At 43.9% G+C, this 71,295-nt stretch overlaps 2 protein-coding genes and 1 pseudogene across 6 annotated transcripts; 2 read left to right on the top strand and 1 right to left on the bottom strand.

The window, feature by feature from the left end:
- The first annotated feature begins 26,637 nt into the window (after positions 1–26,637).
- PMP22 (peripheral myelin protein 22) lies at positions 26,638–62,311 on the top strand. 3 transcript variants are annotated; one of them, XM_055255868.2, is made up of 5 exons: positions 26,638–26,810; positions 31,209–31,320; positions 32,758–32,857; positions 52,457–52,597; positions 61,012–62,311. In XM_055255868.2, exons 2-5 carry the CDS (start codon positions 31,243–31,245, stop codon positions 61,173–61,175), a joined length of 483 nt encoding a protein of 160 aa, XP_055111843.1. In that variant the 5' UTR covers positions 26,638–26,810; positions 31,209–31,242; the 3' UTR covers positions 61,176–62,311. The 3 variants fall into 3 exon arrangements, with proteins under 3 accessions (XP_055111843.1, XP_055111841.1, XP_055111842.1); XM_055255866.2 differs by lacking the exon at positions 26,638–26,810 and adding an exon at positions 29,395–29,542; XM_055255867.2 differs by lacking the exon at positions 26,638–26,810 and adding an exon at positions 30,599–30,734.
- On the bottom strand, positions 52,591–68,465 carry LOC134735252 (protein salvador homolog 1-like). Of its 3 annotated transcripts, none has more exons than XR_010118240.1 (2): positions 67,570–68,465; positions 52,591–53,766 (listed from the first exon to the last, which is right to left on the bottom strand). XR_010118240.1 is itself a non-coding variant. In XM_063629422.1 (2 exons), the coding sequence occupies exons 1-2, from the start codon at positions 68,105–68,107 to the stop codon at positions 63,786–63,788; spliced, it is 546 nt and encodes a 181-aa protein (XP_063485492.1). In that variant the 5' UTR covers positions 68,108–68,465; the 3' UTR covers positions 62,231–63,785. The 3 variants fall into 3 exon arrangements, 2 of the variants coding, with proteins under 2 accessions (XP_063485492.1, XP_063485491.1); XM_063629422.1 differs by lacking the exon at positions 52,591–53,766 and adding an exon at positions 62,231–63,793; XM_063629421.1 differs by lacking the exon at positions 52,591–53,766 and adding an exon at positions 63,864–64,756.
- LOC129470866 (uncharacterized) lies at positions 54,165–54,261 on the top strand (annotated as a pseudogene).
- Positions 68,466–71,295: the final 2,830 nt, after the last annotated feature.

The following is a 71,295-nucleotide window of genomic DNA, read 5'->3' as shown; positions in this document are numbered from 1 at the left end:
AGGTAAGATTTCTCTCATTATCTTTAAAAAAACTTTTCATCCATTTTCACTTGATTATTATTCCAGAAGCAGTATTTTTAAACTACAGTAATTATGACTGGGATAGACAGACAGATCAATGAAATAGAAAGTCCAAAAATAGGCCCACGTGTGTGTGTGGATCCAATAAAATCCATGGTTCATAACAATGAGGAAAAGGATGGATGACCTAATAACTGGCTTTTTGGAAAAAAAAAATTAGAGTGTAATTTCATTTGATATGCTAATATAAATTTCAGATGATCACGGACTTTAAAAAGTCATGAAAGTACTAAAAAGTAAATTTAATATTAATCTAAACACATCAAAAACATAGAATCCTAGCTCACAATTATAGGCCATTCAGACTGAAGGAAATTTTAGGTGGCTCTTTCAGAAACCACTTGACGAAGAACTAAATAGATTATGGTGAGAAACTGTTCTGTACTCCCCGCATCCATTTGAACATTTAGAAGTGCAGTAAGAGTGTATTAAGCTCAAAAGCTGGAAGGTAGCAGTGAATGGTTCCTAACACACTTTTTGTTTGAATTGGGCTTTGGAATTTTTCAAATTCCATGGCATCCTTCAGTTACAGCTTTGAAGTATTGTGTACCCAACAGCATGCCACTACTCTCTTCCTCTAGTAACTGAAGAAAATCATCAAATATCTGAAAGGAGTCAAATTCTTAGCAATTAAGTCATTTGCATCCAGCGTCCATCTGTAACAATCCTCATGAATTGCCAAATATATTGCTAAGATATTCCACATGCCACATGGACAAATCACTTGATATTATTTGAAGGGCCTTAACTGATATTATCAGTGCCATGTAGTAATAATGCCTTAAAAAAAACACATGCACACACTCATAGCTGGCCGTGGCAGCTCATGCGGGTAATATCAGCACTTTGGGAGGCCGAGGTGAGTGGATCATTTGGGCCCAGGAGCTCGAGACCAGCCTGGGCAACAAAGTGAGATCCCCATCTCTATAGTAAATAAATAAACAAACAACAACAACAAAAACCTCACAACCACTCATTCCTAATTTGAAATCCTGGGTACCCCTTGTCTTAACAGTCTGTGTGGAAAACAAATTTTATATTCTGCCAGTACCTTCACGCTATGCACTCAGAAGGTATATATACACCAAATAGGCGTTGCTTCATTTTAATTTCCAATCTGAATGTACTTCCTTCATTATTGCATCACAATTAATATGTACAATGTTGAATTCCAAGTAGTGAGAAGACTGACATTGAAAAACAACTTTTTTTTTTTTTTTTGAGATGGAGTCTCGCTCTGTCACTAGGCTGGAGTGCAGTGGCGTGATCTCGGCTCACTGCAACCTTCACCTCCTGGGTTCAAGTGATTCTCCTGCCTCAGCCTCCCAAGTAACTGGGATTACAGGTACGTGCCACCACGCCAGGCTAATTGTTTGTATTTTTAGTAGAGACAGGGTTTCAGCGTGTTAGCCAGGATGGTCTCGATCTCCTGACCTCGTGATATGCCAGCCTTGACCTCCCAAAGTGCTGGGATTACAGGCGTGAGCCACCACGCCTGGCCAAGAAGCAACTTCTTTTATTGTCACAGCATCTCCTTTCCTCAATGCCTACATAGCTAGTTTCCATGTATCCTGATTTCAGCACACATTTTCCAGTCCTTACCATGACTCACACCATAATTGTTAACTAAAACAAACACCTCTTCTTTTGTAACGTAAGTTTCCAACAGGAAAACATCACCAGCCATTTTTTTCCTTGAATATATATCACTCTTAATCCATCAGTGAGTTCAAAATTTGCTATATCAGTGGTTTAATCCAACCATAAACCAAAAGCAAACAAAAGCATGTGACAATACTCATTGTATGCTGTGCATACGCACTTTATATGCTATTAATACTCTGCCTCATCCAACTTATGTGTAATGGTTAAAGAGTTCTGTCAGTCACTACGTATCACTCAGAGTGGACTAACTTATGCTGTAGTAACAAATGACCTCCAAATCTTACTCAGACAAGTTCATACCTAGCACAGGTCACCTGAAGGCTCTGCTGCATGCCTTCCACACTCTGGGACCCAGGCTGGCTGAGCCGCCATTACTGGAATGGTGCCAAGTTGTCATGGCGGCAAGGGGAGAGACAGCATGGTACATGGCATACCAACTCTTCAAGCTGTGTTTCCACTCTCATTTCCTGAAGCCAGTTATAGGGTCATGTCTCACTTTATGGGCAGCAGAGAGATGCAGTCTCTTGATGAGCTAGAGAAACGTAGTGTACAAATGATTTCCACAAGCGTATGCTGTTTCCTTTCTGAGCAGAAACGTTCAAAAACTAATGAAACTGGTTTTACAAACTTTGGGGGATTATTTTGACCTAAATCTGTGTGTGCTTTGGAGAAGGCTTTGAGTGTTGGCTGTGTGATTCTTTAGATAGAAATATTCAGTTTAAAACTGGAAAAGCAATATTTTGTGTTTGTTTTAGGATTTTAAAAACATCAGCGGGCATATTAAAAATGGCCACTGTTGAAAAATGATGCAAAATCTTCACATCTCTGTTCAACAATGTTTCTAAACAGATAAATCATTGCAGAGTAGAAGCAGATTCCTTAGTCCAGGGAAATCCAATTTAAAAATTTAACTCTGCAGTTGAGGTTATTGGTAGGAAATATATTTGCCTGTCCTTGTTCTAGAATATGCAGATTTATAGTCTATATTTGAACTAGACTGGAGTCATCTCTCTTATTTATATTTATGATGTTATTTTGAGCAGCAATATTTATATTACTATTTTCATTACAGTTTTATTCTTTAACAGACCAGTTTTGAATCAGTGATTCTTTTTTGTAAACTGAGAATTTAACCCAACAGAATAGGGACAACAAAATAAAGAAACTTTTTTTAAAAAAGAAATTATTTGCAAAGAAAATAAAACTGTGCTAAATGAATTAAGGTAGACTTCATTGTAGAGAATGCATATATTTGACAAAAGTTGATTTTAAAATACATCAATTTTTTTCTACCATGTTCAACAGAAAATGTTTTCCCACTGGGCAAGTGGGTCAGGAAGGCATATACCAGGAAATTAAATTTAGAATATCTCTGAGTAAAGTATTTAGAGGGGAAGTAGATTATGTGTCCCAGAGATCTTGTATTGTGAAAAAATATAAGCAAAACTCCACATCCCTAGAGATAGATCATGCATAGTACCTTACCTTTTTGATTCTGAAAAAATGAGGTATAATCTGAAAAGGTGAAAACTTGGAATCTCCAGAGAACCAGATTTTTTTCTCTGTGCAATCAGACAATGTCCCTCTCAATACCCCTGACTACATTTTCCCACTTTATGCAAGAGCTACCTCAATCATTTAATTGACCTTCCTTCCCTTTTAACTTTCTACCTATTTCCATGGCACCAATAGAGGTTTGGAAGCCATTCTCTCTTTCTGCTGCTGGAATATATACAAAACTCTCATTAAGCAACAGAGAAGCACTTTCACTTTATCACTCAGGATTGCGATAACTGGCCTGCTTCAGGAAGCCACTGTAAACACCAGTAAACGTGGGTGGCACATGAGCACTGGCTCTGACTCCATGGCCCTGTTTGCCTGTAGAGCCAATGAATGTCAAGTTTTGATGAGTCGCACGGTCCCTTCTCCTGCCCTAGGAAGGACCCTGGAGGAAGAAAGAGAGGGAAAGGCTGCATACGTTCTCTTCACCGTTCCTCTGGATGGGAGAGAGAGCAAAATCTACTCTTCTATGGGCCAAAATGTGAAAAGATAGAGAAAAATATTTCTTCTAGTAGACACTAGTGTTAGTGACTCAGAAGACAGTGGCAGCAGTGAACAGCTTGGATGTGGTGCTGGGCTTGCATCTAAGGGGCAGCAACTCCACAGTTAACAAAAACTGGATAAGTTGGATGACATGGAAATTAGCAATTCTTGTTCATTAAGGGGCATGACAGACTGAAAAGCAACCCATGGAGTGGGAGAAAATATCTACAAGTCGTATCTCTGATCAGAGGTTAATATCAAGAATCTATAGAGAACTCCTACAACTCAACAATGACAAAAAAACAGAAACAACCCAATTAAAAAAGATCCAAGAAAGTTGTGGAGGACATGGCTGGGAAGGAATACTGGGGCATATGGTGGAGTAATTCAAACTTCAATGACCAGTCCATGAGAGGGCATTAAAGGATGGAGCTGTGCTTTGGGAAGACACTTTGAGCTGTTCTGTGTGGGGTCTATGGAAAAAGGGAGGGCTCAGGGCGGCGGGAGAGTTAGGTATGGGTGGGATATGGTTTGGCTGAAATTGAGTTTGACTAAGAGACAGACTGCAGAGAAATAGAATTCTTATGAATAAAGGGGAAACCAGAAACTCCAAGCTGCCCTGGAAGGATGATCTATTTTTGGGGAAGGGAAGCCAGACTTTCTTTGAAATTTTCCTTCCTTTGGAGATCCTCTATTAATTGCTAAGGTCCCACCACACTTTCTGTGTAGCGGAGTGTTGAGTTGAATTGTGTCCCACAAAATTCATATGTTGAAGTCCTAACCCTCAGTACCTTGGAATGTGACTGTATATTTGGAGATAGGACTTTTAAAGAGGAAATTAAGGGAAAATGAGGTCATATGCGTGGGACCTAATCCAGTACGATGATTGTCCTTATAAGACCAGGAGCTAGGACAGACACATGCAGCAGGAAGGCCATGTGAAGACACAGGGAAGAGACGACCATCTGCAGGCCAGGGAGAGAGGCCCAGTGGAAACCAGCCCTGCTGACACCTTGATCTTGAACTCTAGCCTCCGGAATTGTGAGAAAACAAATTTCTGTTGTTTGTGCCACCGAATTTGTGGCACTTCGTTATGTCAGCCCTAGCAAACTCATACAGAGTGTATAAAAAATGACCCTTCTTTTGATGTCTTATAGCATGGTTGTGGGAAGACATTTAAAATAGGCTTTTGGGTCAGGTACAGTGGCTCATGCCTATTATCTCAGCACTTCGGGAGGCCAAGGTGGCTTGAGCCTAGGAGTTTGAGACCAGCTTGGGAAACACAGCGAGATTCTGTCTCTACCAAAAATTTAAAAATTAGCCTGAAGTGTTGGTACGCCCCTGTAGTCCCGGCTATTTGGGAGGCTGAGGCAGGAGGATCATTTGAGCCCAAGAGTTTGAGGCTGCAGTGAGCTATGATCACACCACTGCACTTCAGCCTGGGTGACAGAGTGAGACCCTGTCTCTAAAAAATAAAATAAAATAAAATAAATGAAAATAAAAATAAAATAAAATAGGCTTTTGTAAAAGTTGAGAGACAGCAACAGGGAACCAAACTCACAAACTAAGATAAAACTAACAACCCATCTCAGACATAAAGGGTCTGTCCAGGGATGGAAGCCTTTGGGTCCTCCTACTCCTCTATGCCTACAAGGGGGAAGCCCTACAATATGGCCATGGGTATTTTGCCATGGAATCTTATGCTCACATGTGCTGAGACCAGAGCTGGCATGCACAACCACAAGTGGCCTGTGCCTGGAATTTGTGACCGAGAAAGGAGCCATAGAACCCAGCTGTCACAGCCACAGAATTCTCCAGAAACCGGTCTGGACATCCAGGGACTTCAAATGGCCATAGTTTCCCCATATGCATGCTGGGAGGGCTGCGCTGTGCAGAAGTGTCTGTAAACATTTGGATGAGAACTGTGTGTTTTGATGTCCCTGTGCTCCGGTCCCTGCGTGCAGCCAAACAGGCAGGTGCCATCTCATCATCTGCATGTAGAGAGTAGCGATGGTGAGAAAGATTATAGGAATGCTCTCTGGCAAAGACTAATCCTCCCAGATGCTCCAGGAAAATAGTTTTGGACGCAGGAATTGCCAGGTCTGGATAAACATTGTTCAGTCCCTTAGATGTTTTGAACATGACTAAATGTTCGGCTGCACGGCCCTTCATCCGAGGCCTTCAAATAGTTCACGTTAAATCCTGATCCTGTCCCAGACAGTGGCCAGTGAAGAGTTATCAGATCCACTGCTCTAGTAACCAAACACCTTGGAGGGTTTATCGTTCAGAGATAAAAGTGAACCAGTGAGAAAGTTAAAGTTTCACACTGAGCTGCTGGAACCACACTGTGCTTACACAGGAGGGTCCAATTCCAGTCTTCTTTGCTAATAAAGCTTCTTTATACTGCGATCCTCATTTTCCTGATGTTTAAAACAGAAAAAAGGTCATGCCTTAGTATCTGCAGGGATTGATTCTAGGACCCCCTGTGTATACCAAAATCCGAAGACGCTCAAGTACCTTATATAAAAGGGTATAGTATTCACACACAATCTATACACATCCTCCAGTACACTTTAAATCACCTTTAGATGACTTGTAATACCCAGTGAAATGTAAATGCTATGTATATAGTTGTTATCCTGTATTTTTATTTGTATTACTTATTGTTGTGTTGGTTTATTTTATTTTATTTTTTCCTGAACATTTGAATCTCTAGTTGGTTGAATCTGTGGATGTGGAACCCATTGATATGGTGGAGGGCCAAGTGTGATAATAGAAATGTGCCTTGGTATGCATGGCCTCTAAGTATTTTATCAGTTTGAAAAGCAAAAAGGGATTGACTTTGCCACAGTAACGCTCTGGAAGTCACTGCACATAATAAGCATTCAGGAAGCCTCAGGGGTGATGGTGGTAAAATGATAATGTCCTGATAGCTCTTCTAAGAGGCGTTTATCCCTGCACTAGGGATTCTTGAGACATTCTATGATACTACCGTGCTGCACTCTTTCTTGTTTTCTAGTATTGAAGTCTAAGTGGCAGAATGACACTAGGTGAGCCATTAGGTTAGAAATTTAAAACGTTTGAAACAACATAAACAAGTGAGTTGTCAAACAGCCAAAAGTGATGTTTTAACAGCCAAAATGTGACAAATATAAACACAGGGTCATCAAAGTGCAGGCATTCTAGTAATACATAGAGGTTTGGAGATTTGTACGTTTTTCTTCTTATGCTTTCATTCATTCATTCAGCAAATACCTATTTTATGCCAGAGACTGTAATTAGGCAGAGGAATAAAAAATTGTAAGACAAGTCCCAGCCTTCGATGGGCTCCATATATATAGCCTAGAAGGAGTCTAGTAAAGAAATAAACGAAGAAATAAATTCAATAAAGCATAATTAGATCCATAACAACTCGATTTGGTATTCATGATGTCAGCAGTCCGTGAGCAGTCATGCAGGTCTGTGACATGCAGTAATTTTAATTCTGCTGAGGCACTGAATGAACTGATGGGCTGAGAATAATAAGCAGAAACAAGGCACCAAACAAAAACAGACCAGCTGACTTCTCGTTGCCTGTGTCTCAGAGATGCATGGTTCTCCATGGTAGCCACCAGCACAGCTGCCTTCTTGTGATAAAATACTTTCTCAGTATTGTCTGGGAGAAACAATCTTGATACACAAGCCAGATCCTATTGATGACGGAAATGAGGAAAAATTAAATTCTTCTAAGGAAGCAATTGCTCTTATCCAGAAAACAGAAGCATTTTGAGAGGAAGAATAATGCTGTATTGGACACCACCATGGAAAATCATGAAGTGCTCAGAGCGTAGCCCTCATGAATAGGATAAGCTTTATTCCATGTGCCTTGTGCAATGGTAGGTGAAAGCTGTCAGGAGAAGATTCATAAAGGAGGTGGTCTTGGATCAGATTCTTGGAAGATAAGTCACGTGATAACCCTCTGACTAAGGTCAAGTGTTAATAAAGTGCCTGACCTGTTTGGAAAATACAGGTTGAAAAACCAAAGGGACTTGTGTTTCTGGCCAAGATGGAGTGATAAGGACTGGACTGACTCTCTGGCCAGAACCAACAACAAAAAAACAAACAAACAAACAAACAAACAAACATCAGACAAAATGTACAGAACAACGGTTTTCAAGACACTGGACATTGGACAACAAAGAACAGTGATCTCTGAGAGACAAGAAATGAATGAGATGAATCCTATAATAGCCTCAGCTCACACCACTGAGTTTCCAGTTCATGACTCAAGGAGGAGAAATCCAGGAAGAACTCAGTGAACTCCCTGAGTTGAGGAGAAAGAGCTGAGTTTGGGCAGTCTAAGGATGCTAGGGGTCATAGGACGAAAGTACCAAAGAGAAGAGAGAGAGAGTGAGAGAGAGAGAGCCCTTGAAAACTCAGTAGAGTACTGATTAGTCCACTTGTGTAAGAACAAAAACAACGTGAGACCCAGGGAAAGGACCAGTCAAAAGAATTTGAGGGAACAATACTTTGTGCTCACACAAGGGTGGAAGTAATACCTGTTTCCACCATCCAAACTGGAAAAACTCATAATTAAGTAGGCTAGTCAGAAAGGCCTTGATTCAGTAGTGGGCAATAATTAGCCCTAGACCTGCCTAACGAATCTCAAACGCAAAATCAGAAAGGATCAAACTGTTTCCAAGTAATTTAACTGTACTGTAAAACAAAGTTCAAAAATATTTGTAGGAAGACAAAAATATCCAGCACCCAACGAGGTGAAATTCACAGTGTCTAGCATCTGATCAATATAACCAGGCGTGCAAAGAAATAGGAAAAATGACCCACAATGAGAAGAAAATCAATCAAGTGAAACAAACCCAGAGCTTACGCAGATGTCAGAATTAGCAGACAAGCAAATTAAAGTGGTTATTATAACTGAATTCAAGTTGAGAAAGTTAGGTAGAGACGTGGAATGTATGTTACCAGAAATTAAACCTATAGAAATAAAAATGACAACATCTGAGATGAAAAATACATGAGATGAGATTAATGACAGATTAGACCTTGCAGAAGAAAAGATTAGTGAACTAGAAGACATAGCAATGAAAACTATCCCAAGTGAAACATACAGAAAATAAAATAATTTTTTAAAAATGAGACCAGGTGCCATGGCTGCCAGCATTTTGGGAGGCCGAGGCGGGGGGATTACCCTAGGACAGGAGTTTGAGACCAGCCTGGTCAACATGGTGAAACCCCATCTCCACTAAAAATACAAAAATTAGGAGGGTGTGGTGGTGCACACCTGTTATCCCAGCTACTTGGGAGGTTGAGGAGGGGGCATTGGTTGAGCCTGGGAGGCAGAGGTTACAGTGAGCTGAAATGGTGCCACTGCACTCCAGCCTGGATGACAGAGTGAGGGTCCATCTCAAAAAAAAAAAAAAAAAAAAGCATCATTGCCCCGTGGAACAACCTGAAGTTGATTGTGTGTGTGTGTGTGTGTGTGTGTATGTATGTAGGCAGCACTTAAAGGAGGAGAGAAAAGAAAAGAGTTGACAGAAGAAAACATTTGAAGAACGAATGCAATGTTTTTCATATTTGATGACAATGAGCCATAGGTCCAAGAAACTCAATGAAACGGATGTACAAGAAATAGGAAAAAAATGACATCAGTACACATCCTACTCAAATTGCTCAAAGTGACTAATGAAGAGAAAGTCTTATAAACAGATTTTAAAACCAAGTTCTTTAGAGGTAGAAAGAGATGAAACTGGCAGGACCAGCTTCCTGTGCACACAACCTGTGCAGTTGCACAAGGTACACTTTGAACGGTCTCAATGCTTGGTTTAATGCCCTGCTGTTGCCATCTTGAAATTTTTAATAATTTTTGTACAAGGGGTCTACATATTCACTTTACACTGGGCCTCACAAATAATATAGCTGGTCTCAGAATAACACATGTTTGATCAGAAACAATGCAAGCAGGAAGACAGTGAAGCAACATTTTTAAAAGCCGGAGAGAAAAATATATCTGTCAACCCATAATTCTATACAGAGGAAGAAATATTTTCAAAAACAAAGGCAAAATAAGGACTTATCAAATTGTGTTCTTTATATTTGTGTGTTTTACTCCATGCTAATTACACTTCAATAAAATTGTTTTGCAAAAAGGAAAAACAGACAAACAAAACCCATTTTGGTAATGGTTGATGCTCTGCCCCTCAGCCTTCCTCTGCATTTACCTGTCAGCTCAGGGGAGGGTTCCTATACCTGCTGACAGCTCTCCCACCTCAAGCACATGCATCTCTGCTTTGGTGCGGGGGGGTTGGGGGGCTGGGTTTCGAAGGAACCATGGGAGTTTTCTCAGCCTGTATGCAAGGATGCAAGTGACAGGATTTAATGCTCCCAGGAACAACTGTCAACCAATGACAGATGGGAATCAGTGGATAATACCCAAAATGAAGCAAATGAGGCTCAGAGAGTATAAAGGATCTTCCCTATGCCCATTAACGAGAAGACTGAAATTAGGTCCTCCTGCATTAAGACAATGCTATTCTTCTGGATCTGCCCAACAAATGTTAAAAGCAAATCCAGAAAGAATCAAACTGTTTCCAAGTAATGTAACTGTACCATAAAACTAAGATGAAGAATACTTATAGGAAGACAGAAATATTCAGCACCCAGTAAGGTGAAATTCACATTGTCTGGCATCCCATCAATATGATCAGAGAGACACTGGGAGGTGTGTTCTACCTGAGTCTTTAAAAACTTCCCAGCAATAGTAACCCTCTCATCAAAGAATCCCATGTTGGCTTCCCCCAACTCCTTGGCCATCTTATCTTACTTTTCTCATTCCCTACTTTTGATTGCTGGAATCATCTCTCAGATAGAAAGCCTGCACCAAGCCCTTGCCTCCAGGTGAGTTTTTGGAGGAATCCAAAACCAAGACACTTCCCTTCTTGACCAACTTCTCCCACAGTCTTGCACTCAGAATTCCTATTCTCTCCTAATTTAGCAATTCCTTGGTTGCTAAGCTTTACAGAAGATGCCTGTCTTTAATAAATCCTATTGAATTATATCTTTCTTTGGATTCTTGATTCCTCTTTAATAGTTAAGCAATTTATATTGTAGCTTAACTCCTCTAATTTGACATCTAGATCTGCAATGACCACTACATTGCCATCAGTCACAAAGGGTTATGGTGCTTTTGAAATGTGGCTAGACCAAATTGAGATATGCTACAGTATAAAAAATGTATATTGGATTTTGAAGACAGTACAAAAAAGAACGAAACATTTCAATATTTTAATATTAACTATTTGTTGAAAGTACTTTGGACATATTGGGTCAAATAAAATTTATTGTTTAAACTAATGTTTCTTGTCTTATTTTACTTTATACAATGTGACTTCTAGAAGTTTTTAAATTTACATACATAGTTCACATTATAGTTCTATTAGGCAGAGCATTTTTGCAATTGTCCAAGACTGTGAAGGACTCTCTCAGCTTTTGATTGATATTAATTGGTTACTGTAGGTGTCTTCTATCCTGAGGGTAAAAGGAATTTGAAATCTAATTTTAATACAAGAAGCAGGGGAAAAAATTGACCTTTAATGAGTCACTTTCAGATAGTTCATTACAAGTAATTTCTAGTTTACAAAGCACTAATTGTAAGAACAGTTCATAAGTCAGTTATTTGCCCTTGAAATATCATTTCCCATAGAATTGGTTTTAAGTGATAGTTTCATGCCTAGCTAGCCACATAGGGAATTCAGCCACGTGGGGAATTTCAACCACATTCTTTGTTCAGTTGATTTTGTGGCCTGGTTTGAAGACTCAGTCAACATTTTAGACATGGTTTTTTGGAGAAGATGTTGGGTGACAAGCAGAGAGAAAACATCACATTTATTCAAAAGGTTCTTTTTTCTCAGCTGCCAGTGTCTGTTGAGACAGAAATAGGTGCCGGTGATAGGTTTGGCCTCCGGAAAAAACTGGATGTCACCTCTGTCTAGGCAAAGGGCATCTTTTAGTTATTGGATGAAGGGCTTGTTTAAGACCTTGGAGGGCTTCTTCCTCCCTAGAGAGGCCTGTCTAAAGCTCCTGGCTACTTCAGATCATGTCAGTTCTGAGGAGGAAGGTGAGGTATTCTCAGGATTCCAGACATTCTCCAATTTCATACAGGTTCTTTTAACCTAGAGTAATGTAATGAATGAAGAGGATTGTGTAAAATGATAAATGGAAAATAAATGCCAGTTTCAGGGAGGCAGTAGGGTCTGTGGAGAGTTGGTAAAATAGAACACATATCTCGCTATGGTAGAGACAATGCTCACCAGATTCTGTGTGCTCTCCCATATTTCCCTGTCTCCTTTGCAGTTGGCTTGGGTCCACTGGATTAATTCTGGTCAACAGGCTCTGAAGAAAAATGACATTTCAGGGAATTAAGAGCATGTGTTCCTCCCTCTACCTTCTCTTTCTTCCCCCAGTGACCTTGGAGGCTACTTGTTGATAAGGTGAGCCACAAGAAGGAGGAATCCTGGATCCCTGAGTCACTGTTTGGATTATAGTGCTTACCAACCCTCACTGGACTTTGAGTGACTAAGAAATCATCTTTCCTTGGATTAAATCACTAAGATTTGGATTTTATTTGCTATTTCAGCAGAGTCTATTCTATCTTGACTAATATACTACCTAATTGTGAGCTATTACTCAGCTCCAAATGACTCCTGCCATACAGTCATGTACACATGGCATTGCCAAATAGCCCAGCTTTTCAAAAGAAGCCAGAAGCAGGGATTTTCATGTGACTCTAGGTTTAAAATGCTGAAAATTAATTCCGTTTTAAAACTCTGTGACCCAATACTGTGTAGACCAAACATATCAGTGAGCTGATTTCAGCCCATCAGCTGCCAGTTTCCAATCTGAGTTCCCTCTAGCCTACTCAAGTATTTTGCAAACTGTAGATGTTATAGTCTGTTTGTAATTTTGGACATAGAAGCACCAATTATGTGAAACAGTGGTGTGGAAAGAAATGTCTCAGAAACTTCAGTTTAATGTGTTATGAGGCCATGACTGACAAAGGACAGTCCATAATCCAAAGTAAAACCATTTTTTCATCTTTTCTGTCTTCTTTCCCTGCTCTCCTGTTTGTTTCTTTCCTTTTCCACCACCGTTAAGAAAATATGTGAGGTGGTGCCTTAGGTCAGGTTTCCCAGAAGCAGACACCGCAACAAGGATTCACAAGCAAGTGACTTATTATGCGAGGGCTCCCAGGGCAGACTGGTGAAGGGGGAGGGGAAACAGGGCAGGCAAGGAGAAGAAGCCGTGCAAGGGTATGATCTCAGGCAAAATCCACAGAGGGTAGCTTCAGCCTGATCCCAGGAGGAACATTGGAAGGTAGGTTCCAGCCCATAATTATCCCATCCCAAAGCTAGCAACCTGAGTTCATTTTCCTCAATCTGACAGTCTGGTTAATGGCCAAGGTGGGGTGGGGGGCAGGCAGAGGGGCTCCCCTGCATTCCCAGCTCTCTCTGCCCGCAGGTTAAGTGGCTTGGAAGCCCAAGCAGGCTACGGAGAAGAGCTGCAGGACTGGCTGTTGGAAGCCGAGTGATGGGGGCAGCCCAGGGAGCAGATACATGGAAAAGATCAAATGGGATTTGACAGAATTTGGGTAGAACTTCAACACTGTCACTTTAGGTATAAAAAAAATTAAGGCAAAGGGAAAAGATAAGCTCTGAAAAAAATTTCTCTGAAATTGCATCATTAGTGAGTATAGTTCTTTATATACACATGGTAACTGTGTGATTTGGGACATCTCATTGAATTTCTCTGAGCCTAAGATAATTTGAGATTACAGTGATCCTTCAATATCCACAGGGGATTGGTTCCAGGAGCCCCTGAGGATACCAAAACCTGAGGATGCTCAAGTCCCTGATATAAAAAAGTGTAGTATTTGCATATATCCTGTGCACATCCTTGTGTGTACTTTAAATCATCTCTAGATTACTTGTGATTGCCTAATGCGATGTAAGTGTTATGTAAATAGTTGTCACACTGCATTTTAAACATTTGCCTTTTTAATTTTGTTGCACTGTTAATTTTTATTTATTTGTTTTAAAATATTTTCAATTTGTAGTTGGTTGAATCTGAAGAGCCCTTGGATATATGGAGGGCTGACTGTATATGGCTACTCTGAAGAATGTAAGAAACAGTGTGTGATATGCTTAGGGCTTGGCACATTTTGGTACTCACTAAATTTTCTCAACATCTTCCTTCTACATGCTCCTGGTACCCCTTATCCAAGCACCAGCTGCCTTCTGCTCTCCCCAGCCTGCTAGAACACACCTGGGTAGGAACCCGCACTGTCCCTAAGCAATGCCTCCTTCCAGCCTTCTCCCTCCACATCTCATCTTTACCCCAAAACTTTGGATAAACTGAATCATGCCCATTTTAGTATTCTTAACCTAAAAATGACTCTCCAGCAATGACATTGAGAAGTGTTAAAAATCTAGGTATGTCAGGGCTGGGCGCAGTGGCTCAGGCCGGTGATTCCAGCACTTTGGGAGGTGCAGGCGGGTGGATCACCTGAGGTCAGGAGATCAAGACCAGCCTGACCAACATGGCGAAACCCCATCTCTACTAAAAATACAAAAATTAGCGGGGCGTGGTGGCACATGCCTGTAATCCCAGCTACTTGGGAGGCTGGGGCAGGAGAATTGCTTGAACCCGGAAGGCGGAGGTTGCAGTGAGCCGAGATCGCGCCACTGAACTCCAGCCTGGGCAACAGAGTGAGACTCGGTCTAAAACAACAACAACAGTAACAAAAACAAACAAAAAACCTTTGAACTTGAACTGGAATTATAAAATTGACCTAGCAGCCTGAGGCTGTCTCCATCTCACTCACTTCCAGTCCTCTAGGTCCAGCTATGACTGAGGTCAGCAGTCAGCCTGGGGTCCCCCACCCCATCTCAGTCGAAGGCTCCCTCTGGGTGAAGAACAGCTTGGCACAGGCTCCCAGGCACACAATCTCTTTCATGTCAGGTGACAGGATTGTGATGTTTGCAGTTTTGTGGGATGAAAACACACGCAACAAAACTTTGGCCAAGGGTTTATTTCTGTGACATGCTGAGCCACTTACCTTCTGCCCAGAACTATAAGGTAAAAATTTACTTTTATGATTTTGCAGCCATCTATGGAGCATGTGGTATGAGTCAGAATTGGTGTTTTTGCCCAATTTAGAGACTAGTGCAGAAGACAGACAAAGAAAAAGACAACTCAGGTCTAATCCATTGTGCTTTTTGTGGGGAAGCGTGGCATGCTGTAGGAATACAAGAGACAGATTAGCAACCAATCCTCTCAGGGAGTTTAAGAACTTTCCAAAAAATAACAACCTGAGACCTGGAGGACAAATGAGAGTCAGGGAGGTAAAGAGCAGATGCAGGTCACAAGAGAATTTCCAGGGTTAGAACACCAGTGCCAGGGTCTGAAGGTAGAGAAACCGTGAGTAGTAACCTACCCATCACCTAGAAGGGAAAATGTACTGGGACATAGTTCAAAGCATCATCATTCTACCTTTTGGGTTACAGGAAAAAAGGATCTTAACTGGCTAAGAAACAGGTCATAAACAGGTTTTTATTTTGTTCTACTTTGTTGTTTTTATTGCACAACTTCTTAGACCCTTTAGAGTCCTTTTATATGTTTATCAACAAATCCTGCAATGGGCCTTTTTCCTCCCTGACAAGTACTTAGTGTGGCCTATGGAGCCCAGAGAGGGTACAGCCATATTGGTGAAAGGGCTCAGCTGGAGTACAGAGAACAAAGTGGATGAGAACTCCAGCCAGCACTGGGGGGTCGTTCCTGTGGCTCCTTGAGCAGCCCTTGCCAGCACTCCTTTTACCAGCTTTCAGGGACAAACTGGCACTTGATCAACTTGCCATCAAGACTGTGGCTCCTATTCACAATAGCAAAGACTTGGAACCAACCCAAATGTCCATCAATGATAGACTGGATTAAGAAAATGTGGCACATATACACCATGGAATACTATGCAGCCATAAAAAAGGACGAGTTCACGTCCTTTGTAGGGACATGGATGAAGCTGGAGACCATCATTCTGAGCAAACTATCGCAAGGACAGGAAACCAAACACCACATGTTCTCACTCATAGGTGGGAATTGAACAATGAGAACACTTGGACACAGGGTGGGGAACATCACACACCGGGGCTTGTCGTGGGATAGGGGGAGGGGGGAGGGATAGCATTAGGAGATATACCTAATGTAAATGACAAGTTAATGGGTGCAGCACACCAACATGGCACATGTATACATATGTAACAAACCGGCATGTTGTGCACATGTACCCTAGAACTTAAAGTGTCCTAATAATAATTATAAAAGGAAACCTGAACTAGATGTACACGTAGCAGCATGGTTAGATTTCAGAAGCAGTGCTGAATAAAAATGAAAAACGGCCAGGCGCGGTGGCTCACGCTTGTAATCCCAGCACTTTGGGAGGCCGAGGCGGGCGGATCACGAGGTCAGGAGATCGAGACCACGGTGAAACCCCGTCTCTACTAAAAAAGACAAAAAATTAGCCGGGCGTGGTGGCGGGCGCCTGTAGTCCCAGCTACTCGGAGAGGCTGAGGCAGGAGAATGGCGTGAACCCGGGAGGCGGAGCTTGCAGTGAGCCGAGATTGCGCCACTGCACTCCAGCCTGGGCGACAGAGCGAGACTCCGTCTCAAAAAAAAAAAAAATGAAAAACGATGAGGTCTTAGAGCACAATATCATTTGTATGGATTACAAATATATCCACACTCAAAAGAATAGTATATATTAAAAATATTATTAAAAAAAAGACTGTGGCTCATGGATGGCTATGGAATAATGCTTCCTACCCCAACTACTTTTTCTAGCCAATGAGGTGCTAAATGATAAGAGTTATTATTATTACTCAGTGCCCTTCTGAAGTAAATGTTCTGTTCTTTATAAATGTTTCCCTGTTGATATGGTTTGGTTCTGTGTCCCCACCCAAATCTCATTTTGTAGCTCCCATAATTCCCACGTGTTATGGAAGGGACCCAGTGGGAGATGACTGAATCATGGGGGTGGGTCTTTCCCATGCTGTTCTCATGAGAGCGAATGGATCCTCACGAGATCTGATGGTTTTAAAGACGGGGGTTTCCCTGCACAAGCCCTCTCTCTTTGCCTGCTGCCATCCATGAAAGATGTGACTTGCTCCTCCTTGCCTTCTGCCATGATTGTGAGGCCTCCCCAGACATGTGGAACTGTAAGTCCAATAAACTTCTCATTTTTGTAAATTTTCCAGTCTCAGTATGTCTTTAACAGCAGCATGAAAACAGACAAATACACCTGTTATCTGATTTTCCATAGGTCTTGCATTGGGCACTGAAGAAATGGCATATTGGTTCAGTGTTCAAAGAAAAATGTTAACAGTCAAACTCATTTCACTTTTGGGAGTTTGTGGTTCTAGGCCCAGGGCTGTATACTTAGAGGGCCCACCTCAACTCTTTCTACAGAAAATCTACTCAAAGTGTTGTCCCCGCATGGGACCAGTGCCAATTCACAAACTTTTAAAGGGTTGTGGTGAAGTGAGTACAGACAGTGAGAATAAAACTTTAGAACATTTGATAGAAATTTGATGTTGTCGTGGCATCCAAGTGCATGATAGTGGGCACGTTCCATCTCCCATGGCCCACCTGTATGTCATGTCACTGACTGTGATGAATTAGAAATAAAGAACAAACAAACATGGTGCTTCACCCCAGTTGGTTTGAGAAGTCCTCCTTGACACTATACCTCAGAGCACTCCACAAATCCATGGGACTCTCTACAGATCCATAGCATTCTCCAGAGAACCACAAGACTCTCAGAAAATGCCTGCGAGTCTCTATAGAGTCAAGCAACTCCCAAAGAATTCCAGGAATCTTCTCAATCTCTCTGGCCTTAACCACTCTCCTCCTTTAGAGATGAAACTGAACCAACTATTACAATCCATTTTCAGGTCCCAGACAACCAGTGGAACAAGTGGAAGTCAATTTGCTACTGCCAGGGATAATCACCTCTGCCCCTGCTGGCATAGAGACCTATTTGTAAATCTAATGCATTTGGTGTCTAATTCCAAGTCCAGGATTGTTAACGTATCAGTTAGTGTTTGCCGTGTAACAAACCACCCCAAAACTTAGTATGTCTTAACACAACAAATTACTCCTTTTCACAATATTGAGGGGTAGCTGGGCTTTATTTGGCATCCATTCTCATCTAGGTCAGGCACAGCTATTCTCTGCTGTGATGGCTCATGTGTCTAGGACCTTAGCTGGGATGGCACAGGCAGTTCAGATCTCTCTCAGTGCTGCCTCTCAATACCCAGTGGCTTGTCCAGGCTTGCTCAGATGATGGTGGAAGGGTCCCCAGCAGCAACAGAGCAAATCCCAGTGAGAATGCTCTTTTAAAGCCTCTGCTTGTGTCACACTGTTAATGTCCCATTTGCTAAAGGAGGTCACATGGCCAGGTCCAAGCTCAAAGAGTGGAGGAATCAGACCTCACCTCTTGATGAGGGAAGCAGAAATGCCACATTGCAAGGGGGCATGCACACAGGGATGGGGAGCATTTGGGGCTACTTTTGCATGCTAATGAAGACTGAAGAGGCTGTGTGATGTTTGCTTTCAGCCTGTAGCTGTTGTTCAGTAAATATCTATTGAATGAATATTATTTTAAGAGGACTTCAGCTTTCCTTTCTTTCACATAGTTGAGGTCACGATGTCCAAAATACACTTCTCCCAGACTCTGGTTCTGGCTGTGGGTGACTTTGGATGTCAAAAACACTTAGTCATCTTCTGTTTACTCTCTCATCATGGAAGAAGCTGCAAAGGTCAGTGACCTTAGTAAAAGGAATTATATGACTTTTGTTTCCTTTATACAAGAAACCACTGGCGTAGATGATGAACAGACATTTCAATGTGCAATTGTTAAGAAGAGACCTGCCAGATTGGGTTCTATTGAGGTATTTGCACATAACATTGTGTGGAAAAGGTAAGGATTGATAATCAGATGCTGAAATTGTTGGGTGAAAATGGGTCTCTCAGTCCCCTGAGTGGGAGCATATCACGTGGACTGCCACTGCGCTTATGCACGGGCTGAGGCACCAGGTTATTTGATATAGCTCCAAGGCTGAGCAGTCCATGCATTCAGCCTCCTAACATGTCTTCGTTCTCAGCTTGCTGGGGTGAAGGTTTTTTCACAAGGCCTTCCAGTTGGGGGTGTATCCCTGGCAATCCACATGAACCACTTTCCCCTGGGTTCTTTGGAAGATACTCTTCCCTGGGTGATGTGAAGAAGCTGGGAAGGCCTGTGTAATGAGGCCACCAGGATGCTTCCATTTCTCTGGAGGATTTCCTGCCCCTCCCTCATGCACAGATCCTAGCGGCATTGCTGGGCTTCTGTGCCAGGTTCCTCTGCATCCCACCCTTCCTGGTCCATACGTGGGGGTTTGTTCCAGGAAGGGGTCTGATCAGAAAAAAAGACAACAAGAGGCAATAAATTACAACAAACTTTATTGGTGGGCCTTGGACAGGGTTTCAGGATGGGAAAAATCCTTCACAGCTGGGGATCTTCCAGGGACCACTATACAGAAAGCTAAAGAGAAAAGGGAACTCCTGGGGCAGGGGGATGTGGAGACAGGGCTTATTAGTCTAGGTGATACCAACATCACTCAGCAGTGTGGTGAGGAGTCTCCAGGGCAGAGAGCTCTGAAGGGCCATAGCAGCTCGGGGTCTTAGAGCCACAAGGCTCTATGGTATCCATAGCAGCTGATGGGAGTGAGGTTTCATGGGGCATGCAAAGCAGGCAGGTTCCAAGTGTCTACAAAGGCTGCTTGTTTGAGCTACTTTAAGAATAACTGGATGTGTAAAAATTTGAATTTGAGGCCAGTGGGCTTTTGAGCTGATGGTTCCCAGCCTGCTGTGAAGAAATAAACCACCTAGGGGTCAATACCCAGAGGCCATCGTGGGCTCATTTATAGAATGCCTTACCTGGGTTCTGGGCAGTTCTTCCAAAGACTGTGACAAGGTCACTCCCTGAATTGAATCACTGTGTTCTTCCCCAAATGGGAAATAAACATATGACGAGGGCGAGCCTGAGCCCCACTGGGAACGATGTCTCTCCTGTGGAGAACCGCATGACCTCAGACCACATCCACCCAGTTCCTTACTCGGAATCACAGCAACACATTTCTTTGGCATTTCTCTTCAATGTTGGCTTCTATGGATGTTTTCTGTTCCCTCTTCGCTGGCCTGGAGTCCTTAAGCCTCTACCTCCTGCCTTCAAATCTGCCTTCTCATTTCCTGAAGCGACTGTCGTCAGCTCGCCTCCATGGTTAGAGACGAGAATCGTGGAGCCCAATGTTTCCAACAGTGAGGTCCGTGGAATCTAAGTCTTGGAGGTAACCTGGGAATAAAAATTCCATGGTCCCATACATTTAGAAAATGCTTTGTAATCGAGTTCCCTCCTAGAGATTCCCGAGACACAGTTGCAGGTTAAATGATCCAAGATTAGACAGGAGTGAAGTAGGAGAGCATGGGGACTGTCCCCTGGGGAGGATGGGTAGAAACACTTTGCTGGGACAAGGAATTCGAAAACAACCTGGGGTCTCCCAGTAATCAAGGAGCTCACAAAATCATAGAATTCAGATAGTCAAGTGATTGCGGTTTCATTACGGTTTCACATTGTGAGGCTGGAACATGAGAGAGAGAGAGAGAGAAAGAGAGAGGGAAAAAAAATGGAAGGGGATAGAGAGAGGTAAAGGGAGGGAGGGTAGGGAAAGCAAGAGGGAGAGGGATTCTGAGAAAGAAGGCAATGCGGTAGGTGATAGGCCATTGGCAACCACGAGAGTTTTCTCCCTCGGTCAAATTGACCATAAATATCAGTGCAGTTTTACTCATCCGAACCACATGTCTGACCACGCTCTTGCTGTGGGTTGGAGGGATTCTCATATTTAAAGTCACATACCTAAACCAATGAACTGTTGGCTCATTCAGGCTTCCTCCATATCAAGAAACTTCAAAACCACTTCTCTTTTTTCCTTTTATTTTTCTTAATCTCCCAATGTATTTAAATAAGTACAAGGTTCAGTTATTAAACTCATGGTCTATATAAATGCCTACATTTTACCATCAACATTGTAAGATGCACAGCTCATTCCAATACTGCCATACCACCTCTGTGCTTGGAGTGACTCCACTTGGGGTCAGTGCAAAAGATGAAGCAAGACCTGGCTCGTGGCCCCCCCAGTGCCTCCCTGGGGTTGACGCAGTGTGCATTTCCTACACTGAAGTTACAGAGTCACAGACTCCTTATGATGGAGGCATGAGGCTGAGATGTGCGATCGCTCGTCACAATGAATCCTGTTATGTGTTCAGCTCCATGCAGTTATTTCTCCCATGTAATGTTAGAACTTGGAAACACAATGTTGAACAAATTCTGTCGTATTGCATTCTTCAGTCTTTGCATTCTTTCAGTTTTACTTTCATTTTTGTCACAGTGGTACTCAAAGATTGTACATTTGGTGGAATTTAGTGGTCAAGAACCTGGGGTCTTGGCTTCAAGTGGTCAAAGTTTATATATTGGCTCCACCATTTTCTCACTGTGTGGGTGTCTTGGGGGTCATGGCAGTTCTCCCCTCATGGGATTGTTGGAGGTATTTAATGAGAGGGTTAGCACAGTGCCTGGCACACAGCCAGTGCTCAACAAATTATAGGTGTGTTATTTTGTATCCATCGCGAATGGCTCTTCATTTCATTCAACATTCTTCTTGGACATTATTTTTAATACTTACATAATATTTCATCTTATGACTGTACCAAAAGTTACTCAATCATTCCTCTAGTCTTTGAGATTTAGGATGTTCACACTTTTCTTTGTTATAAAACGTGTCACCTTTATTTGGCTATAAATACCATTATAGCCAAATTTTTGCATATCCATGACTTTCTAAAGATACATTTCTAGAATTTTAATTTCTGAGCCCAAAATTTAAAGTAAAACAATTACATGAGGCCCAGGCTTACCACCGAAATCCTCTAGATTAGATATTTCCTAGTCTAACAATGAAGAGTAAACATTCTTGAAGTTTTGCCCAGCTTTCCCTTGAACGTCTCGAAAGGATTTGACCTTTGTCTATGAACTTCCCTGGTTTAGCGGAGGTTTCACACTTGATAAGTGGTTCAGGAACTTGGAGATGAAGAAAACATCTGGCCTCCAGTTCATTTTAAGTACAACTGGTGCTCCCTCGGCTCAGAAATGCACACAGAATGATGCATTGTGGGGACTATGATGCATCATGCCGCTTGTCCTCCCAGGGTCCCATCCAGGACCGTTCGCGTTCACCTTGTCCTTGCTGGAGATTAATGCCCCATTTCTTGGTGCGGCTTCGACTGCCTGTAGCAAGCATTTCCTTGGGTTACATGGGCCTTCCTGTGCACCTCTCTCAATAAGGACAATCTCTCACATCAAGCCAAGGCTGCTTTTCTCGACATTGCTATGCCTGGTCTGCAGTGGCCTAGAAAATCCCTGCATTCCTCCCCATTCCGTCCATTCCCATGTGGCAAGACTGCTCTGCTTCCCCATTTTATTTGAACCTATGCCCTACTGGAGCAGAAGCATTTTCACTTAGGAGTAAACAGTCTTAGAAAAGTTTTAGAGTTTGCAATCCCAAGTACACATCCCTTTCTGACTCTTGCTTAAATTGCTCCCGAATCCTCTAGCTGCTAGCTCATGAGATGTCAGAGAAAAGACTGCTTTCCCCCCTCCACTTGCCTCTGTGGAATCTGGCTTTCCTAAGCAACAATGCATTTGTGAACAGAGAATCCTTTGTACTTGGTCTGGTCCCACTGCCACAACATAATTCTGTGATTTCTCTCTCCCACAGGTGAAGGAGTTAAAGATACAATTTACTCCAAGATACCTTTCTGTATTTTAAAGATGTCATTTAGGGAACAGTCCTGTGCCAATGTGAGTTTTTTTATGTGTCTTTATGTTGTTTTCTGACTGCGTCTGTGTTGTTCATAAAGAATATCTTCTAGGGATTGGGACCTGACATAGTTTCAAACTTGCTTATTTGTGGAAGATTCTGTCACAGAAGTCAAACTGGCTCCTTCTGTTCCTTTTACTCTCCCTTCTCCTTCTCTTCCCTCCCCTCTTCCTATCTATATCTCCCTCCCTCCCTCTCTCCTTCCTTCTTTCCTTCCTTCCTTTCTTTCTTCCTCCCTCCCTCCCTCCTTCCTCCCTTCTTTCCTTCCTTCCTTCTTTCTTTCCTTCCTTCCTTCCCCTCTGCCTTCTTTGTCTGCCTTGCTTGTTCTTTCAACAAGCTGCTCTCACTCAACATCAAAACAGTCTAGCTGAGTTTAGATGAGGCAGGACTGACTTTTGAGGACCCTTCCAGGCCAGCTGTGTCCAGGGCTGGCCAAGAACTCCCACACAGGCTGCTGGCTATGAGGACACAGGAAAGACTTCATTCTTAGTGTAAACACTTTTCAGATATTGACTGAGCACCTGGTGGGATAGATGCTCCAACAACAACTTCATCACTTGGACAAACACCAAATTCAGACTTGCCTCTGGTTTTCTCTCTGGGGAGCCTGCGTAGTGAAAAAATTACAGGTTTGGGAGTCAGAGGAACTGACTTTTTTAAGCCCCAGCCCTGGCATTCACTAGCTAGTCCCTGGAGGAAACACTGTAAATTCTCCAAGCGTCAGTTTCTTCACATAGAAAATGATTATAATGATTCCCCTTAAATAAGATACTGCTATATGTTAACAGCATTTTATTAGCTATAAAGTGCAGAAGGGCTTCCTCCCTCTTCAAGAGTCTGCTGGGATTCCACTGTCATGGACAACATTTCATTCTTATGAAATTAAATTGTCACCTACAGGCAGGATTCTGCCAGTGCTGGTGCTATACAGACATATGGAATGCAAAAGTCCCCGGAGGAGCACAAAGCCTTGTTGGCAGGATGAGACAGGATTCTTGAAAGCTGTACTAATGTGACTGGTGCTGAAAACAAATGATTTCTTAGGATATGTTCTTACTTTCTGGTGGAAAAAGAAACATGAATGCATAACTATGTACAATGTGAGAACATCTTTCATACGAATAGGACATTAAATGACAGTGTCTATGGAAGCGTGATGAGAAGATATGCTGGGAACGTGCTGGGCACAATTAGGGGCGCGGCAGAATGTGAGATATCCCAGGCTGTGAGTACGGGATCTGTAGCCAGAATGCCTGGTTGGAATCCGCCTCTGTCATTTCTTTGCAGTGTGTCTTGAGAAAGTGACTGAACATCTCGCTGTGCCTCAGTTTCTCCCTCTTCTAAAAGAGGATGATGGGGTGCCTATTTCATATGGTTGTGAGGATTAAGTGATTTGACGCATATAAAATGTTCAAGATGGTGCCTGGCATACGCTAAACACGAAGTAAATACAACCTATTATCATCATTATCAAGGACTTGCGGATAATGGATGCTACTGAGCCGATGGGGCGTGGTGGAGCAGAACAGCTCAGGTGCTGGAAATAGCCAGTCTCATTGACTCAACTGTGTTTCCTCAGAGAATCCTGATTCTCATTTTTCCTATCCATAAATGGAAGGGAGGATAGCAAGTAATAATCAATGTTATTTGGTGACTATTCTATGTGTTTATTTTGCAAGAGGCTCAGTGGGATATTGCCTACAGCTTTGCAGAGACATTGCTCAACACAGATGCATGGGATAGGGGTCCCTTTTGGCTGAGAACAGGGTGATTGGAAATGGGAGACAGGGGCCCAGGAAGGAGTTTTCCTCACCTGACTCTGGGAAGGAAAGAGAGTCTGGCCCAGATGAGTAAAGACAAGTGTGTTTGTATCTGGTAGACAGGGCCAGTGACACACAACAGTGACCAGCTCTGGTGCTGACAGCCAACAGGGACTTCAGGGTTTGGCTGCTGGAGATGGAGGACCTGGGCAAAAGAGACGTGAGGCCAAGAGAGCAGGTCTCAGAATGTGGAGCTCATGGAAGGAGAGAGGGAGGGCTCATCAGACTGGTCCTATCTGGCCGGAAGCCATACCCCACACTCACCAGGCCCTACCCCTTTTCCTCTGAATCTTCAGCTCTTAGATCAGAAATAATCTTAGATGTCTTCAGGCTTGATCCTGGCCTGAGGGACAGCAGCCTCTGTCATGTAGCCTTTGGAGCTGATCATGGCAGTTCCCAGGAAAAGGCTGTCTGGAGAGGCTGCAAAACCCATGCTCCCTGTTCCCAGTCCCCGTACAGACCATGTCAGAGGAGGATTGAGGGAGGCTCCTCTCTCTCTCTCTCTCTCTCTCTCTCTTTTTCTCTCTGTCATGCACACACACAAATGTACACACGCATTCACACAGATACACACACACACACACACACACACACCCCGTTTTGCCTGGCAGAACAGACCTATAACTTGCATAATACTGCAGCAGCCCACACTGCACCTCATCTCCATTTGGGTTCCACAATAGAAGGGAGCTGGAAGGAAATCAATGACAATCTAACTCCACATGACAACCTGGCTGGACAACGAAACATCCAGCCGGGGGAGAGACACTGGAAATTACCCACACCTGAGCCCCATCCCAAACCACCTGAGTCAGCTTCTCTGCCCATGGCCCAGGCTAGGTCATTCGCAAATCTCTCGAGTGATTCTAAAGAACCACTGCTGTGAAAAATAAAACTGATTTCAGCAAAGAGAGAAAGGTGAAACTGTTTTATTGTCACTGGCTGTGATGCCGGCTGTGAGCAGATGCTGGCTGCGGGTAGAACAGGGGAGAGGGCCATTGAGAGGCCCTTGTCACTGGAGAGTCCAACCAAACGTAAAGTGTGTGACAGGGAGGGACTTCTCCAAACTCTGCAGGTCTCTCCAGACTGGGGATCCCTGACACAAGAGGAAGTCTTATGCCCCAAGTGCCAGAATTCCAGGAAACTCATGCAATGAAACCAGTCCCCTTGCGTCAGAGTTTGCAGCTAGAAGCGGTTGAAGGGATGGAGGACTCTCTGGGAGCTGGAGTGGGTACGCTGCAAAGAACCTAAATATGCCATAACTTCCTTTACCTCCCTCGCCAAGAATTTCCAACCACTTTTCCAGCCTATCCTGCCTGACAGGTTAGAAAGTTTTCAGTAGTTTTCAATAGGAGTTTGTTTACTTGCATTGAATTATCTCATGAAGCTCAGCTTGATTAGGGCACATTAAAGACAGAGTCGGAAGAACCCATTTCCCTAAGTTTTATTCTAATGTACAACACGTGATCATTTGCGATGGGGTCTAGGCAGACAGGGCAGGTAACGGAGAGTCTTTCCAACCAGGGCTTGGAACAAAGCAGGCTTGATTTGGTGACTCTTGAGACATTTGGCTCACTGCTGTGATGCTGTGAGAGATTAGCTGTGCAATGTTTGGGCTCCTTAAAATGAAGTTTATTTAAAAGAAAACTTACCTGCACATATGTAATACTGTAGACACAGATCCTTCGCACGGTATATTTAATCTCTGCAGAATTCACTGGGAGGGGAGGGGAGCCAGTGGGACCTCTTGGCTATTACACAGGTTGGCACTTCCAGAGAGAACAGCCTTGGCATCACAGACTTCAGGCATACTCAAAGCTCTTCTCCCTTCTGATTCCAGTTTCCCCATGACCTGCAGGGCCTCTTGGGATTACTGTATTCTGGAAAGCACACAAAGTTGGACACTGTCTCTTTAAATAATAGAGGCTGAGAACCTCTCAGGCCACCATGACATATTCCAACATTGGACCAGCCCCTGAATAAACTGGAAAGACGCCTGGTCTGGCTTCAGTTACAGGGAGCACCACCAGGGAACATCTCGGGGAGCCTGGTTGGAAGCCGCAGGCTTAGTCTGTCGGCTGCGGGTCTCTGGCTGCCCTGTGGGGAGGGTCTTGCCTTAGCATCCCTTGCATTTGACTGCAAAGAAATCTGCCTGGAAGAAGGGGTTACGCTGTTTGGCCGGGTGAGTTTTATTGGCAAACCGCCTCTGGGTGATGTGTGCCTATGCTTTACAAGAATTGCCTAATTCCCCACCCCCTGCAAGCTGCAAATGAAAAGGATTGCAGGAGAGATGGTGCATTTGTGTTGGAACTGACCGGAGATTCAGAGGGCTTTTTATATCCTTGGTTAAGAGGTGGATATACACTCTGGCTGGGGAGGTGGGGGGCCATCTGAGAGCATCTAGAAACCCTAATGCATCCAGATTGAAAGGAAGAAAGGAATCTAGATGCTTTTTCCCCCATGGAAAATAGCTGTGCACACGCAGCTGGTAGGTGGCCTTGGTAAGCAGGTTAGGAAGAAGCTGCCACCTGTGGCAGAGCCTTGGCCAGCTGGGCTCTGGGTGTGGCAAGCCCGGTCAGCAGGCACTCAGTAGCATTTCCTCTCCCACCATTGAGAACCAGGCAGGAGGCCAGAGGCAGTGAGGGACAGATGGGTTGGGTTTACCTGTCCGGCAGCGTATGATGTGGCTGTGACCTGGGTGGTTATTGATTAAACTATTGGGTTCAAAAGAAAGGAAGAAGCCAGCTGTAGCACCCAATATATGCAGTTTTCTGTATGTGTATTAGACTTTATTAAAAAGTTTATTTGAAGATCACAAAGGAAGGGAAAGAAAACCCTGAGTTAGATATGCTAATATTTGTAAAGTGCTTACTTAGAACAGTCCTGAGTATGTTGTGATCACATAAGTGTTGGTTAAATAAATAAATGTCCAAATGGCATAAAACAAAGTAATAATTTCTAGAGCAAATCTAACCTATAAAATGACCTATGGAGGAAAGAAAACACTTCCATGTCTTTAGACTTTTTTTTCTACTTGCATATGCACTTTGATTTATAAATCTTTATCTATCTATCTATCTATCTACCTACCTACCTACCTACCTACCTACCTACCTACCTACCTATCAGAGTTATAAGCTACTTCAGTGCAGAGGTGGTCAGGTCTTCCCTGAAGGGTTGATGTGAGAGTTAAATGTGATATAGTAATAGTGGTGGCAGTTTGGGCACTGGGCCCTTATTATGTTGCAGACACGATGTTAACTGCTTTGTACATATTGTCTCCTTCAATCACGACCATAAACCTTTAAAGCAGGCATTACTAGTTCCTTTTGCACCTGAGAAAACTGAAGCTCAGTGAACTTGAGAAATTGCCCAAATTCACAACAAAAGTAAGCAGGGCGATTAGGTTGGTCGGAGCCCAGATCCAGAGTGCCTAACCACTGCACCATACTGCCTCTCACAGACCATGCATACGAAGTCCAGGCAAAGTGCCAGGCATATAACAGGCACTGTAAATACAATTTTTACAAGTACGCTTCATTTTAATCTGATAACACGATAGTTTTAAAAAGATCATCATTTGAAGATTTTTTCAAATTTATTTTTACTTACAGTAAGAATATACAATTAGCTAAAAGAGCAGCTCCTTTCAAATCGTAAAATATTATAGAATTATTTGAATCATTGAGAGTGATGAGCTTCTATGACACAGTACACTAGAAGTAGGGAAGTGTGTGTGTGTGTGTGTGCGCGCGCGCGCGTGTGTGAACTGCTGCATTTTCAGGCAAAAACCTTTGACATCCACATTCCTGTTCCCTGTCCCGTGCCTTAAGGCTGGCCTGCGCACGGAAGTCTCAGTTGGGCGCGCCTCTGCCAAGCCGAGACTGAAGGGCTAGCCTCTCTCCCTGTAACGCTGGGCGGCCCACGTTAGGAGGCTATGAATCAGCTGATTTCCTTGGCTGCTCCAACCCCACCTCAAATGGCCACCTCGCACCCGCCCCCCAAACCCCATGGCCAGGACGCCAGCCAAGGCTGACAGCCAAGCCCGACTGCTGCAGGAACACTTTGCCTGGAGCTTATTCGGTGGTAGTCTGGTTTTGCCCAGGCTAGGAGGAGCCCAATCCCAGACCATGCTATCCAGTATTCGGCCGGACTTTTCTTCCCCTAATTCGCACCCAAGCGAAGCCCGCTAGATCAATCCCAGCCAATCCTAGGAAGCCGGCACGCTTCGTAGGTGCAGACAGTAATAGCGGGGACAGGCGCGGGGCAGGAGTGCCCGGCTAAGACTCCAGGACAGGGCAGGGCTCCAGGACCCGAGAGGAAAGGGACTTCTTCCAGCTCTCAAGCGCCCGCTGCCCTCTATTAGTGGGAGAGGAATCCAGCCTCAGCCCCGCGCGGGCGCGGTCGGCGTCGGCGCGCTCCGAAGCCCAGTCCTGGGCATCCGCTGAGCTACATTTGGCTGGGTCTTCCCAGAGTGGGCTGAGGAGCCAGTTTCTCGGTCAACACTAGGTTTCCATGATCTCCACAGGGCCAGGGGAGGAGGGAGGTGGAAGGTGAGAAAGCTCAGCCGCCTCTGGTTTCGAGTAAAAGTCGCCGCGGTTTTGCAGAGACCGACTTTTTCCTGAGGCGCATTTAAGGCCAAGTAACTGTCTCCTGCCCTCCCTCTCTCCTGCCCCCTCTCCTCCCTGAGTCCCGCCCTCCCGCACACGCTGACCCAGGGACACACCCTACTGCAGCGACGCAAACAAGGCGTTGTTCCCGTTAAAGGGGAACGCCAGGAGCCTCCCACTGCCCCCTTGCTTCGCGCGCGCGCAGCCCTGCAGCGCAGCTTTGGCGGCGCCAGCAGCGGAGCCAACGCACCCGAGTTTGTGCTTGAGGCCACCCTGAGGATCGGGACAGCTGTTCCTTTGGGCTGTAAGTGATTTGGTGGGGAGAGTGAAGGAGATGGGGGAGAAATGTGGGCATCTTCCAGTAAGGGTGCCAGAAAGCGCAGAGCAGGCGCGGGGCTTTGGCCAGCTCCCTGGGGCTTCTGTTTAGGGGCACAGGGTCCCCTGTGTGTCCTGTTTCCCTCCAATGGGGCTTGGAGTAATACAACGAGGAGAGCCTTTATGGTCTGTAAGACCTTACAGGGCAAGGGTGATGGAGCTGGTGTCTGGATAGAGGATAAGGGCAGCCCAGTTTTCGCCTTGCTGAAGAGGCGTTGACTCTGGGACACACTGGCAAAACGGTCCCTGTGGCGGACATCCTGAGAGTGCTGGACTCCTGTGGTTCCCCAGTTCCCCAGCCTCCTGCCATCGGTTTAATTCAAACCCTCTGGGAGTCATCAGAAATCCTTGTTTATTTCTTCCAGTGCATTCCAGAGTTTCTTTGAATGTGATGCTTGTGGAGAGGAACGGAGGGGCCTGGGATTGGGTACTTTCCAAACTGGGTTATTGAAACGTTGTCTCCCTGGCCCAAGACTCTGCCTAAAATGGTCCCCAGTGTCTCAGCCAGATCTTTCACAGCCATGCATGTCCTCTAACAGGTCATCCCAGCCTTCAGTTCCCCCAAAGTTTAAAATGAGGGGCGAGGACCGCATTACTTGGGATAAATGTCCTGCCGGCTCTGACCGGCTGAAATTCTCGGACTCAGCCTTTTACCCTCTGTCTCTCTCTCCCGTCCGCTGGACGTCTACTCCCTTCGGTCCAGGCTCCTGGGCTCCTGTCCCACCGCGCCCAAACTGGAGCTCAGGCTTGATGGGGTCCGTGTCCTGGCTTTGAGTGCCTGGGGTGCAGACTGGACCCCTAGGCGAGCACGTGGGTCTAGCGCAGGAGCAGAATGCCCCCTGCCCCCAGGGGCTGCCTGGGGAAGCGCGCGGTGGACGGGAAGCGCAGGGTCCGGGCAAGCCTCCCGAGTCATTCTTTCCTTTCCACGCTACTGTGGCTCTGCACCGCCTCTCCGGAGCCGCCAGAGTCTGCGCGAGGCTGAGCTGGGGCCAGGACCGTTCCTCTACGCTGGCAGAATTGGGTGGAAACTTGGAGACGAACGGAATGCGGAGAGCACTGGGGTCTGGGAAACCAGCCTCCTCGCCGCTGTCTCCCCCACCGCATGCCACGGCTGTCTCCAGGTCTCAGACGGAAATCTGAGCGCCTACTCCCCTCACCCCTACCTCCACCCCATAGGGGAATTCACCATCTGAACCGGGGTCTCGGAGAACTTGACCTCTCACTTCCCAGGGAGGTCGCCGGGAGGCGCTTGGGGTGGGTGGAAGCGTGCAGTGGCCTCTGCTCATATTTTCTGGAAACCCCTGTTCCCTAGGTGGTTTTAGACGTGCGAACCGCTTGTTTTGTTTCCAAAAGCAAAAGATGTTCCGTTGCAGGCGGGCCCGGCTGGGCGCTGGGCACTGGGTGCGGGTCCTGCAGGCGGCTGCTGCCCCCTCTCGGCGGCAGGCGGCGCGAAGGCTCCTGACCCGCGCGGGCGGTCGGGCTGCGGGCGCTGGGCCAGGACCGGCCTTCCGCTAGTGCGCGGGACCCTCCCTCTGCGCGCGCCTCCCTCGCTCGGCCCAGTGGGTTCGGCCTCACGCCCAGCGCTCTCCCCGCAGGCAGAAACTCCGCTGAGCAGAACTTGCCGCCAGAATGCTCCTCCTGTTGCTGAGTATCATCGTCCTCCACGTCGCGGTGCTGGTGCTGCTGTTCGTCTCCACGATCGTCAGCGTGAGTGCCTGGAGGGGAGGCTCCCTGCGCGGCCTGCCCTTCCCCATATGGGTTCCCAGCCCGTGCTCCTTCTGGTTCAGGACTGTGTTATTTGCAGACAGTCTCAGACGTCTCAGGGAAGTTTCTGGCAATCTGCCCCCTTCCAGTTGCTTTGAGAAAACGAGAGCAGATTCAGTGATAGGAACGAAGCGAGCGCTGGGCTGGGTTAGCTGCGCAGGTCTCTATTTAAGCCAGATAACTTCAGAGCCGATCTAGGGGTCCCCGACCTTCATTTGATAAGATTGTTTAATATTTTTTTTCTTGATGCAGCCTCGTTGAAGAAGAGGAGTATTTATGATTTTTTTTTCTCCAAACCATAGTCAGATGGGTGAATTAATTTATAAAACACCCTTTTAGGACTTGAAATTGGAAAGTTAAAATGGGCTTTTCTGGAAAAGAGTTCACAGGTCCCATGTCTGCTTTATGGCATGAACACAACACCTTGTTAGTAAAGCTTCCACTGGTAGGAACAGGCCATCAGAGTAACTTCTGTTACAAAACTGTCCAGCCCATTAGATCTTAAAGTTATTTTCTTGGCGACGAAGATGAACAGACATTCAGGCAGTTTTCCAATGGTGGCTTTCACTTCTTAATTTAAGGCACGTTGTAAGCATGATTTTCTTTTTCGTTTTCTTTTTTTTTTTTTTTTGAGACGGAGTCTGCAGCTTGTCACCCAGGCTGCAGTGCAGTGGCATGATCTTGGCTCACTGCAACCTCTGCCTTCCGGGTTCGAGCCATTCTCCTGCCTCAGCCTGGGATTACAGGTGCCCACCACCACGCCTGGCTAATTTTTGTGTGTGTGTGTGTGTGTTTTTAGTAGAGACGGGGTTTCACTATATTGGCCAGGCTGGTCTTGAACTCCTGACCTCATGATCCGCCCACCTCTGCCTCCCAAAGTGCTGGGATTACAGGCGTGAGCCACCGTGCCCGGCCTGTAAACATGATTTTCTAGTCTCTGTGAGAAATAATTATGCTGGGGATTTGTGGCTTAGTTTAACATTTACAAGCATCTTCACAGTATCTCCATTGTGCCTGGTGATGATAATATCAGATTGACAGGAGCTATAAACAAGGAAATAGACTCAGAGAGGCGGGCTTGGGGAATGATCCCGAGATGCTGGGAGGAGAGAAGGCTTGAACGCAGGTGTCTTAGGTTGAGTTCATGGCTCCTTCTACTACAGTAAACATCTCTGCACATAATCGTTTCTGTGTGCATGTGGAACTTCTCCATTTACAAGGTGCTTTTAAGTCATAAACATTGGCTCTTACCATGCAGGGGTGGGCAGTGTGGCTAGGTGGATGAGGGTGCTTTTCGCCATCCCTGGGCCTTTCTCCTTCCCCTTTTCCTTCACTCCTCACTCCCTCCCTGACTCAGGATATCTATCTGATTCTCTCTAGCAATGGATCGTGGGCAATGGACACGCAACTGATCTCTGGCAGAACTGCAGCACCTCTTCCTCAGGAAATGTCCACCACTGTTTCTCATCATCGCCAAACGGTAAGGCTGGTTTTGTGCTCTGCGAGCTTGTCCTCAGATGCCTGTAACACGTTTCTCAGTCCAGAGCTGGAAACGCTTATTGGAAGACACAAGCCAGAATGTTGTTGCTGGGGTGGGGTGGGATGTGACAGGGAGCCATGAGTCCAAGGAAAATGGGAGGGGTGGTGATCTCGCTGGGGAAGCTGAGATCCTGGGCATCATTGCGATTCACTCTACCTAGAGACATGCCCTTAGCACCCTCCTGATCACTTAGGATAATGCTTTTTGTGATTAAAAAAATGTCGTCATGGGAGCTGTAAAGGTGGTATGATAGCTAAACCGTAGGCAGACCCCCTTGGGACACTGGATCAAACGTGTATCTTTGGTTTGGTGGCTGTCTCTATTCAGAAATGCCCTGCCCCTTTCTGCTGCAGTGACAGTGGGGCTAGATCACTGCACCATCAGTTATATGGACACACGACTGACTGCCTTTCCAGGTCTTGGGCCTCAGTGATGCCACCTAGCATCAAAACCTTTGAATGTTTCCTTGTTGCAAGATGGTGACTTGAAGCTATTTGCAAAACCCTAAGCTAAGCCTTGGGGTCCTTAATCCAGAAGATTGTATTTCTCCTCTGTCCTCAGCATGTTTGCTTGTGAGATATGGAAGCCAGGCTTCATGAGGCTCAAATTAAGGGATAGTTGGCAGCAGAAGCACCAACTAGATACTCCAAGCACCCAGAGGGAAAGGAACACCCAGCCAGGATCCCTGCGTGTTTGGATGCAGACAGGCGGAGGTAAACAGGATGAGCTGTTTTGGTGGCTGGGTAGGCCACAGCGATTGACGTTAAGAGCCCGTGGACCTGGATCCACATGATCTTTTGTTCCAAAAGATGTATCCTCAGGCTGGAAGGACCTAGAGATACAGCAGAGCTTTCCTAACGTCCTGGGTTTAAAGGGCCGCGGAAATACAGCTTTAAATGTTGCTGCAGCTACTCATAGATCCAGTATATATGTTCAAGATGCTACACCAGATGAGGGAAACCAATTTAGATCCATTTCAATAAAACAGACAGTGAAGTGGCCTTTGGTCCTGGCTTTGCATAATCCAGTTTCTTTGCTGGACTTTCCCTCTTACGGCTCTGTACCCAGTAATACCCAAGCATATCCCAAGCTGAAGCATTATAAACCAAATTCCTTGAACCACAGTACAAATAGAAACTGCTAAAATACTATTTGGTAATTTACATGGAGAAGATAAGCAAGGAGTAGAAAACCCTGCTTTATGTTTTTACCTTCTGGGTTGGGGAGGGAGCGGAGGAAAGTTCCCAGTCCTATTGGAGTGAGAACAGTGCTTAATCTTGTCTCTGAGTGTGTGAAAGGTATTGAATTAAAGCCATCCCAGAAATTACGTGGTGGGTTTGCATGGTGAGTTGGCAACTGAGTAAATGAAATACTCATGAGTGCCTGAGAATGTGACCGTAGCACTGCTTGTCCCCAAAGCCACAGCATCCGGTGTCTCCCCCTTTCGGGTCTGGCTGAAGTTCCCTGAGCACTCCGGATGGGAGTCTCCGTACTCGCTACTGACACCTGGTGGTTACAAGTAGTGACTCAGCCCGAAAAGGGCAGGCTTTGGTGCTCACAGGCGCCATCCCCAAGTGGCATCTGGCCACGCGGCTTGGCACGGAATCCTGGACTCTTGGGCCCGGAAGGGGGCAGTTTCGGCAGGCGTGTTAAAACCCGGCTAAGTTTCAGCAGAAACGAGGCGGCAGAGGAGTTGCTAAGTTGTGCTTAAACCATCTGCAGGAAAGAAAGCAATATTGACCTGTAGCATGTTACGGATTTACATTTGGTGTCTTCTTCCGTTGGAAATAGCTGTCAGTTGGTGCTAGAAGCAGATCTCAAAGAGGCAGTAGGGTTATTTTAATCAGGAAACTTCTTATCTCTCAACTTGTTCCTTCTGTGCCAAGCTCATGTTCTTGGGTTCATTTACAATGCCTCCTTAGTGTGGGTTTCAAATCGGCCTCGTTGCTTTCCGTGAGGCCCACAGAGTGTCTGTTCTCCACATCTCCCTTCTCAGCTCTCACCATCAGGGCATTTTGAAAACATCTGGACACTGCACCTGAACACCCTGGGTTTGCTTTCCACTCCACTCCGGCTTAATCTAAATTTGAAATTTCCGTTTACAGTTCCCCAGTGGTGGTTATCTCTGCTGCTATCTTCCTCAACGTGGCAGCACTTGCTACAACTTCAGCCTTAAGTGGCGAATCCTCTGGGGCCTCTTTGATTGAGTTTAACAATTGTGGCAGCAGACAATAAGCTGAAAAAAATGTGTAATTTTTAAAACATTATACTGCCTTTACAAATGAGCTATGCTCATTGCAAACCATTTACCTTGTCTGTATTTGCTCTTAGAAAGTATATTTGAAAAAAAATACTTAAGTAATCAAAAGTAATTCATTATTGACATAGATTTGTGAAGAATATGTTGCAAGTGTGAAAAAATAAACAGTGGTGCGATCTCGGTTCACTACAACCTCCGCCTCCTGGGTTCAAGTGATTTTCCTGCCTCAGCCTCCCGAGTAGCTGGGATTACAGGCGCCCAATACCACGCCTGGCTAATTTTTGTATTTTTAGTAGAGAGGGGTTTCACCATGTTGGGCGGGCTGGTCTCGAACTCCTGACCTCAGGTGATCCACCCACCTCGCCTCCCAAAGTTCTGGGATTACAGGTGTGAGCCACTGCACCATGTGACTTGGTATTTTTTTCTGAAAGGACTCATTTTTCTGGTGCGTGACCATGACACTTCAGCTCTCTCTGGGGGTTGCCACTCATGTTGTTTTCTACACGAATGGGGCCTCCTGACATCGTGCCATGAGGCAGTCTAACATCTAGATTATATAGTTTGAAAGAGACATACCAGATCTTGCCCCCAGGCTACATCTTAATATTAGAAATAGTTTTAGATTTTTAACTAACTGACTTTGACTCCGCCTGCCTTCTCATTTTTCTAAATGTGTTTGCATACTTTCTGGCACTCCCTCCTTATCTGCCTCGTGTGGGCAGAGGTAAGAGAGGCTTAGTGTGGGGATATTCATTATGATATTGTATCCAGTGCCTCTCTGGCCCAGGGAATACGAGGATCTGGAATGCATGGGCCTTGCCTTGATGGTCCCGAGCCTGGTCGAGGAGTCAGGAGATAAGTATGGAAGGTTGAATCACTCCCTTGGCAGGCAGAGCAGGCCAGATGCCCAAAGGGAGGCAGGCAGACAGCGTCTGAGTTCAGGGAGGAAGCAGAAGGGAAATCTCTGGTGGGAGGTAGAATCTGATCCATCCTCCAAAGGATGGGCAGGATTTAAGTCAATACAGGCAATGGGGAGGAAAATATTCCCTGTTAGGGCAATGATGTGACCTAAGGTAAGGGTAGAACAAGGCAGGGGATGGGGTAGACAGGTTGGCTAGTGTTCTGGTTAGGATTAGGGTTGACCGCGTATAAGAGAACATCTTCAAATGATAGGGGCTTAAATAAGATCATTTATTTATCTCTCTTTTCAAAGAAGTCTGGAAGTAGGTAGCCTGAGAGAGATATGGAGGTTCCATGAAATTGTCAGAGATGCAGACACTTTCTAGCTCATTTCTTTGTGATCTCTTGGGTTTGGCTGTCATCTTCAGTAAACAAAAGGCTGCTAGAGCTCCAGCCATCTCATCCATGATTCAAGCAGTAGGGTGGAGAAAGGAGGTGGGGAAGAATGAATCCCCTTTTCTTTTAATGAAATGTGACATGGTCACACCTACACCTATTTATAAGAGAGGCTGAGAAATAAAGTCATTCGGCCTTGGGGGAAGCATGGCTTCTCGAATCGTAGAAACTTGGCAGCAAATACCTCTCTGTAAGCCTGGTGTGGAATACTTCCCTTGACGGTTTGACCATCCCCTCCCATACCCAATCATACTCTTTTGCAATAGCTCAGTTGGGCCCTATGCAGTTCCATAAGTCCCAGTTATTTCAGCATTCTTCAAAGAGTCCATCTCTGCTGCATCCTGGGCTCTGTCAGCCACCCCACCATTCTCATATGGACTCTTCTCAGAAACTTTAAGATCTGTTGAGGCTTCTCTCTCTCTATTTCTACCACCTGTCCAGGTACAGGTGAAGTCTTATTATTATTATTGAGACAGAGTTTCGCTCTTGTTGCCCAGGCTGGAGTTCAGTGGCGCGATCTTGACTCACTGCAACTTCCGCCTCCCGGGTTCAAGCAATTCTCCTGCCTCAGCCTCCCGAGTAGCTGGGATTACAGGCATGCGCCACCACGCTTGGCTAATTTTTTGTATTTTTAGTAGAGATGGGATTTCTCCATGTTGGTCAGGCTGGTCTCGAACTCCCGACCTCAGGTGATCCACCTGCCTCAGCCTCCCAAAGTGCTGGGATTACAAGCATGAGCCACCACGCCTGGCCGTCTTATTATTACTTAATGAGTCCAGAGCTCTCTTCTGAATCCCAGACCTGTTTATCCAGCTATCTCCTGGCCACTTCCCTTGGGATATCTAAGAGAGGCCCCCAAGCCACTAGGCCAGAGATAGTCCTTATCTTCCTCCGCCAAATCAATCCCTTTGTCACTTTCTAGTGTTTTAGTGAATGCTGCTTCACCAGCCTGCAAGCCAAACATCTAGAGTCTGCCTTGGCATTTCCTTCTTTCTCTTCTCAGCATTGTCATGGGTCCCTCAGGCCACCCCATTGTTCCAATGCCTGTTGCCCACCTGTGGTCATGCTGCTTCCTCGTTTGTCAGAGGCACCAGGGCAGCCTCCTAACTAGTTTGCCTGATCCCTTTCTTGCTCCTCTGTGACTCATTTTTCATATGGAATCCAGGCTGATATTTAAAAAAACACAAACCTAATTATATCACTCCTCATTTTGAAACCTTTCAGAGGCCGTTCATTGGTCTTAATCTTCAGATGAAAATCTTTAACAAGGCCCATTGGAATCTCCCTGAATGATCCACTCCTGCTTCTGTTAAGTTTCACCTCCCATCTCTCTTCCCCTCATCTTGAAATTTCAGCATTTTCTCACTTCCTGAAATGTGAACTTCCCACTTCGGGAGTCTCTCCATTTCTCTTCTGATCTTTCATGCAGGACTATTTCTTGAACAACTGTCGTGTACCAGAGACTATTGTAGATGCTAAGGTTACAAGAGTGAACAAGAGCTTATGTTTTACTGGACAAACCAGTCAGTAAACATGGAGAATTTGGGGGCAATGGTAAGAGCTATATAAGACAGGGTAATGGGATAAAGAGGGATTGCAGTGGTGAAGGAAGGTCTCCTTGAGGAGTAGCCAGGAGCCAGACATATGAACATCTCGGGGAAGTTCCGTACAGAAGGACCGTCAAGTGCAAGATCGCTGGGGAGGGAAGGAGCTTGGCATAGTTGAGGGACAGAGGGCAGGGCAGACTAGTGGGAACAAAGAGTGAGGGGTAAGTAGAATCACAGACCATCTCAAAGGTTCCCCCCCACCCACACTAGGAAGGAGTTGGGTGCAAATGCATGCATTTCTAATCTTTGCGATTTGCTTAGACCTGCTGTCTTCCACGGGTTTCTCAGTGGTCTGTTTGATTCCAAGTTGGAGTGACAGTCCAGAAGCCTCTATAAGGCAAAACATATCAGAAATTGTACAAGGTAGAAATGCATCAGTATATTTTCAGTGATAATTTTGGTTGACGGGATTCTTATCACTTTGGCTGTTTTCTTTCTTTTGCTGCCTTACCTGTTTTCCTCATTGAGATCTTTTATTTTCACAATCAGAAAATAACTATGAGCATTTTATGTTAGAAAATTGGTTTTGAGTAACAAGTAGGTTCGCTCTGCCTTGATTAAGAGAGTGGAGCCCCAGGGCATGGCAGGCAGGATCCATGGGGTAGCTTTGAATGAGGCCGGTTCTTAGAGCTTTAGTTTGCAAACTCATACAATCCGGAAGGCTCTGGTGAGGGGAAGGGGTGTGCCAAGCCTCCTCCCGAAGACCCTACGGGTGAGTTTAAAATCCACTGACCCAAAGGATTCAGGCAAAACATTTGCCCTGCTCTTGAATAAACCTGTGCTTTTTGTTTTGAAGTCTTCAAGATCCAAATATCAAGTCCAAGTTCTCACAAGCATTCCCCTGCTCTTTGCTTAATTTGTGTGGACCTGATGTGTAGTAGAATGGGTCAGAATACTGGAATTAAGCCACAGGCGACTTGGGAGCCCAAGAACTGGAAGGGCACAGTCCTAACTTGCCCTGGCCCCTGGCTGGTCTTCATCTGCTTCAGTGATGAGGCAGGACCCAGGCAGAGTTTGTCTTCAGTAAGATCTGTCTCTCAGGGCCTGTCCCTGCTCACAAAGTCCTCTCTTGTCTCGGAAGAAAAGGTAGTTGATAAACTTTTTCATGCTGAGGTGTTAGGCACAAAAAGTGTGTCCCTTTTTGAATCATTTTTGTTTTTAAAGAGGAGGCCAGTGCTCAACACCAAAGCATGAAGGGAATTGTTGAGCTTTCCTCTAAGCTGTCCCCAAACATCCTTGGCCATCTCCATTGTCTAAGGGCAGTACCTGCAGCCTCTCATTTCCCAGTGACAACAGATGGGTCTGCTCTGCCACAGTGTGTGGGCTGGACCAGCACCAGACACTGAGAAGATGACCACTTACTACTCTTCTTTTCCATTTAAACAGCAGCAGCAGCAGCAACAGCAAACTCATGACTATCAATAGGTTGTGTGCGGCATTAGATCAATGCTTTGGGTTGAAAATTAGAGAAACTAAATCTTGCCAGTCTCAGAAGCTCCCAACCTGAGCCCTTGGTGGTCTCCTATCATCCCTGTCTTCAAAATGATCCCAGACTTGTTTATCAATTTGGTGACACTGTCATTTTGGCAAGGACACCAGACAATTTCCTTGTCTGTGGCTCAGCTTTTGGCCAGATTTTAGAAAACACAGGAGACCTTCTGCATTTATGGGTTCATGTTTTACATTTTAAAATCTTTATGGCTCCCTGAGGCAATCCATAATCTCCACCCAAGTAATGGCTCTGGATTTTACAGGCTTTTATGAGATGCTGAGACCCTGGTGGTGCAAGGGAGGTACAGAGGATGGAATCAGTTGTCAGCATGCCAGGATTTCAACCCTTACAGTTTCTCTGATGCCAATACCCAGGAATTAGTATGAAATGTTTGTTTGAACCTGTGTCTGAACCATATGACCTGGAAACTATAGTCTTTGCTTTAAAAATACTTTTGGCCGGGCGCGGTGGCTCACGCTTTTAATCCCAGCACTTTGGGAGGCCGAGGCGGGCGGATCACGAGGTCAGGAGATCAAGACCACGGTGAAACCCTGTCTCTACTAAAAAAAAAAAATACAAAAAATTAGCCGGGCGTGGTGGCGGGCACCTGTAGTCCCAGCTACTCGGAGAGGCTGAGGCAGGAGAATGGCGTGAACCCAGGAGGCGGAGCTTGCAGTGAGCCGAGATTGCGCCACTGCACTCCAGCCTGGGCGACAGAGCGAGACTCCGTCTCAAAAATAAATAAATAAATAAATAAATAAATAAATAAATAAATAAATAAAAATTTTAAAACTTCACTTGTATCCCCAAGATTTCACCAGCACCAAGAAAACATCCCTTGCATTTCAGGAGCAGGATTGGCCATGGTGCAGCCAGAGGCTGTGGATGTTGATCTTTGGTGCCCGAGAGAAGGCTGTCTGGGATGAAGCCTTCTGACTGTGGTCAGGTCCCTGCCAGTGTTGGGGGCTACATGTGTGTGCAGTCATCCACACGCATGTGGCCCCCAACACTGGCAGGGACCTGGAGTCATCTGGCCCATCCCTCCTCCCTATCCCATCAAGCTGCAGACCCCTCTGCAATATGCTTACCACATGTTCATCCTGCCACTGATGGGGAACTCATCACCTTCAAGAGAGCCTCTTATTTTTGAAGAGCTAATAGATCCATCCATGTGTTCTTCAACTCTATTGAGCCTGTCCTATGTACTGGGCACTGTTCTAGAAACGGGGTGCACAGAGATGAACAAGAAAGAACAGGTCCCTGCCACTGTGCAGCTCACAAGGAGTTGGAGGAAACAGGCAATACACAATAAACGCATCACTATGGGTAGTGGAACGTGCTCTGCAGGAAACAAATAGGGTGATCCAATGGAAAGTCATCACTGGAGGAATGAGCTGCTCAGGAAAGGCCTCTTCCTTCCATAGTGATATGGTCTGAGATTTAAAAGACAGGGAGGGACCAGTTATAGGAAGAACCATGGGAGGAAAATTCCAGGAGGAAAAGGGAAGAGCCAAGGCTCTGAGTTAGCTGAAGAAAGGAGGGTGGGGGATGCGGGAGAGAGGGATGGGAGCAGGATCGCTGGTGCCTCACAGGCTGTGGTACTGAGAAGGACAGTTGGGACATCACTGAAGGGTTCTAAGCAGAAGAGTGTCATGATTTGATTTGTGTTTTGTAAGCTCATTCTGGCTGTTGAGAATGAATTCTGGGGAGAGGCAAGAGTGGAAACTGGGGACCAGTGAGGAGTTTGTGGTCATAGTCCAGAATAGACATGATGATGACACTGAGATGACAATGATGACAATGACAATGATGTTAAGAATACAGACAGCTCACGTAAGTGCGAGGCATTCTTTGAAAAGCAATGCATTTAATCCTCACAAGAACTCTAGGAGGTAGCTGGTGGCTTAGCTAGGGAGGGGAAGTAGAGAAGAAAACAAGTCTCATGACAGGGTTTGCTGATGGGTTAGACGTAGGGAGTTAGGGAAGAATGATTCTAGATGACTCTAGGTTTTGGGCTTGAGCAACTGATGTGTAGCTGGATCTTGGACTGAGATGGGGAGACTGAAGGAGGAACAGAAGATTTGGGGAAAGGTGTAGAAATCAGGATTTATATTTTGACCATCAGAGAGGTCAGCAAATCACTTCAATTTAGAAGTCTTTAGCTTAGGGGAGAGGTCTGGGCTGGAAATTCAAAGTCAAGGGTCATTCCTCTATACCGAAGGGTATTCAATGTTGTGGTGCTGAATACAGTTACTTGGGGAGGAGTTGAGAGCAGAAGGCAGAAAAGGGGAACAGGGTTCAGAGCTAAGTCTTGGGCATGCCAGGGGTTAATGAGGGTACAGGAAGGAGAGGAGACTGGGGATGAGCAGCCAGTGATGAGGGAGGAATGCCGGGAGATATTGTCACTTAAGAAATTACCTCGGCCGGGTGCGGTGGCTCACGCCTGTAATCCCAGCACTTTGGGAGGCCGAGGAGGGCAGATCACGAGGTCAGGAGATCAAGACCATCCTGGCTAACATGGTGAAACCCCGTCTCTACTAAAAATACACACACAAAAAAAAAATTAGCCAGGTGTGGTGGCGGGTGCCAGGCAGGAGAATGGTGTGAACCTGGGAGGCGGAGCTTGCAGTGAGCTGAGATCGCGCCACTGCACTCCAGCCTGGGCGACAGAGGGAGACTCCGTCTCGAAAAAAAAAAGAAAGAAAAGAAAAAAGAAATTACCTTGTTAGACCCAACACTGCCCCTCTTTTGTCCAGTCACTTCTAGTTGCCTTCATTCATGCTTGATGTGCTGGACTTGGGTTTTATCAAGTTGCTTGGCTCGTCCTTAAAGAGTTTAAATCTCCATAGTGCCTCCTGGACAATGACTGCAGGGTGACTCCAGTCTCTCCTCTACATCATGACTCTTCAAACAGTTGACGATTGCAGTTTTTCTTTCCTTCCTTCTTTCAGTGGCTTCTCTGGTGCTGGGGATTCCACTGGAATCCCAGCTGCATAAGCAGGGCCTCTTCTTGCCCTTCTGAAGTTTGGTCAGTGGTTTGGCTTGGCAGGCTGATGAGCAGAGAATAAGGGGAGCCTCTCTCTTTTTGCTACACCATTCTCCTTCCACCCTGTCTAGTTTTTGTGGATTCTAAGTCTGAAGAATGGTGGTAGAATAGTTTAATTCATTAGATTTCAAGCATATCATTGACTTCTCTGTACCCCCAGTGTGTTGTAGTGGAAAAACTAGTAGTCTGGGCATCAGGGAGTCCTTGTTTTTCTGCACCAGGTCTGCCTCTAACAAATTAGGTAACCTGGGGCAGGTACCCTGGTTTCCTAAAAGCAGAGTGGGCATTGAGGTAGGACCTGAAGTTGAGGTAGGACCTGCACATTGCATGAGTCCCAGAGCCTCTGTTCATGTTCAGGATGTAATTGTGGCATCGAGGGATCCTAAAAGGAGGTGGCCTCTGAGCTGGGCCTTGGCAATGGGGTAGAATTTCAGTAGGCAGAGGGAGCAGAGATGGGTTTTGTGCTTGCAGATGGGCATTGGTTTACTGTGACTGGTGGGGGTAGCAGCTCTGTTGTTCTAGCTCTTAATTTCCATAATGCGTGGTCTTTTTTCATACTTTGGGGGAAAGAAGGAGGAGAACTCTATTATTTCTATAGGGAGAATTCCTCTTAAACCTAAAGATCTTAAACCTAAACCAATTATTCCCTGTTCATTCTTCACTGATGCAGTTCATGACTGCAATTGCAACTGCCTTTCCCATCATTTTCTATGGCCAAACTCAGTGTTTTTAAGTGAGCTCTTGTTTTAAAAAACAGAAAAAAAAAGTTTCCTGATAAATCCGTTTGAAAGACACTGTTTTGAAAGTTAAGCAGGCTTTGATCATTCATGGTACATTGTGAATTACCGAGGAGGGAGATTGATATCCTTGATCATACAACCCACGCCCCTCTTTTTTCTTTTGTATCTGGTGGAGTAAGTCTTCCAAGAGCAATTCTTAGAGAAACAAAGCCTACTCTGTTTCCCTGTTTCTTTAGTTTTCCAACAAGCGTATAAAAAAGCCTCAGACAGCTTACTACTATCCAGTAACCTCAGGTACCTCAGTGGCTGCATGTTATTCCCTTTAGAAGTCCAAGAACTCACTAGCAGAACAAGGATATGGATGTCAAAGTGCAGAACTCGACCCCCACAAACTAGCTCTGTGCCTGCCACAAAGCCTCTTAATTAGGAATGCAGTTCATTGAACAACTGTATCAAGTTTAGCCGGAATACCTTGACATGAAGGTTCCTTCCACTTACTGAGCAGTTTGTGCCCACTAGTGGCCAGACACAGGCTTTGCTCTAGCTAAAATGCCCCCAGGATTACCTGTTGAAAGAGCCGCCCATGTGGTCTTCATTGCCTTTGTGAGCTCCATGCTGGCACGTAGTTGTCTCCATCTGTTTTGCTTTCTGCATGAATCATAGGCAAAGTTAGCCTGGCCAGCAAGCCCCGTTTCAAAGCCACCAGCTGGGGAGAAGTTGAAGCCCAGGGGGCAAGACCCACGCTGGGCTTTGGGCATGCTTGAGCTGGTGGGCGAAGCATATGGGCAAAGGCCACATTGTTTAGGATGGGGGCCTCTCAGAGACTCAGCTATTTCTGGAATGACATTCATACTGAGAAATAAGGAAAATGGCGATCTGTGTGATGGTTGTGGGTTGGGAGGTTTGGCCGTGGGAGTCCTAGTCCTAGTCTTGGGGTCATATGTTTTGAAAACAGTCTAGCACTATGCAAATGGGAGATATTAATAACTCTTTGCCTCTGTGATTCACCCTCTCATGGCTTTTTCTCTCTTGGCCTCTCCAAGGTCTCTTCTGCCTCTTTTGCAACTGTCCTTCCTTTCACTTTCAACAAAACCTGTTATCTTGAGTCAGAACAGTTTTATGAATTGCCCAGAGTGGGACTTGATATGGGGCAGGATTGGTTCCATGCTGGTAATGAAAGATGCACATGAACTGTTACATTGAAAAGTGCTTCATACTTTCTGAGCCCTTAACTTACTAGGTTGTAGGCCCTGGGCTAAGAATATAGCTGAGGGGGCTGATGTATTTCCTTCATTGCTCAGCTGCTCCTACAGCAGGAATCTGACCTTGAAATGAGCTTTGATCTTTGTGCAACTCGAGCTTCCCACTATCTGCTGGGGGAGCTGGGTCTGGGTGCTGCCGCGGCCCATGTCAGAAAGCTGTCAGCAGCTCTTGTACCGGACACTCTCAGAACAGGAGGCCTGCAAAGAGCTTTAGCTTTAGTTTTGTTGTTGTTGTTGTTGTTGTTGTTTTTGTTTTTTTTTTTTAGACAGAGTCTTGCTCTGTTTCCAGGCTGGAGTGCAGTGGCATGATCTCAGCTCACTGCAATCTCTGCCTCCCGGGTTCAAGTGATTCTCCTGCCCCAGCCTCCCAAATAGCTGGGATTACAGGCGCATGCTACCACACCCAGCTAATTTTTGTATTTTTAGTAGAGATGGGGTTTCACCATGTTGGCCAGTATGATCTCGATCTCCTGACCTTGTGATCCGCCCCCCTCGGCCTCTCAAAGTGCTGGGATTACAGGCGTGAGCCACCGCGCCCGGCCAGAGCTTTAGTTTTTAATTCCAGTGCTCAGCACCAAGGTTGGATATTGGCTTAAAACTGCCACTGGGAACTCCACAAATATTTACCAGGCCTCCACTTTGCACCAGGAACTGAGTGTGGCCTGGAGGGCAGCAGGTACTCAACATAAGCTCTACTATTTACTGCATACTTGCAATTTGGGTGGGGGGTGGGGAAGAGTATGGCCACACTGGGGCTTGTGTTAATCTATAGTCTATAGCCACTTGGGATGTTGGTGTCACACTAGGTTTGATCTAAATAAAACAGGTTTGTAATTGACAGCATTTTCCCTTGCATTATATTTCTCTGAACTCGAATAATTATTTTCTGTACAGTTGACTTGTTTTGCTGCAGCAGAGTTTGGCAGATAATAGCTTGCATGTTGAATCCAACCTGCTTTTGTAAATAAGATTTTATTGGATAAATGGCTATTGAAGGAATGGGCCACACCTACTCATTTACATCTTGTCCATGGCTGTGGTTGATTTTGTGCTACAAAGGCAGAATTGAGTAGTTGCTAAGAAGACCGTATGACCTGCAAAGCCTAAAGTATTTGCTCTCTGATTCTTTATAGATAGTTTGCTATCTGTGCAGATATTTGCATTCTAACTCTGTAGCACCCTTATGCTGGAGAGGAGATAATGAATTGATACCAAAGTTGTATCAAAGCACTTTTTGGAGTTCTGGCCAATGTGCTAATAACCTGGCTTGTGTGAACATTGTGGCTCCCATTTTCTTTTTTTCTTTTTTTTTTTTTTTTTGAGACGGAGTCTCGCTCTGTCTCCCAGGCTGGAGTGTAGTGGCTCCATCTCGGCTCAGTGCAAGCTCCGCCTTCCAGGTTCACGCCATTCTCCTGCCTTAGCCTTCTGAGTAGCTGTGACTACAGGCGCCCGCCACTGCACCCGGCTAATTTTTTTTTGTATTTTTAGTAGAGACAGGGTTTCACTGTGTTAGCCATGATGGTCTCGATCTCCTGACCTCGTGATCCGCCCTCCTCGGCCTCCCAAAGTGCTGGGATTACAGGTGTTGGCCACTGCACCCGGCCTGTGGCTCCTATTTTCATACTGCTTGGTGTGACACAGATGGAAATGTTTCAGAACCTGGCCCCTCAATAACAGCCTGTAAATGCTTGTTTACCCTGTTTCTCACCTCAGCCTTTTAGGTGGGGGTTATTTGCACTATCCTTTAACAGAGCTTCAATAGCAACTCTTTTGTTTGATCATTATGACAACCCAATAAAATATATTAGTGCCTCAAGTATGTGAAGCAGAATTCAAGGCCAAAAAAATGTATGTGGCAAGTTAGGTGGGTGGTCAGAAGAACTTGGCAACAGAGCCCAGCCCTTCCTGGGCTGTCCTAACCGGAGCACATAATTGCTGGGGAGAGTCAGGCTTTGCACGTGCTCCCACGGGACCCTATCCTTGGACAGGATCAAAGCCCTGTCATTTCTGGAGTGTGTGATATCTGCTGTCTCTTACTGCGCTGGTTATCTGTCTATTCCAGTTTTGATGAATGGCTCTGACTGGGGAGCAGCATCATCTGAGCTTAGAAATGTCCTCAGGGCCCTGTGGGCTTCCCTTTGAACAATAACGAGAGCTCTTGAATCTTGCACCAGCCTTTTGGAGCTGGAATGGAGGTTGCTTTCTCCTGGGCTGGGCTCTGTCTTTTTCTCTCGCTGTCACTGTGTAGCTTTTGATCAATGGCATTGGAGGAAAGGAAAATCCCTTATTCTTTTCCTGGGCATGTGGAAGCCCAGTCCTGCCTAGAATTCCAGTAGCCCTTTGAGTTTTGGAATCCTAACTCTTAATAAGTCAACAGACTGCTGCATCTGTTTTTACCTTCGTAATCTTTTAAATTGGTTTTAATTATTTAAGTAGTACAAGTATTATAATATATGAAAATATTCTCAACTGAAAGGTCTTCTTGACCAAACTCTTCTTCGTTGCAACAGTAGTTCCTGGGGGAAGTCATCGACATCAATTTGACACAACTTTGGCTCTTTCTCTACGAATACTTGCATGCCTGTGGATGTCTATATGCAATTACAGAGTTTTTTGGTGTTTGTTTTCATAATGATGACATGTTGTGTGTGCACCTTACTCTTTTCATTGTCTTGGAGATCTTTCAAAGACTCTTCATTTTCTAACTCATGATTTTTTTAACTGCTGCAAAATATTTCATTGTGAGGATATACCATAATTTATTTTCCCTCATAGAAATGCTACAGTGAATGTCCTTATTTATTTTCCTCTGAGTATATGTTCACTGTTTTTCCAAGATATAGTAGATAAGCACTCAAACATATATATAGTGTCATTACGCTAGAGGTGTTACAATTTTTAAATTACTTTTAATGGCAAAAATTACAATTACTTTTGTATCAACCTAATACATTCTGCCACAAAATGGCTGGTCACAAAAGGATTATAATAATAATATTATTATTATTCCTATGAACGGTGTCTGCAGGTAGTTATCGCTTATTTGTTCTGCTGACATTATCCAGTTTTTTTGAATTTTGCCTATTTGCTGAATGAAAATTGGTGTCACCCTCCTCATGGGTTTCACTTGCATTTCCTTGGTTGCTAGTGAGGTTGAGCACCTTTTATGATGTTTATTGGCTGTTCATTTCTCCTTTGCTAATCACATGGCTTTTAAATTTTATACTTAGCTGTTTTCTCTTTGTTCTGTCTGTAATTTAATTTTGTTAATGATGTGAGCCAGAGATTTAATTTTATGTTTTACCAAATGAATAGCCAATGCTATGTATTGTCTGTTGTGTTTTTCCCCACTGGTTTATATGATGTTGTGTATTATCTACTAAATTTACATGTATGCTTCCAAAGTCTTAATTCTGTCCTATTCTTTTATTTTTCTTTCATGATTAATACCATATTTTTGAATTGCTAAAACTTTATAATATAAATATAAGCTTTGTATGTCTATAACTAAAATACATTGTATTAATTATAATTATATATTATATAATTATAAGCATTTGAACATATATAGTTCTATAATTACATATTATATAATTATATATCATAGTTCTATATGTTCTATAATTATATATTATAAAGTACATAATTATTAATTATATATTTAATTTATACCATATACTATAATAAGCAAAATATAGATATATGTTTTAAATCTGGTAGGTGATATCTTGACTCATTGGTTTTATTTGTTTTTCTGATTTTCTTTTTGTTCATTTGTTCGTTTTGGTTTTTAGTTGCTGTTGTATTTACTTCAAATATTTTCTTATCTGTCATTGCTCATTGTTTTTTAGATGAATTTTAATTGATTTTTTTTCCAGTTCCAGTTGCAATATGGATGAGGATAGCATTGGATTTGTAGATTATTTTGGATGAAATTGGCATCTTTATAACTTTGAGTGTTTCTATCCAGGAACTTAGTATGTTTCTGTTTCTTTAGTACTTCTTTTATGTACTTGAATAAAATTTGTCTAACTTGTTGATGTCCCCACAAAGAACCAGACATTTTTATTAAATTTTATTAAATTTTTATTAAATTAACCAGACATTTTATTAAACCAGACATTTATTTTAATACTTGTTTCTGTCTTATTAGTCTGTGCTTTTATCCATATTGAGTCAATTAATTTTGGACTTACTTCGTTGTTTTTTTTTTTTTCCTAGCTTCTTGAGTTGAAAGTTTAGTTCACTCTTTTTAAGGATTTTTCTAGCAAATGCTTAGAAGTGTATACATTGTCCTTTGAGAACTGCTTTGGCTACAACCCACAGGTGTGCTATGTGGCTTTCAATATAATTCCTTGCTGAAGAAATTTTTACTTTTCATCTTGTTTTTTTTAATCCAAGGAATTATCTGGAACACTGTTTTTAAATTTCCAAATTTATTCTGGGTAGTTTGTTTTTAATGTCTAATTTCGGTTTGCCTTTAGTTATATGTTGAGCCTACATCATTTCCACTTCAATATTTATTGAGATATTCTTTGTTGCCTTATAATCAGTTTGAAAAGCTGTCCCATGTGTGTTTGAAAATAACAAAAAAGCTGTCCCATGTGTGTTTGAAAATAACTTATGGTTTTGCTGTATAGAAAATTTGTGTCTTTTGCTATATAGACACAAGTTTTTATATTAGGACAAATTTGTTAATCCTCGTATGTAATCTATATTCTTTCTTATTTTTGGTCTACCTGACATCTATTTTGAGGTAGGAAGCTAAAGTCTTCCACTGTCATTGTGGTTTTAACAATTTCTTCTCATATTTTGATGATTTCTTTATTTTTACTTTTCCAGACCATGTTATTATATGCGTAAACACTTATTTTCTTCAGTCATAGATCATGTAAACCAGAAGTAAAGATCAAATAAACCAAATCTTTCCTCTATGAAACAACCAAACAACTCTCTGGCTACTTTCATTCTTTCAACATAAATTCTATTTTTTATTATTAATTTATCTTCTTTCTTTTTTGTTAATATTTGCCTGAAGCTTCTTTTCAAAATCTTTTTTGGTTTTGACTGTTGCTTGTCTTAGGTGGTGTATCTATTATATTACAATATAGCTACAATGTCTTTTTTTTTTTTTTTTTTTGAGACAGAGTCTTTCTCTGTGCCCAGGCTGGAGTGCAGTGGTGTGATCTTGGCTCACTACAACCTCCACCTCCTAAGTTCAAGCGATTCTCTGCTTCAGCCTCCCGAGTAGCTGGGACTACAGGTGCCCACCACCACACCCGGCCAGTTTTTTTGTATTTTTTGTAAAGATGGGGTTTTGGCATGTTGGCCAGCCAGCCAGGCTGGTCTTGAACTCCTGGCCTCAAGTGATCCACCCGCCTCAGCCTCCCAAAATGTCTTAATCAAAGATAAAATTCCATATCTTATGAGTGCCTTGAACCCAGTCAACCACGTGTAATGTGGTTGATGATATACTTAGACTTACTGTCTTAATGCATGTGTTTTATTTATCGTGCTTATGGTTGAAAACCATCTTCTTCATCTCTGGATCATCAGAGTCAACCAGAGGGCTTGGCTCAAAACAGCAGGTATTCAACAAATGCTCATTGAATAAAAATGTCCTTGATCCTCTAATTCCGATTTGATTCGAGAAACAACTTATGGCGAACAGCTCAGTTGTAATAGGGTTGGGACTAAAATTCAAGTTATTGTTGAAAGATATTTCAAGAAGTATTTAGGTTATATTATTAAATATTAGACACTTTCTGTTTATATAGATTTAACATATAAAGATTTTAAGTTTTCTGTATATGTGAGGTCTCGTAGTAGTTTCTGCTGAAAATGACAGGGGCACGGGGATAAGGCTGAAGACAGTATCTCAGGATTGGAGAAGGAAATCTAAGATATTGTCTCCACCTCATGAGCGTACACATGGAAGGACATTTCCCAGCCAAAGTGAATCCCTTTATTTGTTTTAGTTTCAGATTTGGGTCTCAGATTTCTTTGTAATTCCAGCTGCATCTACCAAAGTGCTAGATAATTTTTTTATTTCAAGCAAATAATATTATGGGAACATTATCTTTATTGCAAAGTGATCCTCCAGAAGAACCACTATGCTGGATAAAGACAAACATTTAATTAAGGTTATGTAAGAGTGAAATCAGGATGGCTCACAACCCATTAGCCGTCATTTTCTTACTTTAATTGACAAAGAAGTTGAAAAAATAAAAGAAGCATATGTTGTGCTTGAATATGAAGAGTACTAGACTAGAATCAAAGGCCTCTTAGATTTGGCTGTGTCATTTGGGCTCATGAAAACACCTCTGGAAATCTCTTTCAATGCAAAGGAGCTGGACTAGTTGATCTCTCAGGTTTCTTCCAACTCTAAAATATCTCCAGTCTGTGCCTTGGAAACATCTTAGGTGAAACTCTAGTAACAGTTAACCTAATTGGCACCCTTAAAATTCTGCCATGAGCTGCTTACAACTCAAAACAAGTTTATCTTACTCAGTTATTAATTATAAACCATCCAGATTTCAGAGCTGTGAGTACTGGGTGAAGCATTGAAGGTATGCTTTTGAAGCCATTACATATGGCAGTTACTGAGCTGAAAGGATTAAATGCTGCAACTTCCCCAGTTGCTCTTCCTCCATGAGAGCAGTGCCTGCCCCCAGCATTCTGTGGCACTTGGAAGACAAGACAGAGGCCAAATGCAGATTTTTACCCTGGGCTTCCCTCTACAGTGTGGAACTCAGGTTGTTTCTTCTTTCCTCCCTGAAATGACATGAATTTGCAGCAGATGGTGAATGAAGAAACCACAGGAGGCACTGTCTTCTTGCCTGAATTTCAGTTGGAAGCTTGGAGATTTGGGGTTCAACAGAGATAAGGAAGTGTAAGCCTTCATCCTGTCTGGTGGTTTGCGATCACACATCGCTCTGTGCTGAGGCTAATGGCCATGATCAGAGTTGACCAAAAAAAAAAAATACAGGTTGCCCAAGCAAATGGATTTCCATATCCATAGAGCACACCTTTCTTCATCGGTATTTTCTTCCATTCTTCTAAAAAATTAGTTTGGGCTCTAACAGCCATTCCCATGATCTTTACCTCTCCTTGGGGAATGCAGATAATTTGAACAGTGGTTTTAAACTATTTTTCTTGGAATGCAGAAGTTCCAATAAGCCCTTCAAAGACCCCTGAGGGCAAGGAGAGGGAAGGCAGTAGGCAAGGCTCAGGCCTTCTTTAACACAGACACATGTACATAAGTAACACATTTGCACCAACACTAGAAGGAAATTCAATATGTTTTAAAATGACTTTAACTTCTAGTGGTGGAACTATAGACATTTTTTTACAGCCCTTCCCTAAATGTTCACATGTGTTTTATATATATGTGTGTGTCATGTATTTGTATATGTGTATATACACACATATATCTAGAAACACATACATATATGTATGCATATTTGTACATACAGGTATATATGTATGTAATGTGTACATATCGGTACATATATGTGTTTGTATATGTATATATTGGTACATATATATGTATGTATATATGTATATATTTTTTCCTCCAAAAGAAACAAATAAAGAATGTCTTCTTAGATTGCAAAAGTGAATTGTCTGAGTTCTGCTAAGGAAAAAGGACTTCTGCTTCTGCTGCCTGTGAAGATTGTGCTGTCAGCAGTCACGGCCCCTCAGGCCCTGCACCTCGAGGCAGAGCCCTCCCCCGGCCATGGCCAGCTCTCCTAACCAAGTGTCTCTTTCCCCCAGAATGGCTGCAGTCTGTCCAGGCCACCATGATCCTGTCGATCATCTTCAGCGTTCTGTCTCTGTTCCTGTTCTTCTGCCAACTCTTCACCCTCACCAAGGGGGGCAGGTTTTACATCACTGGAATCTTCCAAATCCTTGCTGGTAAGTTGTGGATGGTAAAGTCCATGTGGAAGCGGGGCACATCCAAGCCTGCAGAATGATTAGTTTAGTAGAAGGACGTGGCCTCAGAATAACTGATGTTCGGGAGTCTTCTTAGACTGGATGCTTTCCATAAAGTGAGGGTGGGTGCTTGTGTGTGTGTGTACGTGTATGTGTCTTAGAACTTGGGACTTAGAACTCTCCCCTTCTCCCTGGAATGAGATGCATATGAAAGAGAACTTAGAGGATCTGGAAGGAAGGTCCCCACCCAAGCCAGTCATAGGATCAGGAATGAAACTGCATTCTGGACACATAATCAGAGGTGAATACTGAGGCTATCTGTAGAGCAAAGGTCATGCTTGAGAGCTGTTTCTGTAGATTACGTTATGCCTCCAGAAAATGGCCCCGATGTGCTAAGAACTGGCAAAGTAGTTATCAGGTATGTGTCTTCCACCAGTAGATAGTGATTAAGTCACACTGACAAATTCTCACCTTCCTTGTTTCCAGTTCCTAGATTCCACTGGGCTTTGACTGACTGTTGTCATCCTCTGGTATCTTCATTTTGGCACTCCTGTGTCACATATTGTCATTTCCAAACATGGGGCCATGACAACGCATGAAAACACATGAGAGGTCTCCTTAATCTCCTGCCTAAACTGTCTTCAAGTTCCCTCTTTAAATACATTATTAATATGCATAGTGTGCAGAGTCCTAGAAACTTCTATTACACAGGGTGACATCTTCCAACTTTGTCTCTGGATTCTGCCTAGCATCTTGCTTCATTAGCTCTTATATGTCTGTCTGTTGACTTACTGTTGACTGAGCCAGCAGGGCATTGGAGAGAAGTAAGAGCCAGATGTAGTGGTGGATTCTGTGGTCCAAATTCATAGATCACAAACTTCATATGTACCAGAGTATGTCTAGGTACTGTGAGATGTTCTCAATTCTGACCCTCTGAGAGGGCAAAGGATGTAGCATCTCTTCTCTGAGTTGATTGTCAGAATGCCCACGGTACCATTTCACCATTCTGTGCTCAGGAGCAGTCATTGGAAGGTTGAAAGCAGCCGATGTGTCTTTGATGGATATAATGCCTTAAATAGGGTTGTATGGGAAGACACAGCCCAAGGTTAGATGTTGGTGACCTTGTCTAGAAGCCAGAGAGTTCCCCTTTCCTGAAAAAAGGAAGTAAATGATTAACCACTTCTCATTAAACACTCAAATACAACATTTCAATACTCATGGTTTTGAGATTTCAAAACCAGACAGTGCTTTGCTACTTACCCATGTCTTATGACACCAGGCCAAGCTCCTGGATGGTTGCTGGCTCTGTTAAGTGACTAATTATGCAAGGAGATATCATTTCTAGGTACGTGAAAGTGAAGAGTTATCCTTACTCAATTTTCAGTTGTAATAAAGACAACTGTAACATATTCTGGGGTTTCTTTTTTTTTTCTTACTCGTTTTAGTTTGATATCAAATCAAATAATGATCATATCCATTGCATCAGTGGATACGCCCTCAAGATAATATGGATTTAGAACCAGAAGTTTCATAATGTATTTATATTGAAATGTTAGTTTCATAAGCGATGATTGGGTTTTCATGCTCATGTGTGAGATGTGCCTCCCTCAAACCTTGTTATGATTTGGCACATTACCCATCTGATGTGAAAAAAATTACATTTTATTTGTACAGGCTCGTTATTTTACTGATGAATAATTTGAGCCCATCGGGGGTAAATGAATGACCAAGGTCACCCAGCTCATGACAGGGACGATTGCGTGTTACACCGAATATAGTGAGGTACTTCTTATATTTTAAAGACAGAATGCACCAAAAAATTTAAAGAACACAAAATCCAAGGCAGAAGCTCTGCCTTTTATATTATCTTTTATTGGAACTGATTTACAATGGAAGGTCAATGCAAATTTGCACCATGTATTATTCTGAAGTTCCAAACATCTGCGATGAATACAAGCCTGTACCATAAGACCCAGTCACATTGAAAATATGGAGCCGAGAAGAGGTAAGCTGCTGTTGAACGGGCTCCTTGGGATAGCCAGTACCTTCATCTTCATTCCTCCTGCTGAGCTGTTTCGGCTTTAAGTCCTTTAACAGTGTCTTTTTAGCAACATCATTACATCATTTTAGGCCAAAACTCAAAGACCAGAGATAAGAACCCTGAAGTCACTCAGGTAACTGCACTGTGTGTTAAAAGTATTTCAGTTCAGCCAAACACTCTTCTCCTAGGTATTGCGATTTAAGTATATTTACTAATCCACTCTTGCTTCACTATTTTCATTCTCCTCCAAAGTCAATACAAGATGTTTAGAACTGTGCTGGAAGTGCAGAATTCCAAATGTAAAAGCGCATGACTGTCCTCTTTATCTCCTTTACATTTAGCTGCTTATCTCTCATGAGACTGAATTTTCATTTATCTGTTGGTCCACATTTGAATAGGAAATTATCTTGAATTTGAAATGCTGAGCTGTAATAGCAGTTGTAATTTGTAAGTCCTGAGAGTGTCCTGTCCTCTGTTGTTAATCCCAGTCAAGATCATCTGAGAGTTGGTCTCCAGGGAACCTCAGATCTCTAGGATGTTGCACTGGAAATGGCTGCAGGATCTTTCCACTAATTCTGAGAACTGAAAGAGTTAGGAACTCTACTTGGAGATTTCCTGGTTCCCTTATCATGTGACAGTTCTAAGTCAATTTTGTCATGTGGTCTTCTGACTCACAGACTAGTAAGAAGTTAGCAATTAGAGAGCTAAGTAGATTAGGGTTGTTGGAGATGAGAAACCCAGGTTTTGGGAAAACCTGGGAAGTGACAACTTAACATCAAGGAAGTAGTCAGAAAAGCTAAAACTGACAAACAGAAGGGAAGAAAAGAAAGAAGGGGAAGAAAGAGAGGGAGGACAGAAGGAAGAAGAAAGTAGCTCCATACTCATGGGATGTAAAATCTACAAGCGTGCATGCCCAGCAAATGCCTCTCCAATGCACTGGAGCATTTTAAGTGGAAACCACTAGAATCTCTGTGTAGCCTCTGCAAGTGGCTGTGAGAGCTGCATTATCTCTGCATAGCTTCCTCTTGGTGGGCCCAGCTGTGATCTTTATGGATGGCACACATGAGCTTTCAGGAAAAGCACATGAAAGATGCTAGGGCTCTTGGAGCTGACTGTAGGTTTGGGAGTTGTCTCTGTCTCCCTGCTCTAGATAAAAGCTCTGGGTGTCATGTGGGGTCTCCATGGTTTGCCAAATTATCTCTTCCTCACTCAGCCACAAGGCTGACAGTTAGGAACTATCTCTTCTTGATTGCATTAGGTTGGCTGCTTCCTGAATGCATATCAAAAGGCTCCTTCCTTTAGTTCAGTGCTTTCAACCTGAGCTGTGCATCAGAATCATCTGAGGTCCTTTTTAAAAAAAAAAAAAAAAAAAAATGACAGTGGGCTGGACGCAGTGGCTCATGCCTGTAATCCCAGCACTTTGGGAGGCTGAAGTGGGCAGATCGCTTGAGGTCAGGAGTTCAAGACAAGCCCGGCCAACATGGTGAAACCCTGTCTCTACTAAAAATAAAAAAAAAAGTAGCCAGGCGTGGTGGTGTGTGCCTGTAGTTCCAGTTACTTGGGAAACTGAGGCAGAGGAGAATCACTTGAACCTAGGAGGTGGAGGTTGCAGTGAGCCAAGATCGTGCCACTGCACCCTAAGCTGGGGGTGACAGAGTAAGACTGTCCCCCCCAAAAAAAAGGAAAAAAGAAAAAGACAGGCCTCATCCCTGGAGACTCTCATTTAATGGTTGTGGGATGGATCCACTGCCTAGGTGACTCTGATGTGCATTTAGGGTTGGGAACCACTGACATAGACATTAAACTGTCCCTAATCCCACTGTAAGGTTTTCTAGGATATTTCCCCGGAAATAACTAAACCACCTTCTTAGAGAAGGAACATCCTGATCCTGCGTCTGGACTTTGGAGTCATTCTTATTTTCAGAACCTACAGCCATCTATTCCTAGACAGTAGTTATCCATGCCTTAGCTCTGTTGGGTTGGGTTGCGCTAGACTGGAAAACATCAAGAAATTAATCTAGACACAGACCTAAAAGGAAGATTTGCACGTTTTGATTTATTTTACTGCTTACACCCAGCATCAAGCTCCATGTGGGGCACATAGAGGAGCCTGAATAAAACTATTGGTTGGATGATTAGATAATTGTGTTTCCTCAGCAAAATCAAACTCAAGTCAAATGTGTAGTTACTGGGATTAAGAACAGAAAGAGTAGAGGGGACTCCTGAGTGAGTTTCACTTTCTCTACCTTTTTGTTATTGTTGTTCATTTGTTTTGTTAATAGAAAGATCAATGTAGCTATAGAGCATTTAAAATAAAAGGATTTGGGCCAGGTGTGGTGGTGAATGCCTATAATCCCAACACTTTGGAAGACTGAGGTGAGAGGATTGCTTGAAGGCAGGAGTTCGAGACCAGCCTGGGCAACAAAGCAAGATGCCATCTCTACAAAAAATTATTTAAAAATTAGCCGAGTGCCTTGGAGCATGCCTGTGGTCCCAGCTATTCAGGAGTCTGAGACAGGAGGATTGCTTGAGGCTGGGAGGTCAAGACTACAGTGAACTATGATCAGGCCCCTGCGCTTGCTCCCGCCTGGGTGACAGAGACTCTGCCTCTCTAGGAAAAAAAAAAAAAAAGAATTTCGTGGGCGGGATTAATAAAAGTTCAGTGCCATCCTGTTCAGAGTGATTCAAAGATGGCTTATGTCAAATACCACGTTTAGAAATTTTTGTTAGGGATGAATGATTATGGATGTCTCACTGGCCATGCCCAGATCAGTCAGTGCTATGGGTGGCTTTCTAGGGAGGAATGGTCACTTGGATACTGAAAATGAAAAAGGAGTGGGCTTCAATCACAGAAACACAGAGAAGGTTCTTGCTTTCAGAGGAACAGGCCTCACAGCCCCTTCCTGCCCTACCTTGTTGCCCTAAGGATGAAGGGGGAGGGCGACAAAGGTACCCACTCATCAACCCAACATCATAGCTGCACCTTCCAGTGACCACCCTGGTGGTCTCACTGACATCCCTTTCCAGCCAGCTTCTCTCTGGCTTCTGCCCCAGGCTCTCAAATGAAAGTGCTTTTGCTGAGGTCACTAAAGTACACTTTGAAGTCTTTAATTTGTTGGATCACTCTGCTCCTTTCAATACTGTTAACTACTCACTCTTTGAAGCTTTATTCCTCTGGCTTCTGAGACATCGCCGTGTTCCCACTTGCCTCAGCGAACACACCAGGTGGCCATGCTGGCCTCTCCTCTCTCCCTCACCCCACAGCCCGCCTTCTACTGAGTCCTGCATTTGGGTAGCATCCTCCGTAGGCATTACACCCATTTCTTTTGTCTTGACTCACTAACCCCAGTGCAGCTATGCAAAGGCCTCCTCATGCACCTTCCAGCTACCTGCCTTGTCCCTGCCCCTGAATCCATTTTCTGCACCGTGGCCAGAGTGATCATTCTAAAATGTGTGTCTGATCATGTTTCTCCTCTGCTGAAGTTTCCCCAGAGGCTTCTCATCACAACTTCTTCAACATGCTTAACATGTCATGTAAGGCCCTCTCTTTCCTGACCCTTAGGGAGATAATCGGCCTATTATATGAGAGTCCGAGTGGCTTCTCCAGTTCTCCAGGTTGGACTCAGCACCCGTCTATGCTCTTGGGGCATCTGGTGCATTTCCTTCTCTCTCTTGAAATTCCATCGGACTATATCGAAATTATATGCAAATGTCTGTCTTCTAGACACACAGTCCTTAAGGTAGGAGCCATGTCTCACTTATCTTGGTCCATCTAGAACAGCAGCTAGAACAGGGCCCCATGCAATAGGCACTCATTAAATGTTCACTGAACCAAAGGGAATGGAGATCATAAGGATGTACTGGGAATTCCCTCAACTGCTTCCTTTGACCTTGGCCCCTTGGGTGCTTCCTTCCAGAGGCTCTGGGCTCTAATCACTCTCATGGGGTTGCAGTCACTGTTAAAGGAGCTTAAGACTTTCTCTTCAAAAGAGCTTAAGGCAGAACTTGCAGGAAGTTGTTGCAGACTTACCCATCCTGAGACAGGGAGAAACTCTTGTAAGTTGAATGCCTAGCACATTTGTGTTGTCTGGACAGGGTCAGTGTCCTTCTGCTTAAAGATGACCTATGCTCCCAGACTCAGGCCCCTCCCAGGGAGTCCGGGTCATTGCCAAAGAGCAGAACATCTGCTTGTGCCTCAGGGCCTCACTTACCCTTGCCACAGGGACCTGGTGATACATCTCCACCTACTGGTTGCTGAGAAAGTGAGTCGCAGTCCACTTGTTAGGAGTATTTGGCTTTTGGAGATGACTGCTGGATAACATTAACTGTCTTGGGTTGCAGACAGAGGGAACCCATCCAAAGAATCATCCTTTTCTCTATTTCAGTGTACATCTATTGCTTTACATGCAGACAATCTTGTAATAATATATTCCCTAAAACATCAGTCTCCTGACAACAATCATATAAAATGCGTATCCTCTCTTTGGCTTTGTAGGTATCTAAGTTTACTGCTTATCACAGTTAAGCTTAGAGCCATTCACTTCTGAGATTCTACTAAGATGAAAGTCATACACATTAAACTGTGTAGTTAGTCACTGCACTTCTCTATACTGCCTCTTTCTGTCCCTCTTGTTCAAGGATGGAATCTGATATTTCCTCTTAGCCAGTGAAATCGGGGAGTAGCTGGTCCACTCAGCTCCTGAGGCATTTCTCATGCCAGATCTGGTTAGACAGCCCATTTGGGAGCCCTGTCTGCATGATGATAAGCGTTGCCTTGCCCTGCTAGCACTCCGTTAACACCTTGCTCTCTGCCAAGGTCATGTTTCCTTTTTTATAGCCCTGCTGTCATTAGGTAAGTCAGACAGAGCCCAAGAGACAACTTCAGTATTAATTAAAGACAAGAGTTAGCACTTTGGAGAGGCAAGCCATGGAACAATGGGGCAAGATAATTAAGGATCCTGGACCTCAAGGCAAATAAAGTGTGTCCCCAGCAGATCAAAACTGCTGTTTTCTGCAATCAACAATTAACCAGCAATGATTTCGCTCCTGACATGGCCATCTTTGCTGTCTTAACTTCCTGTAGGTGGCAGGTCCTGGATGCTGTCCCATTTTGGTTCCAAGACTATTGTGTGGCTCTCTTGACAGGGGCCAATCAAGCGGGAGTTTTCTCCTCTGAGTTGCAGGAAGACAGGCTTAACAGGGTGGTTCATGTGGCGTATTCCCACTTCTACACTGTCTTCAAACAAAGTTGCAGTGTCCAGTAAAACAGCAGCCCAAATAGCAGTGAGGTTAGATGTAGGTGGCCGGGGGGGCGGGTGCATTGGGAGCTCTGGAACCGCATGAATCCCACACGGCATACTGGATTTATAATAGAGTCACTCAGAGCTTCTCAAAGACCCTGTTTTCAGGGAGGAAACAGACCAGGCTTTGTGCAGCTCCAGGCTGGGGTGCTGACATCACTGGACCCCTCCTTGTTGGGGGATGCTGACTGTCATGTGAGCTGGGGCCATCAGTTTGAGCATGGCTGCTCCACAAGGTGGAGGCCTACCTTCTCTTTCCGACACTGAAGGGCTGCATTGGTGGGCCAGGGAGGGTGGCCTGACCCACCTGCGTGTCCAATGCCCTTTAGCCTTCTTTGGGCTTCAGATGCAACCTTGGGGCACCCAGGGAAATGGAGCTTGCCTTTGATGATCTTTCCCCTCCGCAGCGTGGCTTCCCACTCATACTGTCTGCTGCATCCTCATTTCCTCCTCACTTTCTTTTTTCCCCTCCACACATTTCTTTGTCTGCTTGGCAGTGCCCATGGGCATAGCTTGCTTCACCTGGTATGTGTCAACTCTGCTAGGGGGACCATAGGCCCCTGTGGTCTGCGTGGAGCTTAATCCTTTTATCATGGCGTGACTCCAATAATGGTAAAATGTCAGTTCACTTCCATTGGCTTCAGGTAATGCCACCACTCATTTGTAGAGTGGCACATAGATTTCCAAGGGCTTCCATACCCAGCCACCCTTGAAGTGAGACAGGTAGGTTTTTCTTGCAGCCTGAATGCCTGCTGGCCATGTAGTGTGGCCTGGGAATTGGTGACAGTTAAAGAAAGAGAAATAGGGCAGAAAATGTAAAGAAAACCCTCAGATATTAAGGCCTAGATGGCCAAGATTGGAAGGAGAGAGCAAGTCGTTTTCCTTGTTTCCGTATTTTTGAGCTACCTCCTTTCAATTCTGGACCTGGAAGCAGATTTCCTTCCAGAGGTAGAAATGTTCTTCCTACCCAGCATTTGTCAGCATCCGGGGTGGCAGAGAGGGGGCCGCTCTGCCACGGACTCTCCCTCACCCAGCTTGTCCCTCTCCTCCCCCAGGTCTGTGCGTGATGAGTGCTGCGGCCATCTACACGGTGAGGCACCCGGAGTGGCATCTCAACTCGGATTACTCCTACGGCTTCGCCTACATCCTGGCCTGGGTGGCCTTCCCCCTGGCCCTTCTCAGCGGTGTCATCTATGTGATCTTGCGGAAACGCGAATGAGGCGCCCAGACGGTCTGTCTGAGGCTCTGAGCGTACATATGGAAGGGAGGAAGGGAAACCAGAAAGCAGAAAAAAAAAAGAGCTAGCCCAAAATCCCAAACTCAAACCAAACCAAACAGAAAGCAGTGGAGGTGGGGGTTGCTGTTGATTGAAGATGTATATAATATCTCCGGTTTATAAAGCCTATTTATAACACTTTTTACATATATGTACATAGTATTGTTTGCTTTTTATGTTGACCATCAGCCTCGTGTTGAGCCTTAAAGAAGTAGCTAAGGAACTTTACATCCTAACAGTATAATCCAGCTCAGTATTTTTGTTTTGTTTTTTGTTTGTTTGTTTTGTTTTACCCAGAAATAAGATAACTCCATCTTGCCCCTTCCCTCTCATCTGAAAGAAGATACCTCCCTCCCAGTCCACCTCATTTAGAAAACCAAAGTGTGGGTAGAAACCCCAAATGTCCAAAAGCCCTTTTCTGGTGGGTGACCCAGTGCATCCAACAGAAATAGCCGCTGCCTGAACCTCTGTGTGAAGCTTTATGCGCACACGGACAAAATGCCCAAACTGGAGCCCTCGCAAAAACATGGCTTGTGGCTTTGGCATACTTGCCCTTATAGGTGGAGTATCTCGGTCACACATCTAAATGAGAAATCAGTGACAACAAATCTTTGAAATGGTGCTATGGATTTACCATTCCTTATTATCACTAATCATCTAAACGACTCACTGGAAATCCAATTAACAATTTTACAACATAAGATAGAATGGAGACCTGAATAATTCTGTGTAATATAAATGGTTTATAACAGCTTTTGTACCTAGCTAGGCTGCTATTATTACTTTGATGAATAAATCATAAAGCCTTCATCACTCCCACATTTTTCTTACGGTCGGAGCATCAGAACAAGTGTCTAGACTCCTTGGGACCGTGAGTTCCTAGAGCTTGGCTGGGTCTAGGCTGTTCTGTGCCTCCAAGGACTGTCTGGCGATGACTTGTATTGGCCACCAACTGTAGATGTATATATGGTGCCCTTCTGATGCTAAGACTCCAGACCTTTTGTTTTTGCTTTGCATTTTCTGATTTTATACCAACTGTGTGGACTAAGATGCATTAAAATAAACATCAGAGTAACTCACTGGTCTCTCTGGAGTTTTCGTGGGAACTTGGGTGTGGGTACAGGGTGCCTGTTGGAGCAGGATGAAGCGCTTCAGTGGAAAGCAAAGTTGAGCTGGAGATTTGGGTTACAGGATGGTGCTAAGGCACCAAAATCATAGCTGTTTTACAAGCTACAGGGAGCACATGATGCCTTCATGATGTCTGCACAAACGTTTGCTAATTGGAGACAGCTGGGAATTATAGCTGAAATGGAAGCTGTAAATGGACTGGAAGGCACTTGAGTATTCATTTAGTTCAATCCTCTCTGGTGCTCTGTTGTCTGATGACCCACATGGAAAACATGGAGGCATGTCATGAGCTGCCCTGATATACTGGGAATGTTGGTAGAAGCATCTCAGATCCCTAACCTTGAGGTATGATATGGTGAAAGGTCTGAATGATAGTGTCTTGAGGCCACACTTGCAGATAAAACATTGGCTGGCACCAACTAAGCTCCTAATGCTATCCTGAAGGAGAGAAAAGGCCACCATTGTCACCCAGCTCAGGGTTTCTGAGTTGTGTCTCATGCGTCCATATTTTTACCCATCGACCTTTTGTTGTGTGTCTGTAAAATAACAAGCAAATGATGTGCTTGATAGTCCTTAATATTTATTGTGCAACTATTTTGAATTGGGTACCAAACAAAAGAAGGAATGACATGTATCTTAACATCGAAAGGTCACATTTTAGTGAGAGGTACAAGTAAACCAGTCACTATATTATAATAGGGTTAAGAGCATAGAAATGAGAGCCTGGGTTTGAGCCTGTCCTTTGCTGCTTACCAGCCATAGGAGCCTGAAAAGGTTACTTAAACACTAAGATTCAGTTTTCTCATCTGTAAAACGGGGATGCCAATACCAAGGGTATAGGGCTATGGGGATTTAAAGGAAGTTATATGGATAAAGTGTTCAGCATAGTGACTAGTACCTAGAAAGACTCTATAGATTAGAGTGGTTATCACATATGTTCCGACAGAGGTGTATTTGAAAGAGCATGAAGGAGAGACATTGACTGTTATGTGGGATTCTCAGTATCAGTCTGCACATTGGAATCTCCCATGCAGGAATTCCCATTAGAGATTTCGATTCCCTGTATCCATGATGGGACCCACCCATCATGGTTTAAAGAACACTTCTGGTGATTACAGCATGCAACTGGGGATGACACCTCTGAGCTAGTGCAGGTCTCATACTTCAACATGCTAGTGAATCACCTGGGAATCCCATAGCATGCAGATTCTGAAACTTTAGGCCCAGGTAAGGATTGAGATTCTGCATTTCCAATTAGTGCCTGGGCGAGGTGGATGCTGCTTGTCCACTGACCACACTTTGAGTAGCAGGGGCCTAGCATAAAGCCACCTTCAGGTACCTTGTGCTCTTCTGTCTTCGGGTGTCTGTGACGGAAGGACTTCTCTTTCTGAGGTTTTCAGTAGTGACCTGTACTCTGCTTTTGACTCAGATAGCTGTAAGGCGGAACAGGTGGCCATGAGATGCATGCGAGATTAAGAAAACTAGGAATTTTATTTCATGAGCTGGTACTTTGAAAACATACGCTTTTATTTCATAAACTTTTCTAACATTTCATTAAAAATTAATAGGGATAAGAACAAAGAAGAAAACCAAAAGTGGCCCCTAAATCTCCCTACCCAGGTAACACTCTTGGCATTTTAAAAAACCATATATCTAGGATTATAACATCCTATCTTGTATCTAGAGGGAAAAATACAATCTGAAAGCCTCTTTCCAACCTACCCATAGTCTTTTGCCAAAGGTAACCATAAGACATAGTTTCTTATGATTTCTTCCAGGAAAAAAAATTTCCCACATATGTACATCCATCTATGTATTTTTAAAATGTACACAAAAGTGATCATACTACTCAGACTGTTCTGCACCTTTTCATTTAATGATAAAAACTTAAGATCATTCTATACTAGCATATACCTCATGCTTTTTAGTGAACACTATTTTATTCTTTCAAAATTCTGCATAGTATTTTATTGTATGTTGTACAAACCTTTATTTACCAGCCCTCCATTGATAGATATTTTGGTTTTGTCTAGTTTTTATTATTAATCAAAATATTTCTGTGGACATCCTTGTACATGAATATTGGCGAGTTTTTAAAAGTATGTCCAAATCTTAAATTCCTGGTACGGATGTTGCTAAAACAGAGGGCGTGTATATTTTGAAGAATCTAATAGGTATTTTCAGCTTAGTCTCCAAGAAAGTTACACCAACTGTTGACAGTTGAGCCTTACATTCTACATGTAACTCATGAAGTCCCCCCAAATAGAGAAGGGTTAGAATAAAACACTTGAGTAAAAACAGCTTATCTGCTATCAGTTCCTTGGGTCATGATTGTTATTGATCTCTCATCTATGGGGACAGCTTTGCTTCCTTGGGAACCTGTCTGCCTTGAGGACCTGCAATGATAGAAGGGACATTATACTGACCCTACACAAACAACAACAAAAAATTATAAAGAAATGCTATGAACAATTGTACACAACAAATTAGATACCTTAGATGAAATGGACAGATTCCCTAGACACAATTACTGAAACTGACTCAATATGAAATAGATAATAAGAATAGGCCTAGGCCGGGCACGGTGGCTCACGCTTGTAATCCCAGCACTTTGGGAGGCTGAGGCGGGCGGATCACGAGGTCAGGAGAGTGAAACCCCGTCTCTACTAAAAATACAAAAAATTAGCCGGGCGTGGTGGCGGGCGCCTGTAGTCCCAGCTACTCGGAGAGGCTGAGGCAGGAGAATGGCGTGAACCCGGGAGTCGGAGCTTGCAGTGAGCCGAGATTGCGCCACTGCACTCCAGCCTGGGCGACAGAGCGAGACTCCGTCTCAAAAAAAAAAAAAAAAAAAGAATAGGCCTATAATGTGTGAAAAGACTGATATATTAATACTACTAATATTAAATTATTCACAAATAAAAAAGCCCAGGCCCAAATGGCTTGACTACTGAGTTCTACCAAATATTTAAAGAAGAATTAATACCAATTCTTAACAAACTCCTCTAAAACATAGAAAAGTAAGGTAGGTAACAGTGGCCTCTTATGAAGCCAGTTCCCTTGATACCAAAACCAAAGATATCACAAGAAATAAAAACTACAGACCAATATTTCTTATGAATATGAATTCAAAAATTCTTCACAAAATAATAGCAAACTATTTCAGCTATATGTGAAAGCATTATACACCACAGACAAGTGGGATTTATCCTAGGAAGGCAAATTTGGCTCACTATCTGAAAATGAATGAATGTAAAACATAAACAGAATAAAAAGCAAAAATCACGTGATCATTTAAATAGAAGCAAAAACACATTTGACAAAATCCAATATCCTTTCATGATAAAAACACTCAACAGACTAGTAATGAAGGGGAACTCCCTCAACCCGTTAAAGGACAACTATGAAAAATCTATACCTAGCATCATATTTACTAGTGAAATATTAGATGCTTCCTCTCTAAGATCAGGAACAAGACAAGGATGTCTGCTCTCAACACCTCTATTTAACATTACACAGGGTGTTCCACCCAGTACAATTCAGCAAGAAAAAGAAATATGAGGCATCCAGATTTGAAAAGAACATAAAAACTATATCTATTAATAGACGATATCACCTTGTATGTAGAAAATCCTAAGGAATCTACTAAAAGCCTATTAGAACTAGTAAAGAAATTCAGTAATAATTAATATACAAAAATCAATTATACTTGGTGAGCTGATTCTAAAATTCAAATACTTGCAATTAAAAATTTAAAAATTAAATTAAAACAATTCTACTTATAATAGCATCAAAAAGGATAAAATAAATAGAAATACATTTAACTAAAGAACTGCAAAACTTATACTGTGAAAATTATAAAATATTATTGAAAGACATTTAAAAAGATTTAAATACGGCCGGGCGCGGTGGCTCACGCTTGTAATCTCAGCACTTTGGGAGGCCGAGGCGGGCGGATCATGAGGTCAGGAGATCGAGACCACAGTGAAACCCCATCTCTACTAAAAATACAAAAAATTAGCCGGGCGTGGTGGTGGGCGCCTGCAGTCCCAGTTACTTGGGAGGCTGAGGCAGGAGAATGGTGTGAACCCGGGAGGCGGAGCTTGCAGTGAGGTGAGATGAGCCACTGCACTCCAGCCTGGATGACAGAGCGAGACTCTGTCCCAAAAAAAAAAAAAAAAAAAAAGATAAATGTACCTTTCACAGCCTTACAAAATCAAACTCATTCTACATTCTGGAAATTATATAAAACTCAGTTTTGCTCTTGGTTTTGTTTTCTGACTGTGTTCATTAAATGTTTCTTTCTCTCCTACAATGCAGCATTTTCATTGGAATGCTTATAGGGTTGGTAGGGTATCCTTCAGAATAGCACTTTCTTTTTTTTTTTTTTTAATCTGTCTCACATTTTATTTTTATCCTGCCAAAATTTAAAGTCTATAACTTGGTAGAAAAAAAATCCAGAAAAGAAAGTTTAATTTTCATCTCACTTCATTTTATCTGGTAAAACCAGGACTTCAGGAATAAAGTAGAACTGTACATTTCTCCAATCTCTTCTGCTCCTTTCAGAAGTATCTCCAACTCAGGAGATATGGAAAGTACCTTCTTTTCTTAAATTATATGGTAATATTTTTTGTCTGTTACAAAAATAATAAAGACATGCTCAACACACAACCATATGACAATATGTCTTTTCGATCAACTCAGGAAATAATTCCTGAACTACTTTTTGTTCAGAGAAAAAGTGCAGGATCTAGCGAAGTAATGTGGTTGCTCAGGGTATCACTGAGCATGCCCAGTTTTTCCTATTCTTCTTTCCTTTCCCAAGTTTGTCAAGTGTCTCTGAGGACTCAGTCAAGTGTCTCTGAAGACTTACCCTTCCCATTATTCTACCAAACCTAAACCTAAATTCAGCCCAACTGGAGACATTAAATTCTCTAGGTTTTCAAGGATCACAGCATTAAGAGTCTAGACAGCCTTGAGACAAGTACCAAGTTTATATAACATTAGTTAATAAAATAAATGGTCACAAGGACTCTTCCGTTCAGTGTAGATTAACAACTATTTGCACACAGGCTTAAGCAGGACGAGCAAAGTGGAAAAATATTTCGCTAGTAGTATTTGTTCGTGTCCCAAGAAAATCTAGAAAAGAACATCTTTTTAATTGACATGTCAATAAATATAAACTGCTATATTATTTATAATGTTAAGCTACCTGAAGCATGCCTCCCCTGATTCTGTGGCATTCTTTGGAAGAGATCATGGTTGTATTCATAATATCTGTAGTCTTCACGTGCACGATCTCCAAGTGGCCGCTTTCTCTGACCATCAAAAAAAATGTCTGAATAATAATATCGGGAACCAGAGTCTCCATTTTCAACAGCAAAACTAACTTCCGTTACAAATGACTGAGAAGAACCATACTCTCTAGGGACATCTGCTAGACTTCTGGCAAGATAAGAAGGTGCAGATAATCTGTTGCTTTCTCTTCTCATTATTTCATGAGGTGTTCTTTGAATTGGAGTTCTAAGGAAACTCTGGTTTCTTGAAACTACTCCATCTCCAGAAGTTGAAAAGGCATTAGGGCTTGAATCTGGAAGACAGATATCAGTTCGTCTTGGAATTGTTGGACCATGCCGGATGAATGAAGGCATAAGATTCCGAAGCAGAGGCGACGTCTCCTTCTTCACGTACTTCCCCTGCACCTCAGCCGGCTTGGACACTTCGTTTTTGGTTTTCTTTCTGGACAGCATCCTTCTCGACGAGGCCCGAGGCCGCGCTGAACTGCCTCTCTAGGTCTCCGCCCCGGTCGTCTCCGCCGGCGCCGCCGCCGCCTCGTTCCCTCCCGAGCCGCCGCCTCCGCCGCCGCCTGTCCGGAGCCCGGGGTCGCCCGCAGGGACTGCCGCATGTTCAGGGCGCTAAGCGCGCCGGCCGCCGCTCAGTCGCTGGTCAGTTCCTTCCCGGAAGTCGGCCCGCTCTGCGACGCTGCTCGGGGACGCCGTGAGGAAAGCCCAGCGACGCCGGGCCAGGGCCATGGTCCGCCGCGGGCCGCCGGGTAACCGCTACCACTACCGCCGCCGCCGCCTACATCCCGTAAACTTTCCCCGCGGCCGCTGGGAATTCTGGGAAGCTCCCAGAATAGCACTTTCTAAGGGTCCAAGCCAGAGACCTGTTTTAGGAAATGGTTCATGTAAGCCTAGCAATCCCAGGTAAAGATATTTTTAGGCCTTTCCCCAATAAAATGCTATAATCTGATGCTCTCTTAAAAGCATTAGCCTAAAAAGTCCTATTGGAAACAATGTGCCAGTTTATAAAGTTGCTGCAGTCACCCTTGTCCCTTAAAGCTCTACAAACAGTACATGTAGTAAAGGGTAAATCTCACCATTTTTACTGTGGCTGACACAAGAAATGTGTCTGATTTTTTGTTTTGTTTTATCTGAGACAGGGTCTCGCTCTGTTGCCCAGACAATCATGGCTCAATGTGGCCTTGACCTCCCCAGCTCAAGTGATTCCCTTATTTCAGGCTCTTGGTAGCTGGGACCACAGACATTGCACTACCACACTTGGCAATTTTAAAAAAAATTTTTTTTAGAGACGATTGTTGGCAAAGCATACCTCTATCTTTATGATGTGTTTATGATCCAGCTATTTTCTTATGGACACATGGAAGCCATCGCCTCAATATCATGCTGTTTTGCCACAGCTACAATTGTTGTAAAGGAAACATTTCTTTAATTTCTAGGTGACATGGTGGTAGTTGATATTAAAGAAAGCTTTAAGTAGTAGAGATGAAAATAGAGTAAGTGAGTCATCTCCAGGGAACATATCTCATTTGCAGCTAAGAGGAACTGTTTGTGAAAAGGCTGATTGGACGTAAGGGCTGAGGTTGCAATAATGAGCTCCCTGGCATTTCTGGAAGAGGAGCTTCCATTTCAGGACACACAGGGCCCTGATCGGCTGCAGGTGACCAGGCTGCCTAATCCATGGAGAGGAATCAGCAGACAGTGATGACTTCTGACATAGAGGAACTAAAGGGAGAAGACACTGGTCAGGACATAGTGGATGTGACAGAATTCTATTGTATCTACTTAATGTAGATACTTGCTTTGAGTAGGAAAAATGAAGAATGTTTCTGCCCTGATTCTCAGACCAATTTAGGCTACTGTTCACACTGAGCTGCGATTCAGTGTGGCAGAAAGGGTTACAGAACACTGGAAATAAATTTGTACTTTAGAAAGCTGTGGCTGGGCATGGTGGCTCACGCCTGTAATCCCAGCACTTTGGGAGGCTGAGGCAGGAGGATCACTTGAGCCCAGGAGTTCATGACCAGCATGGGCAACATAGCAAAACCTTGTCTATACAATTTTTTTTTTTTTTTTTGAGATGGAGTTTCACTCTTGTTGCCCAGCCTGGAATGCAATGGCGTGATCTCAGCTCACTGCAACCTCCACCTCCCAGGTTCAAGCGATTCTCCTGCCTCAGCCTCCTAAGTAGCTGGGATTACAGGTATATAGAAAAAAAAAATTTAACATTAGCCAGGTGTGGTTGTGCACACCTGTGGTCCCAGCTACTCAGGATTTGAGATGGGAGGATCGCTGAAGCCAGGGAGGTTGATGGCTGCAGTGCCACTGCACTGCCACTGCACTGCCACTGCACTGCACTCCTGATTGATAAACTCTGCCCTTAGTTTTGCTAGATGAATAAGTTTTTATAAAGTTTGCTTTAAGAAACAAAACCATAAATTGGGAGAAAGACCCACCTCTTTGCTGTGTTGTTCGAGTTCATAAATTTATCGAAGGTTCCATGTGCATGTGTGGAAGCTGAAAATTGGTTTTCTGTTTCCTTTCTATATAAATAGGCTACACGGCAGTACTTATGTCTTTGATTCTGTGCTTTCTTTTTTAGGGGCCATCTACATGCAGTCTTGTATTTGTAGGGAATAATAAATTTCCCTTTAACGTTAGAACCACTATAGTTTCTGTTTTATAGAACAAAATAAATATTGGTTCTGAAACCTACCTTTCCAGTAATTTTCCATATCGGCACTTATGTGAGGAAGAAAGAGCTTGGGATTTTGGATTGAAAAGTTGATAGGATGAAGCTTAAAAACCTGGCTAACCCACTTTATTCTTTTGCGTGTTTTTGGTGTCAAATCCAAGAAATCGTTGTCAAATCCAATGTCATGAAGATTTGCCCCTGTTTTCTTCTGGGAATTGTACTTTTAGCACCTACATTTAGTTCTTTGATCCATTTTGAGTCAAGTTTTGTATGTGGTGTTTGGTAGGGGTCCAGCTTCATTCTTTTCATGTGTGTTAGGAGTGCAGTTTATGGACATGCCATCATAATTAGTTTGTAAGAGTGGATGTCTGCCAAAATGCCCAGAACACCCAAACTTGCTTAGACCAGCTGTGTTGGCATGTTCCGAGGTGAGATGACATCACACAGTAGGGCACGCTGACCTCCAAGATAACCAGACATGGGTAGATACTCATGAAGTGACTATGAAAAGAGCAATTGGCCAGGCGTGGTGGCTCACGTCTGTAATACTAGCACTTTGGGAGGCCGAGGCGGGCAGATCATCTGAGGTCAGGAGTTCGAGACCAGCCTAGCCAACATGGTGAAACCCCCATCTCTACCAAAATTACAAAAAAAAATTAGCCGGGCATGGTGGTTCATGCCTTTAATCCCAGCTACTCAGGAGGGTGAGGCAGGAGAATCACTTGAACCCAGGAGGCAGAGGCTGCAGTGAGCCAAGATCATGCCACTGTACAGAGTGAGAGTCCATCTCAAAAAAAAAAAAAAGTCTCAGTCGGCTCGAACTGCTCCACTGAGACACACACACCTTCAAGGACTAGAGGCTGTCCCTCAGAAAGGGACTTGGAGTCAACTTTGCTGTCTCCTCGATGAGACTCTTTGACCTCAAGACTCCAACCCTGATTGA

The sequence above is a fragment of the Symphalangus syndactylus genome, chromosome 20 (genome assembly GCF_028878055.3).
Source record: "Symphalangus syndactylus isolate Jambi chromosome 20, NHGRI_mSymSyn1-v2.1_pri, whole genome shotgun sequence".
NCBI classification, from domain to species: domain Eukaryota; kingdom Metazoa; phylum Chordata; class Mammalia; order Primates; family Hylobatidae; genus Symphalangus; species Symphalangus syndactylus.
Note: the sequence above shows the minus strand (reverse complement) of the source record. Positions and strands in the feature narration are given on the sequence as shown.

Bases quoted from the DNA above. Each gene is read 5' to 3' on its own strand.
- PMP22 (XM_055255868.2), top strand. From the start codon at position 31,243: ATGCTCCTCCTGTTGCTGAGTATCATCGTCCTCCACGTCGCGGTGCTG. The intron at 32,858-52,456 runs GTAAGGCTGGTT...TCTTTCCCCCAG, and splicing joins TTTCTCATCATCGCCAAACG to AATGGCTGCAGTCTGTCCAG. The intron at 52,598-61,011 runs GTAAGTTGTGGA...CTCCTCCCCCAG, and splicing joins AATCTTCCAAATCCTTGCTG to GTCTGTGCGTGATGAGTGCT.
- LOC134735252 (XM_063629421.1), bottom strand. From the start codon at position 68,107: ATGCTGTCCAGAAAGAAAACCAAAAACGAAGTGTCCAAGCCGGCTGAG. The intron at 64,757-67,569 runs GTAGCTTAACAT...CTATCATTGCAG, and splicing joins TCAGGGGAGGCATGCTTCAG to GTCCTCAAGGCAGACAGGTT.